At 52.0% G+C, this 70,638-nt stretch overlaps 1 protein-coding gene across 1 annotated transcript; it reads left to right on the forward strand.

Annotated features, from left to right (window-relative positions):
• Nucleotides 1-748: 748 nt before the first annotated feature.
• HS1BP3 (HCLS1 binding protein 3) lies at nt 749-34,296 on the forward strand. The gene is made up of 7 exons (XM_065891582.1): nt 749-780; nt 5,491-5,656; nt 14,081-14,288; nt 16,496-16,715; nt 28,300-28,463; nt 29,887-30,022; nt 34,032-34,296. The coding sequence occupies exons 1-7, from the start codon at nt 749-751 to the stop codon at nt 34,294-34,296; spliced, it is 1,191 nt and encodes a 396-aa protein (XP_065747654.1).
• Nucleotides 34,297-70,638: the final 36,342 nt, after the last annotated feature.

The following is a 70,638-nucleotide window of genomic DNA, read 5'->3' on the forward strand; positions in this document are numbered from 1 at the left end:
CCCCTCCCTACTCCGTGGCTATCGACCCCGGTGTCTGCTGTATTCAGGGTTGAGCCTGAACTCTCTCCCCGTTGCGTCAGTCTTGAGCCCTGTTGCCACAGTCTTGACTAAAGTCCTCCTTACTGTTTTAACAAGTGTCAGAACAACATTTCCTTAGTGAGCGAGAAGAAAGACACAGAGTTCTCAGAAGCTTTTGTTGGGAAGGCCCTGTAGGCCGTTTTACAGAAAAACCACTGGAAGGCCTCAGGGGTCAGGCTGATGCTTCTTTGGATCACCACCCCTCGTTCCACAGAGGGGTCTGATTTATCTTGTTTTCTGGACTCTCCTAACCTCTCTCCGAGCATCCCTGGGGCCGTGAGCACCGCTGCGTTGTTTCCCTGGCATTCTCCCCAAGGAAGGAGAAGCAAATAATTTCAGGAGTGTCTGAACCGGGACACTCTGGGCACTCCTAAGAGTGAAACGGGCGCTGTCACTGATAACGCTGGGACTTCAGACCCAATCCTCTGGATGGCTCAGGACACTCGGTCGCGGGGGAAGCGCTCAGCTCCGACGGGGCCTCCAGCAACGACGAGCCCGCGCAGGACTCTCAGCCCCGAGTCTCCGCCCAGAGTTCCAGAAAGGCCTGGAAACGCGCGGCCGCTTGCGGCCGAGCGCGGCGGCCACTAGGCGGCGGGCCAGGGCCCGGAACGCGGTGACGCCGGCGCCCGCGGGTCTCGTGACCGCGCGCCCCGCCCGGAGCTTCGCCGTCATGCAGTCCCCGGCGGTGCTCGTCACCTCCAGGTGAGCCAGACCCCGCGCCCGGCGCTGCGTCTCGGGCAACGTGGAGTGTCGGGTGCCCGGGAGCCGTGGCCCGATGCGCCCGGGGCGGAGGAGCCGGCGAAGGCGGCCGGTCCCGACGATCCCGCCCGCCCCCCGGCGTCCCCAGCGCGCCGGCCGTTGACCTGGGCTCGGCCCCTCCACCGCCCAGCGGGAGAGGCGGGCGGCGGCGAGTCGCTCCCCCCGCTCCACCCCCCCGGTTTTACAGATGGGGAAACTGAGGTCCCTAGAGGGTAACGAACTCACCCAAAACCCAGTGGAAGGCCTGGACTGGCTGGTCCCGGCCAGCAGGCAAAGGGAGGGCTCTCCTCCCCGCTTTCCTGTCCATCTGTCTTCCTTTCTCTTCGAAGATCTAGTTATGCATCCTGTCCGCGCTCACCGTGCACCAGGCCCCGGGCACCGCACTGGGGACGGGGTGAATCCGGCAAGGCTCGGCCCTGCAGAGGAAACGGGGATGAACGCAGACCCTCGGGAGACAGATGCTGAATGGGGGGTAGTGGGTTCAGGTTGCCATGGGAACACAGGGCAGGAGGTAACCCCGGCTTCTGAGGGGGTGCATGAGACCCCCCTCCTGCAGGAGGAGTGGAGGTTAATGAGGTGAAGGGAGAGAAGAGGGGGCAGCTGCTCAAACAGGTAGCTCAGGAAAAGTGCAGTTACAGCCCAGGCCTGCGGAGGGTCCCTGGGGGCAGAGGATGCAGGGTGACCCACCCCACCCTGACCCAGGCCTGGGGGACCCAGTGCAAGACGGATCCTGGAAAGGCTGGGATGGTCATGGTTTTATTCTTTCCCCCTTTCTAACATCTGTCAAGTGACTCACTTCAAGTATTTTCATACACTCCGCCCTTGTTCCCCCTACCCAGAATCTTGGGCTAAGACATCAATCTCTTACATAAATGAATGTTATTTTTCCAGCAGTAATCTGAACATCCCTGTGGCTTCAGGTCTAGAAAAGTATGTGTGATTCTTTAAGTGAACCCTGATATCAGAACCTGCTCGGCCTCTGCATGGTTGCTGGTCGTGTCCTCGCTGGCAGAAGAGGTTTCCCCAGGGCCGCACGAATCACCTCCTCTCCCTGAGCCTCAGTGTCATTTCCTGCAAAAAGGAGCTTTGAGGTTGGCAGGTGTGAGCAGGGCCGCCAGCAGCAGACCAGTGGGGGTGTGACCTTGGTGCTGGGAGCCTGGGAAGGGCGTGGGTGGCTTCCCTCACTGCCACACCTGGGCAGGGCTCCTTAACGGATGCAGGTGCTGGTGGTGAAGGCCAGGAGAGTGGTTCTAGGATACAGTAGTGAACAACACAAAGTCCCTCTCGTGAGCTTTCCTGGGGCCGACGGACAATAGGTAAATATATGGTGTGTCAGGGATGATAAATGGTATGAAGGGAAATAAAGTGGTAGGGAAACAGGGTGCTAGGAGGAGTGAGTGCTGTTTTATATGGTGCGGCCCAGGACCGTCTTTCTGACAGAGAGTGGCAGTTGGGCAGACTCCTGACAAACGCAAGAGAAATCTTGAGAAAGAGTGTACCAGGCAGAGGGGACAGCAGGAGCCAATGTCCTGGGGCAGAGAGGTGCTTGGGCACCAGCGAGGAGGCCAGGGTGGCTGGAGTGCCGTGAGCCGCGGAGAGCATTAGGTGATGTGGTGCGGAGCTGGGGGCTTGGAGGCAGGGGACAGTCAGAACAGGCCTCCCAGGCTGAGGTGAGGCTCTGGGCGAGGTGGGACCTGGCTTGGATTTCACAAAGGTCATTTGGCCGCTGTGTTGAGCAGAAGGTAGGTGAGCAGGGTGCAGCAAGGAGACTGTTCTGGCAGTGATCCACGTGAGAGCTGATGGTGGCAGAGGGGGTGCGAAATGTTTGGGTTCTGGCTGTATTTTGACGGTACAGCTTTCAGGGTTTGCTGATAATTAGATGTGGGTCGCGAGAACAGGAAAGAGGAGTCAAGATTGACTGCAAGACTTGCCCTGAGTTCCTGAAAGAGGGAGGTTGCAATGGACCGATTCGGGAGACTATGGATGGAGCAGGTTTAGGAAAGGTGAGAGTCACCATTTGTCTGGACACGTTCATGAAGAAGCTTGTTGACAGCCAAGCGGAGATGTCGGGCAGGCAGCTGGGAGAAGGAGTGTGGCCTTGAGAGGAGAGTCCGGAGCAGAAAGAGGAACGGAGGACCATCCAGGGAAGCGGAGCAGGAGTGGCCAGGGAGGGCGGAGAACGGAGAGAGGGTGGGGGTCCCGGGAGCAATGAAGACAGAGCTTCAAGGAGCAGAGAGGGACTGTCAGGTGCCGCTGGAGTAAGAGGAGAGGGAGAATTAACCTTAGGGTTTAACCACGTAGACCAGTATCAGCATCACATGACAGCTGTTAGAAATGCAGATTCCCAGGCCCTGCCCCCAACCTGCTGGATCAGAATGTGCACATTGACAAGATCTCCAGGCAACTTGGATGCACTTTACAGTGTGAGAAGTTTGGTCTGGGGCATAGGTGGACAAACTACACCCATGCGCCCACCACTTACTTGTGTAAATCCTGCCCACCACTTAACTTTTGTAATAAAGTTTATGTACTGTCTTCAGCTGCTTTTGCTCTACAGTGGCTGAGCTGAGTAGTTGTAATGGAGACCCTATGGCCTGCAAAGGCTAAAATATTTACTCTCTGGCCCTTTACAGGAAAAGTTTCCTTGGGGGCCTAGGGGAGTGGGAGAGAGCGTGGGTTAGGCTCAGGTGACTTCTTAACATGGAGATCGATTCAGCACCCTGGATCTGCCACTCTCACAAGTTCCCAGGTGATGCTGATGCTGCAGGGGCCACACTTTGAGAACCCCAGGTCGAGACCAAGGTGGGGTTGCCAGGCCCCACGCTGGAGCTTGCAGGTTGTGGCCGTGAATTTCAGGTGGGACCAGTCAGCACGTCTGTGCGTTTATCCCAGTGACGTGCAGCTGCCGGACACAGGTGCGAGGGACGCGGAGAGCTGGAGGGCTTAGGGGCGAGGGCAGGGGAGCTGAGGCCAAGGGTGTGATCCCAGCAGTGGGGCGGCGCGACAGGACGGTGGGGGAGGGGACAGTGGAAAGGGGGAGGGGTCACGGAGGCAGGTCCTGGAGGAGCAAGCTGGACTGATGGGAGGCGCCAGTCAGCGGGGAGGGGGGCGGCAGCCTGGAGTGAACCCTGGCTCCACCTCTGACCTGCTGAGCCCAAGCACAGGTGACTCGCCTTTTGTGTCTGTTTCTCTGACTTTAAGTGGGTCTGAGCGGTAGTGACCCTCGGTAAGGCTGAGGGAGGCGGGAGTGTCTCAGACAGGCAGGTGCTTAGAACAGAGCCCGCGGTAGCGCGGCCGCTTCAACTTCAGTCCCCTCCGCTCTCCTGCGCTCCTAACAGTAACACGGCGCCCAGCGCCAGCGGGTCTGTACCTGGTGCAGGGCCAGGGACGCTCATTTGGTTACTGGCAAAAGGAAAAGAGGGCTGATTGGTGTTTTTCCGTCTCGCGCATATGTTGGGTTCATTCAACACCTGCCTGAAGGCGGGTTCGCCCGGGCCTTTCTAAGTGATTCATGCTCGTTTTCGCATACCTTACACCCTGTGGATATGTTTGTGTGTGTAAGGGTTTGAATGCTTAGTAGTATGTGGCTACGTGGTGGCCTGTCCTCCCAGTTGGTGACAAATGGCATCATGGTGACAGTGCCCATGCTTGGTGTGGAAAGGGGAGGAGTCTGTGTGGAAGGAGTGCTGGGGGCAGGGAGTCATCTGATGGATTGGGATGTAGCTGCAGAGACGGAAAGGGCCTTGCCCCAGACACAGTCTTAGCACCAGTAGCCCCACCCCTCGGGCCCTCCCCTTTCCTATCTTCTGAAAGTCCCACCCGGCACATAGTAGGTCTCGACCCTGATAACTGTATGCTGGGCATATCCTGTCATAGGGGCTTGTGTGATGTATGTTTGTGTGCATGGGTCTCCATTATACCCTTACACAGAACGAGGAATACATTTAACCTTTTTTCTCACCTCGGAGGAAACATTTCATAACTTCTTTGCTCATCGTGTGATTCATTACATTTGTATAGCATTTAAAAATCCTCCAAGAGCTGTAATGTTTTGCCGAGTATCCTCTCAAAGCCTCATAGAGCAGGCCTTATCAGTGCCTTGCAGAGGCCCCAGGGCAAATGATGGCCTGGTATCCAGTGCCCTTTCCATCTTCCCCTGGCTGGGCAGGTTCTGTAGCGGCTCTGCTGCTCTCTGGTTAGCTGAAGAGATGCGTTTCTCTCTCCGGATTCCTGGTGGGGTTTCATTCCTGCATTGTGTGCCCAAAGCCAGGCACTTCCCTTGGTTTGAATAGAAGCCCTGGAATGCCATCCCCACAAACCCCGCAGGAGCTCTTGTGCTGGGTTTGTGTCAGACACTATAGCTGTTTGTGATTTTCCATGAGTCCCACCTTCTCTGCTGTCACCTGTTTTCCTGCTGGTGAGAGCCCATTGTTCCTGAGTGACCCAAAGGCAGGGCCCAGGCTTGGGGCCTGGGAAGCCAGGCTTTATGAGGGGCTGGGCTGTGGTGGGGTGGGTAGCCGGGACCACAGAGAGCGGCCAGTGGAGCAGCCTTGCACCCAGGCCTGCTGGGCCACCTGAGGTCTGGCCTGCATTTCACTCAAGAAGCCTGCTGACTCGAACCTGAGCTTCTTTTGCCTTCTTTCCCTTTGGCAGGCGAGTTCAGAATGTCCACACAGGCCTGGACCTAACCGTGCCCCAGCACCAGGAGGTACGGGGCAAGATGATGTCAGGGCATGTGGAGTACCAGATCCTGGTGGTAACCCGGCTGGCTGCATTCAAGTCGGCCAAGCACAGGCCTGAGGATGTCGTCCAGTTCTTGGTGAGCTGGGGGCTCCGCCAGGATGCTCCCGAGGGTGCCCAGGGTCCGGGGTTCCAGCTGGGCAAACACACCTGCCACCAGGGTGCAAGTAGCATCAGGGTGCGAGCAGTGCTCTAGCCAACGCTCACTCGGCCTGACAGTGCCAGAGCGTTTTGGCGGTAAGGACACCGGTGAACCAGATGCTTACAGGCTGTGGGGAGACAGACCTGTAAAGAGACAGGAGTCCAAGGGGAGGGGAGGACTGTGGTAGTGTAGAGAAGGGGCACCTAACCCATCCTAGGGAAAGGGTTCTGGAAGATGTCTCGGAAGAAGTCAGGGCTGAGCTGGGTTTTGAAGAGCAGGTGGAGACATCAGCATTACTGCGGATGAGAACCTCCCTTTCTCACTCCCCTTCAGTCTACAGCCAGTGAAACATCCCAAACAGCCTTGCACATCTGTCCATCTAGAGGTGGGCGGACTGGAACATACAACGGAGGCAGAACTGAGGTGGTGTGTGCAGTCCCAGATCCCCAGCCCCGGAGACATAGCCCGCGGCCCCAGAGAACCCAGCCGCATCAGGGAGGCGGCACGTACAACGCCAGCCTCCAGGCCTCAGCCGCGCCTGCAGCCACAGGGGACTGGGCAGCAGGGCCTGCAACACCGTCCCTCCAGTTGTAGAGCTGCCCACAAGTCTGGCCCCCTCTCCCCGACCCACAGTGGCGGCATCCCTAAACCTGACAACCCCAGACACGGCAGAGGTGCCGAGACCCCAGCTCCACCCCGTGCAGTGGAAGCAGAGCCTGTGACTCAAGATTCTGGACACAGCAGAAATGCCCACCACCCCGCTGACCCAGGCAGCAACAACAGTGACAGCAGCAACCATGGAGGCACAAGCGGTAACAATGCGGGCACCAGGCAACACCTCTGACAAGGGCAGTGGAGGCTGGAAAGTGCCAATCCTCTAATATAACCAGAGGCAGCTCAGGTAAGAGAAACCAAAAACTTGTGCTGTAGCGCCACCTAAGGGAAAAGAAAAGAAAACAAAAGCCTCTAACCTGTTGAATAGTTGGAATCAAGTTTAAAAAAAAAAAAGCTTTACCTAAAGAAGAAAGATGTTTGCTGCTTCATGTGTACCAGCAGAGGAACAACTCATCAAGCACCATAAAGAACCACAGTAACACTGTATCACAAAAATAAAATAATGATTCTCCAGAAACCAGATTTAAAGTCACAGAACAGTGCAATCTGATAGAGAATTCGAAACAACTGTCAAGAGGAAGCTCAACGGGCTATAAGAAAACTCAGAAAGGCGGTTCAATGAATGTCAGGGTTGGAATTAATGAACAGAAGAAATACTTTACCAAAGAGACTGGAACTCTGAAAAAGAACCAAACAGAAATTCTAGATCTGAAGAACCTAGTAAGCAAGATGAAGAGTGCATCAGAAAGGATTGGAAATAGAGCAGACCATATGGAAGAGAGAATTAGCCAGTTCAAAGATAGAAATCTAGAAATGATACAGTTAGAAGAGGAGAGAAAATTAAGATCTAAAAAAAAAAAGAGAGAGAAAATTCTACGAGAATTATCGAAGTCTTTTAGGAAGAGGAACATTAGGATAATGGGTGTCCCAGAAGCAGGAGAGAGAGATAAGATAGAGATAGATTCAACACCCATTTATAAAACTTTCAATAAAATGAGTATAGAAGGAATGTACCTCAGCATTAATAAAGGCCATATATGACAAACCTACAGCTATCCCTGTAGGGTCAAGAATAAGACAAGAATTCTCACTCTTACAACTCTTTTTTTTTTTTTTCCTGCCCCTTCTTTTCCCTTCCTCCCTCCAGCCCACCAGGCTCCACTCACTTTCCAGTCTTATTCAACATAGTATTGGAAGTCCTAGCCACAGCAGTTAGGGAAGAAAAAGAAATAAAAGGCATGCAAATTGGAAAAGAAAAAAGTAAAGCTTTCGCTGTTTGTGAATGACATGATTCTATATATAGAAAACCCTAAAGATGCCACCAAAAACTATTAGAAATAATAAATGAATACACTAAAGTTGCAGGGCACAAAATCAACACACAAAAATCTGTTGTGGACTTTCCTGGTGGCGCAGTGGTTAAGAATCTGCCTGCCAATGCAGGGGACACGGGTTCAAGCCCTGGTCTGGGAAGATCCCACATGCTGCAGAGCAACTAAGCCCGTGAGCCACAACTACTGAGCCTGTACTCTAGAGCCCATGAGCCACAACTACTGAGCCCATGAGCCACAACTATTGAGCCTGTGAGCCACAACTACTGAGCCTGTACTCTAGAGCCCATGAGCCACAACTACTGAGCCCATGAGCCACAACTATTGAGCCTGTGAGCCACAACTACTGAGCCTGCGTGCCACAACTACTGAAGCCCACGTGCCTAGAGCCCATGCCCTGCAACAAGAGAAGCCACCACAGTGAGAAGCCCATGCACTGCAACAAAGAGTAGCCCCCGCTCACCGCAACTAGAGAAAGCCCACGTGCAGCAACGAAGACCCAACGCAGCCAAAAATAAATAGATGAATAAGTTTATTTTTAAGAAAAGTCAGTTGTGTTTCTGTGTGCTGACAATGAGTGAGCAGAAAGAGAGTTAAGAAAACAATCCATTTACAGCCACCACAGCAACAACAAATGCCCAGGAATAAATTTAACCAAGTACACTGAAAACTATAAGACATTGTTGAAAGAAATTGAAGAAGACACAAACACATGGAAAAATATTCCATGCTCATGGATTGGGAAAATTAACATTGTTAAAATGTCCATATTACCTAAAGCAGTCAACAGATTCAATGCAATCTCTACCAAAATCCCAAGGACATTTTTCACAGAAATAGAACCAAAAAATCTAAAATTTATATGGAACCACAAAAGACCCTGAATAGTCCAAGAAATGTTTTTCCTTGGGAAAAAAGAACAAAGCTGGAGGTATCACACTCCCTGATTTCAAACTGTATTACAAAGCTGTAGTAATCAAAACATCATGGTGTTGACAGAAAAACAAATACATAGATCAATGGAACAGAATTGAGAGCCCAGAAATAAATCCATACAAATGGACAATTAATTTATGACAAAAGGAGCAGAGAACATACAATGAAGAAAGGATAGTCTCTTCAATAGATGGTTTCGGGTAAACTGAACAGCCACATGCAAAAAATGAAAGTAGACCGCTATCTCACACCATACATAAAAATCAACTCAAAATGAGTTAAAGACTTGAATGTAAGACCCAAACCATAAACTCTCAGAAGAAAACATAGGCAGCATTAGCTTTGGCACCAGTCTTAGCAATATCTTTCTGTATATGTCTCCTCAGGCACGGAAAACAAAAAGCAAAAATAATCAAATGGGACTACAGCAAACTAAAAAGCTTCTTCACAGCAAAGAGAGCCATCAACAAAGCAAAACAACAAGCTTCCGAATGGGAGAAGATAAAACTCATATATCCCATATTACGCATTTTAAGAGTATCCAAAATATGTAAAGGACTCATAGAATTCAGCAACAAAAACCCAAACAATCCAAGTTAAAAATGGGCAGAGGAGCTGAATAGACATTTTTACAAAGAAGACATACAGATGGCCAATAGGCACATGAAAAGATGCTCAACATCACTAATGATTAGGGAAATGCCAGAGTTAGCTATCGCTTCACTCCTGTTAGAATGGCAATTATCAAAAAGGTAAGAAATGACAAATGTTGATGAGGGTGTGGAGAAAAGGGAACCCCCTCCAACACTGTTAGTGGGAATGTAAATTGGTGCAGCCACTATGGGAAATAGTATGGAGAGTCCTTAAAAAATTAAAAATAGGGAATTCCCTGGCGGCCCAGTGGTTAGGACTGCATGCTTTCACTGCCAAGGGCCCGGGTTCAATCCCTGGTTGAGGAACTAAGGTCCCACAAGCCGCATGGCGTGGCTAAAAAATAATAAATAAATAAAAATAGAGCTGCCAGATCATCCAGCAATTTCACTTCTGGGTATTTCCAAAGATACAAAAACGCTAATTTGAAAAGATACATGCACTCCTGTGTTCACGGCAGCACTGTTTACAATAACCAAGACATGGAGACAACCTAAGTGCCTATCAGTGGATGAACGGATAAAGAAGTTGTGGTCCTTATATACAATGGAATACTACTCAGCCATAAAAAGATGAAATCTTGCCATTTGCAGCAACACAGATGGACCTCGAGGGTATCCTATCAAGTCAGACAGAGAAAGACAAATACCGTATGATTTCACTCATGTGTGGAATATAAAAAATAAAAAACAGAACGTGAACAAACCAAACAAAACCACGTAGATACAGAGAACAGAGTAGCGGTTGCCAGAGGGGAAGGGGCAGAGGGGAGGGTGACATGGGTAGAGGGGATCAACTGTATGGTGATGGATGGAAACTAAACCTTTGGAGGTGAGCACACCATAGCACATACAGAAGTAGAAATGTAAAGTTGTACACGTGCAACTTGTATAATGTTATAAATCAGTGTCACTGCAATAGAAAAAAAACCACAACAATTTAACGAGCAGAGGGAGCTAAGAACAGCGCAAGGGGAGAAGGGTGCCCCAGGCAGAAGGCACAGCCCGAGCAAAGGCACAGAGGCTAGAAACAGAGTATCATGTGGGGAGCTGTGAGCGGCTGAGTATCGTCCTGGATGAAGTGGGAGAAGAGGAGGGTGATAGCCGGCAGCGTCCAGGTCCTTGAGGGCATGCAGGGGGCCCGACCTCTCTGGCAGTCAAGCAGGAGCTTTAAGCAGTGGAATGACATGGTCCTGTTGTCTCTCACTGCCTGTCTGGTGGAGAGTGGAGTTGGATTGGAAGGAACAGGGCAGAGGACAGGGAGCTCAGTGAGGAGGCTGGTAGAGTAACGCCTGGGGCTGGGGGCAGGCCAGCGGTGGGTGGTACAGGAGGGACGGAGAGAGTTGAAAGTATTTCCAAGGTGACATGCACATAATTAACCGGCTGATTGTTTCTACCCTCTGAGATAAAGGGCTTCAGTGGAGGGAGGGGCAGGTGGAAGGAGGACGTTTGCCTGAAGTGTTTGCCTGATGGATACATGAGGCTGGAACTCGGGGCCGGGTCAGGCCCAAGGGGCTGCTTTGGGAGGCCTCAGCTTGCAGGTGATGCTGAAAGGCTGGGAGCAGATGAAGTTGCCCAGAGAGTGGATGTGGGCGTGGAGGTTCTGGCTGAGGAGGAAGGCCTGGGGACGCTAGCACCTCGGGACAGTCAGGGAGAAGAAGCCAAGGCCGAGGGAAGAGAGGGGCCTCAGGGGCTTGAGAATTTCAGGAAGGGGCAAGACCACAAACTCACTCGTTTAGTATTTACCTTTGGCTTCTTGTGAAAAGGTCTGGAGATGTGCCCAGGAGAGACGGGCCACGGGATTGTGAGAGAAAGTTAAAATGAGCAAGGGTCCTGCGGGTCAGAGCAGAGCAACCGGCTGGTTTGTTCTGCGTCTCCTGGCAGCCAAGACAGAAAGGCAAGGAGTGAGTTACCCAGGCCTGGGGACCTACCAGAAGAGACACAAGATTCTTTTTTTCTTTGTGTTTAAATTTCTGTTATAATTTCTAATATGGGAAGTAGCAATAACTACAGCTCACATAAACAAAAGTTCTTTGGGGTCCTCAATAAATTTTTAATGGGATCTTGATACTAAAGTGTTTAAGATCAGCTGGATGAGATAATAAATCCCCATTAAAAAAGAGAAAGTCAAATCCCGTTATTGGAAGAGAATAAGAAGGATGGATTTAAAATGGAAATGAACAAGTCAATGTTGTAGTTAAAGGAAGAGAGAATTCAGAAAGAAAAGAAAAGATATTTTTAGTAAGATTAAGAAAAAGCATAATGTTTTAGGCAAAAGATCCATATGGCCATGCATACTTTTAACTTCATCAAACAAGGCCATCTGTTTTCCAGAGGTCACTACCAGATCGCAGACAGTGTAATGCCCCTGTTTCCTATGCTCATTTATACTTGGTGTTGTCTGACATTTTGATTTTGTGAATCTTGTATTGGTAGGTGTTAGCCCGCATTTCCTCGATTACTAATGCGATTGAATATCTTCTCAAATGTTTGTGAAACATTGTTTCTTCTGTGGAATTCCTTCTGAACCAGTGGCTGTCTTTTTCTTACTATGTATAGGAATTCTTTATATATTCTTTATATTTATTGCATGACAAATATCCTTTTCCAGTTTGGAGACACCAGCTTCTAAGTGATCAAAGTTTATGGCACAGTTCTTTCGTTAAGAGACATTCAGCACATCCTGGAAAGTGTCTAACAAAGTGTGATGTTTTTCGTTTGCTTCTTGGACAGACTCTTGTTGAGAACCAAGGTGTAATGTAATGGCAGGTGATGGTTCTGGGTCTGCTTTGTTCTACCAGGTGATTTGCAGCTCCTGGTAATCTGACTTGACCCAGATGGAGCTCAACGCACCCATGTTTTTCAGGGACAGGAGCAAAGAGGAAAGTATCTGAGACCCAAGTCTGTGGGCGAGACAGAGAGGCAGCACTCGGGGGCCCTTGATAAGGTGCTGGCTGGCCTTATGAGCGAGGGTGTGTGGGAACTTCTTTGACACCTCCATGTGTCACACCAGTGCTGCTTTCTCCTGACTTGCCTTGCCCTGCGGGTAAGGTGCACAGGTGCCTGTGCGTGGAGGTTCTTCCCAAACATTTTGAACCACCTGCAAAGGCAAAGAACGCGTTGACTCCCTGTGAGGTCTAGGGGTGTAACCCCACGCCTGAACTTTCTTTGAAGTTTCACGATTTAGCTTTAAAAAACGAATGAGCATTTTGCTTTCTACTCCTCAAAAGGAGTAGAAGCCCGTGCTTTGGAACACTGGTGAATGTGGGCCCTGCGTGGGGTAGCACCCAAGACTTAAAGCTCCCTGGCTGCCTATACTGCCAGTGCCCTGGAGACCCACAGCTCCCAGAAGCCGGGTCCTGGTGGGTCCGGTGGCCAGGCCTGCATGGAGCAGTGAGGCCAGCAGAGGGCACTCCGCCCCCACCTGGTGGAGTCTCGGGTTCTCGGTTCTCGGGACCACTAGGAGTTGGGAGCCTGCGTCACTTTTGTGAAAGGACGCTCTTACCTTTCCTTGAGAGCTGTTCTCAGGAAAGCTCCCGAGCAAGGCTCTGTGTTGACAACTGCAGGCCACAGTCCCCTGTCCCGGATAACTCCCCAGGGGGGGGTTCCTGAAGTCCCCCAGTGCCCCAGCCACCTGCCAGCATCTGGAACCCTCACGGGCTGGGGGCTCTGAGGATGCTGCTGCGTGCTCCCGCAGAGCTGTGCGATGGGGCTGCCAGGTGTCCCTCGTCTGAACGCATGCAGACGCCTCACAGCCCATCAGCTACACCAGTGCTTCATTGGTGTGCTGTGTGCATGGCCCTGGCTTGGGAGAAGTGGGAATATCTGTCTTCATAATCGATGCTCCCACGGAGGAGTTAGGGAGACCGGCCAAACGTGCGGGGAGAGCACAGAGGAGTCTAAGATGAGGGAGGACGCTGGGCTGTAGGTGGGGCATGGCGTGGAGTGAGTGACTCTTCTCTGAGCGCCTGTGTTGGCTTATACAGACCACAGTGATGGCATCGACCTGCTGTGCTACCGCTGCTCCCTTAACTGGAGGCCTGGAGCCTCGGGGGCAGAGACCACACTGAGTGTGGTCATACAGAGTAAACGTACAGCAAGAGCTTGACAGTGAGTGGACGAGCCCTAAGCTGCGGCGGGAGTTCTGGGGAAAGATCGAGAGGCGGTAGCAGTCAGCCCTCAGCTCTGCAGGAAGCCAGGTACCCCAGGATGACTGTGACGGCCGAGGACCACCTTCCAGCGGAACCCCCGGCCAGCTTCCCCAGGGTCCTGGTGTGCAGTGGGCTCCTGGCTGGCACCAGGGCCAGAAACCAGCTTTGCAGTGTCTGGTTCTCCGCCACCTGGGCACTGTAAGGTGTCACCTTGTCACAGGCAGCTGCTAGTTCACGGGATAATGACCCTGCAAGACGCTGACCCGTTGTTGCAGGAAGATGACCTAACAGGGGCCAGACCATGAGGTCACCCTGCTAATGCACTGAAGGCCCGGAATGGAGGTATGAGTCACGGTCACCTGCAGGCCAGGTCTCTGTAATCAAGTGTCTCTACCCAGACCTGTGATGGTGCCTGGAACCCGCCACGATTGCATCTTTCCTTTGGGCCACTAGGACTTTCAGGATTAGCACCCAGCGTTGACCAGGAGGCTTAGGAAGTGGAGCCTGAGGCAGGGAGCTGGGCGGAGCGTCCGGAGGGAGGCACAGCTTCCTGGGGCTGGTCCTAGGGGACGACTCTCCCAAGAGCCCGGCGCCCTCGGGACCTCTGTTGGGGCCGGAGGAGCGGCCTTCTCTCCTTCCCCTCTTCACTCAGGAAACCATGTGCTCCTCTCATTCCAGGTCTCCAGAAAGTACAGTGACATCGAGGAGTTTTACCAGAAACTCAGCAGTCGTTACCCAGCGGCCAGCCTTCCCCCGCTCCCCAGGAAGGTGCTCTTTGTTGGGGAGTGTGACATCCGGGAGAGGAGAGCCATGTTCGATGAGATCCTGCGCTGTGTCTCGAAGGATGCTGAGTTGGCAGGCAGCCCTGAGCTGCTAGAATTCTTAGGTACGGGAGGCTCTGTCTCAAATTCCTGAGGTCTCTGCTGGCCCAGAACTAGGCCTCCCTGCCCTGGCTTGGCGGGAGGGGGGTCCACATACCCGCTGCCGCCCAGAAGCTTCAGCCAGGCTGTTGAGGCCCATGGGCCTTACTGCCGTGCTTGGGCCAGGGTGGTGGGTGGAAGAGGCCTGGGACCCAGCCCTGGAGGACTGACCATCTGGGTGCTGGATGGGGCTCACCCAGGGCCCTTCTCTGTAGTCTGAGCCCAGCCACTCCCCGCCTAGCCAGCCCCCTCCAGAGCTCCCCCCACCCGTACACACGCCTCCGCCTCCCACCAGCCAGGCCTGGGGGCCTGCAAAGTCCGGAGAAGGCTGTGCTCCCACAGCCAGGCTGGTGCCCTGGTCCCTGGGGACACCTCACTCAGCTGGTACCCCTCACCGAGAGGGTTGGAGCGTGGCTCCAGGCAGCCCCTCCCACCCAGTGATGGGAACCTCGAGCACTTGCAGTCCAGGTCCCGCGGGCTCCTGTCTTCCCGCTAGTCCTGTCTGTCGGATGGGAGTCGCCCGGCTAACAGGTGCTGGTGAGAGTCACATGCGCAGAGCTCGCCACACAGGAGGCGCTGTAGAAGCGATGGCTAACGTCTCACCCCCACTCACACCTACTGGACTCAGAACGCTGCGGGCGCGTCCCCGTCCTGCACCAACACCCCGGGGCAGGGGGAGCGTGGGGAGGGCTCCCATCCGGGGGTGCGGGGCACTCACCGCATTTAACTCTTTTCCCGAGTACCGTGAATCTCCTAGTTTCCCAAGACAGATGGGAATTTTTCAGAAGAAAATTAACAGGAAATAAACCAATTTTGAAAAATAACAAGGTGGGGAAATAAAAGCGGAACAGGTGAATGCACGGAAAGCCGAGCCTGGTAAGACTGCAGCACCGGTTTTCTTCTCTCCTTTCCCACGCCCCCCACAAGGGTCTTCGGGCTGGGGTCTCTCCGGCCCTCCTGTTTACTGAGGTCACAGCCCTCCGCCCTTTGCCTCTCTCTGGGTCTGCGTTGACTGTAGGAAGGGGGCCCCAGCCTATCCGTAGCTGGAAGAAACTCCCCATCTCCTGGCCCTCTCTGTTACGGGGAAGCAGGATAGGATGGTCTGACTTTCCTAGCCTCTCCGTGCCTCAGTTTCCTTATCTGTAAAATGGAGGAACAGATAGGATCTCTCACGTGGGATTTTTGCAGTATTTAAATGAATCTGTACCCGTAAAACTTTTTATTACATGATGCTCACTCCATGAAATTGACGGTTCATGAGATTTTGAATGGGATTTTTACATTTGTCCTAATAAAATAACAAAGCATAATATAATGCAACGTAATCATTATCACTTAGTTCTACATACTGTGTCAGTATACATATCACATTCTATGTGCCAGGCACTCTGGGGCATATAGGTGGCTTCTTTACCCACAGGGTCATATACTTTGTAAGTAACTGCTTTCAAAAATATGCTATTCAATGAACTATTTAGATAGAGATAAACAAGTAGTCTAAACCCACGCTTCTCAAACCATTGTGGGGAAGGACTGACTTTTTTATTCCCAGTCTGTCACAAACAGCATTCTGAGGTACTGTGGACGTTTCTGGATGCTTGCTCCGCCTTTCTGTAGTTACCTTGTTGTGGACACCTGCCTATGGACCACACTTTGAGAAGCGCTTATGTAAGCCAGTTCGTAGTGAAGCCATCACAGTGCGTTCTCGAATCTTCCATGTGCTCGCTGAGCAGTCACTGAGTTCCTAGTCTAATCACCCAGACCCTCGGAGCAGGTCTCCAACCGTGGTTGGCAGAGCTCCCCGATGGGCTCCGCAACTGCAAAACGTTTCTGGAACTGTTCTGTGGGAACCCACGTACACTGGCTGGCTTCTGCCATCAGCCCGAGGACTGTAGCCTGTCGTCCCAACAGGCCCTGGGCTGCAGAGGTTCAGGAACTGCTCCCTCTGTCTTCTGAGGCTCCCACTTGTAACTGCTCCACCCCAGGCTTTGCCACCCCCATTCAGACCCACCATCCTGGTCCCAGGATGCTGCAGGAAGCCCCCAGCCTCGGGTGCTGGCACTGGAGCTTGCGCGCCGGGAAGTGCCTCCGTCCCGTCCCGTCCGTCGTCGTCCCCCCCCCCCCACCCCGCCCGGTGGTGGGTGTCAGGCGCCCTCTCTGTCTCCCTCCACAGGTACCAGATCCCCTGGGGCTGCGGATCTCAGCAGCAGAGATTTCTCTGTCCTGGACACAGACAGCCAAGGGGGCGACGATGGGGATGCTTTCGACTTCTTCCAGCAGCAGGACCGAGTGGAGAGTGAGGGTCTCCCCACGCTGGACCAGAAGGGCCAGGATGCAGGGAAGTCCTCAGAGGACGAGGCAGAGGAGGCCCTGGACCCTCTGGGCATCATGCGGTAGGTCTCCTCTTCTGGGTGGCCCCCCCCCCCCCCCCCCCCCCCGGTCTGGTCTGGCTTTCTCCAGGCTCCTCCCTCCCTCCTGGGAGTCTGAGGAAACCGGTATCCCTGGGTTATTGCCCCTAGGGGCCTGGTACTCAGGGAACTGGCTCTCTGCTCCTCCCAACATCACCTGGGTCTTTGGGGCTCAGCCCAGGTATCTCCTGCCCCTCCCTGCTCACAGGGTGGCCCCCCGCCCCGCAGTTCTGCACTGAGCCCAGGCAGGGCTGCCCCCACCCCTGGCAGTTCAGCAACCCAGGAGGCCTGGGTTCTCAGTCCAGCTCGTCGCTGACAGCCTGTGACGTGTGACGCGTGACTGGAGCTCCCTGGGCCGTGTCCCGCTGCCCTGGGGCAGCTGCTGTGTACCTTGGCCCTGCCTCCCCAAGGCGGTTGTAAGGCTTGGGGGGACTGGTGACCCCTAAGCTGCTGACTGTGATGGAAGGAGATAGAGTGAGCCCCAGGGTAGACTGTGTCCCCTTTACACGCGCACACTTGCACACACACGTACACACACACGTACACTGGAGAAGAAGAGGCAACTAGCTGTGGTCTTGATGGCCCCTTGGTGTCCTGACTCTGTCACCTTCCTGTTCCTTCTCCTTTCCTGTCCCTCTGCCTGCCTTTAGCTCCCACTGGGGGAGCACCCTGAGCTGGGGGAGGGGCTGCAGGCTAGATGAGACCGGAGAGCCAGACCCCAGGCTCCCCAGGCCCCTCCAATGGGCACAGGCTGAGGCGTTGGGCAGGACCTCCCGACCAGAAGGAGATGAGGGGGAGCCTGACAGACTCAGCCCGCCTCCCAGGACCCTCACTTCTTGGCCCAAATGACCAAGAAACAAGGTGGGAACTGCTGATTTTGAGCACCTAATACGCGCCTGGCATTGTACTTTGCACTTCGTCTACTGTGTCTCATTGGCAGCCTGCCCCGCAAACAGCTGTTACTATGCCATTTGACAGATTAAAGAAACTGACGTCTGCAGAGGCCAGGTGCCTTGCCCGAGGCACGGCTTGGTGGCTAATGGTACTGGGGTTCAAACCGAGCTCAGGGTCCTGTCCTGGACTGCGGAGCCAGACTCCCTGGACCAGAATCCCGGCAATTTACCCCTTTCCTTCAGTTTTCTGCAAGGAAAGCAGGATAATGATAGCACCCATCTTTTGCCGCTCTCATGAAAATTAAGTGAGTTAGATGTCATGGCCCCATCTTTCTGCCCCACCACCTCTGCAGAGGTGGACAGACCACAGACCCAGAGTGACATTCTCTCTGCCTGTCTCGCAGGTCCTGTTCCAGAAAGAAATTAGAGCCAAAGAGAAATCAGGCAGGGACAAGTTCAACTTAAACAGCATGAAAAATACAGTCCAGAGAGCACTGCCCACCACCCGCAGGCCTTCCTCTCCTAGTGGGGTGTGTGAGGGTGGGCACGTGACGACATGTGGCTGCAGGGTCACTGTGAGACCAGCCTGGAGGGCACGAGGAGTCAGACTTGGGAAAGATCCCAGGTGCTTGGGGAGACGGGGGCCAGAGCCGGAGGTCCTGCAGCTCCTTGGTGCCAGGTGTCAGGCCCTTACAGCACCTCCCACCCCCACTGGCCTTGTCCTAGGAGGGGGTCAGCGGCCTGTGGGAGTGACTGTGAGGTTATGTCGGGAGAAGTTCGTAATAGCTGCTCCTTATCAGCCTTGTGCGACCCGAGGGCCTTGTTGGGCTGTATTTGTTTGAACTCAGCCTCTCTGTTATTCTGAGTAACCACATGTTACTTGCTGCCAGACTGCTATGGGCTTGCGTGGTTTGTGCCAGCCTCTGGCTAAAGGACGTGCTTCGCAAAGCAGCTCCTTTTTTGGGTAGGAAAACGCTCTTTGGGGTTGGCAAGGGCTGCCTTTAATTCCCTGCTTACTCCAGTAGCAAATGGTTGGGTGAGGTGCTGGCTGTCAGGGGACCCCCTGCGCCCCAGCACCATCCGCAGCTCTGCACTCGGGGACCTCCTTTCTGAATCCGAGGAGAGCTGAGCACCTAAAAGGGATCCCGGAGGCTTTTGACCTTCTGCCAGTCTTTCTTTTAATACCAATGTGACAATAGTCAGTGCTGTTGTCTCCACTGGGAATAATAACAGCTAACATTTTTTGAGAGTTTATTAAATGCCAGGAACTGATTAGCATTTACATGAATAGATATTTTCTATTCTATTTCTTTTTTTTTTTTAAAAGGTCATGACTCAACCAAATTGCTTTCCAGATCCACTGTGGGTCTGGTTTGGGAAATGGTGCCCTAGGAAGCGGGTTCTGGCACCGGGCTCGTTCTGTGTGTGAGGAAGCTGACATTTGGAGTCAAGTAGCTCATCCAAATTCATCCAGCCCCAGATGGCAGAGTCAGGACTTGGTGTCACCTCCCTGCCCTGTCCCCGGATTCCAGCCTCCCAGCAGATTGGGAGGCAGGCAGGGCCCTAGGATTATACCCCCTTCAGAGATGGGAAAATTGAGGACAGAGTTGCATGGGGACTTGGCCAGTGCCTTGTGTGTGGCAGGGCCCTGCCTTGAAGTGAGGGTGTCCCCTTGGCCTCTCCTGGGACTCCCAGGTGGGCCTGTTGACTTCTTTGTACACGGCTGCCTACCCGACCCTCTGGTGAGGAACACTCTGTTCTTTGCAGGAGACTTATGCTTGGCGTGCGTATTTCTCCATCCTGTGCCCTCAGTTCCTCTGCGGCTGCGGCTGCGGCATCCTTGCTCTCCCAGCCCCCCACCTCCCTGAGCGCCCATCTGGACCGGATGCCGGCCTTCCCCAAGCGGCCACGTTTCCAGGCGGCAGGCGCTGGCCCTTCCTGCCGTGGCCACGCCGGGGCGCTGTTTCTCCACTGTGGGGTTGCTGGACGGGTGGGGGCCACGGCACAAAGCCTGGCTTTCCTTTGTCTGTAAAACCTGGTTTTGATTAGGGAAGGACGCACTGCTGCACGCTTAGAAAGTGCCTCAGGATAGACAAAGCCCTCGCCGCCTCCAGATCCCTCGCTGCCACGCTCCTCTTTTCGGAATTTTTGTGTGTCCCTGTCCCGGCCAGGCCATGTAACTGCAGACATAGTACACATGCCTTTTTACACTCCGCTCTTGCACTTACTGTCCTCACGATCGGTTTCCATGTGGAACACAGTTTTCATGTTTAACTTTCTATTTTAGAGACTTCACAGTCCTGAGAAAGGTGAAGCTCTCCCATAATAGTGTTGCCTTCTGCTGGAAATACTCTGCGAGGAACATTTTAAATTGTAACTCAAATAATGTATGATTAGTGTAGGAATATTGAAAACACCGTTAAAAGCCCTTTCATCGTGAAAGGTATACACTTTTGGATATTCATGTTTTACTACCAAAATGGAACTGCGTTATGTGCGCCATTCCATAATTTGCTTTTTTTCAGCTTACATACTGGGTCTTTCCGGATCAGTAAAGAGACTTGTACATTCTTAACTTGGTGCTAGCCCATCAGGCTGATGTGCTGGAAATGGCATTCCCAGGCCCCCGCTGGGGGACACTGTGGTGTTTTCCGTAGGTTTTTGCTACTACAGGCAATGAAAGAACTTGATCATGTATGGAGTGTTTATTCTGTTGAGCTTTCCCCCCAGTCACCTGACCCAGAGCAAGGTCCTAAAAGCTTCTGCTGGGGGTCTTGGTTGTGCCTCTCCAGTGAAGGGGTCTTTAAGGACTTAATTCCCCTGTGTTGGGAAGTCCTCCCTGCTTTTCCAAACCCTGCCCATCCACAAGGCCCGCTGCCCCCTCCTCTTCCCCCAGTGTCCAGGGAGCTCCCCAACCTCCAGGCCTCAGGTCCCTGAGGACCCTCAGCTTCCCAAGGGACAGGCTGGCTCCTGTAAGACTGGGCTTCCTGCTGTCTGCTCAAAGGAGGGGGAGCCAGCACCCGGGGCCCTGTGCCGTGGCCTCAAGTGGTGAAGCTGGACGTTTCTTTGGAAAGTGAATCATGTGTTTTGTCATAAATATTTATACAGATTTTGCTATATCTTTCATAATATAACCGTATGTGTTTTAGTATAAAAATATCTTGCCTCTATTTGGGTGGAACGGCTACTCTGGGATCATTCTGTGGTTCTTAAGACTTCCGGCACGCTGCCAGGCGCCCCCAGATCTACTAACCCAAGATTTACTTATCTCCCCCCCAGCTTTATTGAGATGAAATTGATGTGTGGCATGTGTAAGGTTAGGGTGTGCGACGTGATGATGCGATACACCTGCGTAGTGTGAAATGATGACCACAGTAAGGCCAGCCATCGCCTCACCACCATCTCCAAGATAGAGAAGCGAGGCGACCCCCAGGGACAGGAGCTCTGCAGGGACAGCTTGGCCTCACCCCACCTCACGAGGTGCCCCAGGAGCTGCTCCTCCTCGGACGCTTCTTGCTAAGTATCCCGGCTATCCCTTTTGAGCTTACGGCCCCTTTAGGGTTCCAGGATAGAGCCCGGCCGGGAATTCTGCACCACCTGGAGCTGGTTAGAAATGCAGATTCTACCTCAGGCTCCCTCGAACCTGGATGGGGCCCAAGAACCTGTGTTTTAACGAGCTCTTGGCATGCTCCACAGGCAAATTCATGTTTGAGGAGCCCCCAAACCGAGCTCAGCAGAAGTCTTGGAGAAGCAGGAGGACAGTGATGCAGAGAGCAGGTCCACCAGCCGCCAGGCTCTGCCACTCACAGGGGTTCCAGTAGGCGGGCTCAGGGAGGCCTTTCCTGTTACTCTCAGCCCACGGCCCACCACTGTCTCTCGGGTCTCCCTCTCTGGTCTCCTGCTGGAGGGCCGTTCTTCCTGATCACTCTCGGGGCTGTGAGCCAGGGCTGGCGGCCTCGCGCTGTACCTCCACGCACAGCACTTAGCCTCGGCCCGTGCTGGGTCCAAACAAGGAGCGTGCAGGGGGCACGGTGGGCCCCCTCGTCTCACCCTAGAGCTGTCACGGTGATTGCAGCATCAGCTACCGTTAGGGGTGACCACAGCACCCCCTACAGGCATGGGTTTCCCCATCCACGGCAGTGCCCAGAGTCTGTCCTGAGTGAATAGAAGTGTCAGGGACAAACACATGGAACAGTGCCTTCCACTTTTCTAACTGAGTAGCAAGACGCTTTGGTTCTAGAGAAATCTCATACAGGACCCTGATATATAAAACAGACAGAAGTAAAGTTGGCCGGGTTGGGACAGGAGTGGGGACTGGATCTCTGCCCCTCAGCCTCAGCCCATCTCAGTGGCGGCCCTGGGCAGCTTTGCAGAAGGCCAGGGCCCCTGAGCGTGGTTTGAAGGCCACTGGATGGAAAAGCAGGAAAGCCTAAGATGTGTGGTCACCCCAGAGCAGGGCTAGCGGCTGACTGTCCCAGGTTCAAGTCCCGGCTCTGCCACTTAGCAGCCGGTGGGCCCTGGGTGGGTTGCTGAACTTCTCAAAAGCCACAGTTTCTCTCTTTGTAAATTAAAGTCCAGGCCCAGTGATTGTAAGGGTAAAACGGGATGAAGTACAGGAAATTTCCTTTGTATGATGTTAACACTATTTCAGGTTTACTTTGCTCTGAAAAAGCCCTTGGGTGTTTAAAGTACACAATTGAAATGGAAAAGGCAGCTTTTCCATTTCCTGTCGTCATGCAGATATCAGCCTCGTGTGTTGTGCACACAAGGGCCTTTGCCTCACCTCCAGCGTCTTTGTGGTTATAATTGAGGAGCCTCTCCAAGATCACACGGTCTGGGGCGTGGTCCAAGCAGGAGCTGCGTCCTCTTGACTACTGGTCCAGGACTTACCCCATCACCCCCAGACCGAGACGCCCACCTGTGCCAGGTGCCCACTTCACAGCCCCGGTCCATTTGCTCTCCATGGCGGGTGATGTAGGGGATGGGTGTTCTTCGCCGCAAGGACCACCAGCGTCCACTGGTCACGTCAGCGTTCGGAGTATCGTTGTGGGTATTGGAATAAACGAAGACTGCCCAGATGAGAACACGCAAAGGCCACTTATTCAGAGCAGGCCATAGCAGGGGGCTCAGCCACCATCACCTGCGTTTGGGCAGAGACTCACAGGCAGGCGGGGAGCGGGAAAGATTTCTGGTGGCAGAAGGGGAAGGCTCGGGTCTGCCTGACTGGAGACTATTGGCATGTGAAAGCCAGAGGCCTAACCAGAAGTGGGGCGGCCTGCAGCCTGCGTGTTCGCTTGGGGAGCATAGTTGCCTGTCGCTGGGCCTAATAAGCGGGAAGCAGGGTGTAGACGAGGGAGGCTGGCAGTTACCGATCAAGGCCCGGCCACTGGGGCCATAGCTGCAGAGACTGCTGTGTGGCTTCCTGGGCCGGTGGCTGCAGGTTGTGGGTTCTGTTTATATCTGGCCTGGCGGTTGCCTGTTTGTTCATACGGTCTGTCGGGGCCGCTGTGGGTGTGATCAGGGTTGGGAGTTTTCCTTTCAAGCCGGGGGTGGCAGAGCCCCTTCAGCCGGGCCGCCCTGGTTTCTTGGTGCTGCTGCTGTGGTGGGTGAGGGGCAGCGTTTGGCCGCCCCTGTGCAGAGAAGGAGAAATGTCATCCCCCACAAGCTGAGAAGAGAGAGAGGTCCCTGAGGTCCTGGTCCCTCGCGGGGCGGTGGGTGCCCAGCGGCCTGGAGAGTCAGGCTGGGGCCGCTGAGAGTGTGACTTGTGGGAAAGGAGCAAATGATGGGCATCCAGGGCAGCTACCTGGACTGGCCGGTTTACTTTGTAGAGCCCAGAATGGAGGCAGTTGGGACAAAACACAATGTGAGCTAGACATCCTCAAGCAGTGCCTGTGATCACAGGCCTCTGCTTTGCCCAGCAGCATACAGGCTCCACTTTGCACCTTCCAGATCATTCCTTATTCCCACTGAACAGATAAGGAGACACTCAGAGGGTGAGATGACTGGCCTGGGGTCGTACACAGGTTCTCCTGCATCCGCCTCCAGGGGGTCCTCCCTCAGACCGGTCATAATGCCCCCATCCCCGGCCCTGCGGGATGTGGCCCGACTTCCCCTCAGACCCTCCCCCTCCTCCCTCCACGCACCTGCCGTCCAGTTGTTGGGCACTTGAACATACCAAGCCCTTCCCACCTCAGCGTTTTCACGGGTGTCTTCTCTCTGCCTGGAGCACAGCTTTCCCAACCCTGCTCACCCTTCCTCTGGTGCTTCCCTGAATCCCCTGGCCCAGCGAGGCTGGTGTGGGCCCACAGGGTGAATGCCTGTCCTCCGTGATTGGCGCGACTCCTGTGGCCGGGTCGCAGCGGAAGCCCGTTGCCTAGCGCTGCTGCAAATCACATTGTCCTGGAATGAACGTCACAAGTTCATTTACTGGCACTCCGAGAATTTTCGCTAATGGAAAAAAAAAAAAAAAGTGAATTTAAGATTAAAAAGTGCTGTATTTTGAAGCAGGAACGTTACACGCTTGGAACAGAGTTGATTTCCGTGTCTGATGTAGTATCGCCCTGGCTCTGAAGGTAACAGTCATGTTGTCTGTGAGTCTTGGCTTCAGAAGGATCCACCGTCTTCTGCTTAGTCTAGCAGATGCCTCTGCGACTCAAGTGCACTCAGGACCTGGGCCCTTGGTCCCCATCGGGGATCTGTCACAGGGGCAGGTGCATCCGGGAACACTGACACGAGCCCCCCGGGTGGCCGGAGGGGAGGACGTTCTCGTGTCAGTCCCTGTCACCAGAGCCGCCTGAGCCCCGTGGAGCAGGGCCGCGCCTTGGCCTGTCAGAGCTGTCAGCTGTGGCACCTGCTGCCTGTAACTCATGCGCGCTCCCCGCCCGCCTGCAGGATGTGGCCTGGCCTGGACATCTGTCTTCTATCAGGCACACACAGCAGGAAAGCTGACGTCTGCGCGTGCACACGCGTGTGCACTGCAGGAGCGCGGTTCAATGTGCCTGCACCAGTCCAGGGACCTCCCCCCACCACCGCCCACCCCCGACCTCCTGCAACCCGTGCTGTGCGGGAACCCGCACAAGGTCGGCAGCTGCAGTTCCGTCCATTGCAGACCCCACTGTTTGATGCTCAGTTGCCCCATCCCTGGTGACAGGAGTCTGATCGCACCAGCCTTCCTTTGGAGGAGGGAGAAGGGGGGGCATCATTTATGGCTCCGTGCAGAGGGTGTGCTGGTGGCGGGCACAGCAGAACTGGGTGGTGTGTCCTGCGGGCACCCGGGTGGATGCGGGTGGAAAGGAGCTGAGGGGGGACAGAGGGGGCGCCAGGACCGTAGCCGTGTGTGCAGTCTGAGTCCACGCTCACACGATGTGTGAGGGAGGGGAGGGAACGGGCTTGGAGTCTGAGTGACTCACCTGACATTGAAATGCCTGTCCTGTCCCTGAGTCAGAATCTGGCACCATCCTAAACTTGTCCCTTCTGCCCACGGGTCACTTCAGCAATCCACATTTATCAGCACTTTGCCTTCTGACGGCCTCCCTGCTCTCATTTTCCCCAGTCCGGGCCCTGGTCGTTCCTCCAGGAACCAGGAGCAGAGCTTTCACGGGGCACTGGGTTCCCGGTGGTGCCCGGTCCCGCAGCCCCTCACAGATTGAGGGTCTCTCTGCCTGTGTCAGTCTTCTGCCCTCAGCCCCACAGGTCACTGCCCACCTCTACACCACCTCCCCTAGGAAGCGCTCGGGCTGGGTTGGCTCCTTCCTCAGGGCTCCGGCTATCACGGAATGAGTGCCCTGTGTGGTGATGACGGGTGTATGTCTGTGACCCTGCTCGGCTGTGAGCTTCTGGGGACAGTGCCAGGTCTTCCTCACCTCTGTGCCCTCATCACCCAGCACAGGTTCTTGCCCATGAGAGGTACTTCCCAAGCGCTGGCACATAGAATTCACTCCGAGTGAAAGGATGAGCTTTTCTTACGGGAGGGCCGAGGGGCTACTGGAGAGACCAGCTGGGGTGCCTGCGAGATCCCTGGAGGAGGAGCCGTGGGGTGGAAGGCCTCTGTCTGAGATGATGCTGGCTGCCCCTCTCTCTTCACTCCCTTTCCCCCCATCCGTCTGTCTGTCTGTCCATCCTTGCGCCACCCCTCCATCCATCTGTTCTTTTGTCTAATATTTATTGAGTGTCTGCTCTGGACCAGGCACACTGCTGAGTCCCCAGAATTTGGGGCTAAACCAGGACAGGACCCTGGGGCTTTCAGCCATCAAAGCTCCATGTTTCTTCTTCTTTGTCTCCCCTGGAGACGGGTCGGGGGTAGTCGGGGAGACGGAGGATGGCCCGGGAGGAACGGGGTGGGGTTCAGATGGTGCCTGACTGAGCAGCCCCATGGGCTGTAGAGTCGCTTTATTTCAGTTCGAGACACAGAAGATAAAAAATGTCTCCAGGGAGAAAAACAGGAACATTCATCGGATTTGAGAGGAAAACTCACATAGCAGGAAAGCCAGGCCTAATTTGTGCTCTCCGAACCAGAAGTAGGTGCAAGAAGGGAAATCATTGAAATCTCTGCCTGGCTCCTCCAGAGATAATTAATCACGTCTGTCCGTTTACTTCCTTTGTTCTTCAGACCCTCCCTTCTCTCTGTGCTCCCTCTGATTTCTGGTGGGTGGGAAGCCCCCAGCCCCTGCCCCAGGGGGCCAGTCTGCTGGGGAGGATGTGTGTGTGCCTTCCCCACGGGTGGTTTCAGAGCTGCCGGTTCCAGTTCCGAGCAGGGTGGACCTGCGGACGTTGGCTGCGAGCTCCCTGCTGGGGGCTCCCCGCCCTTCACTGCTGCAGCCCCTGCCGGGTGCAGAAGCACAGCCAAGCAAAGGGCGGCTGCGACGGGTAATTGAGGGACAGCCGTGGGACAGAGCCCGCAGCCCCCTGGCTGGTCCAGTGGCTCCCAAACACGGCCGGTCATCAGAGTCCACAGGGACACAAGCAGCTCCCGGGGCCTACTGCTGGGGTTCTCATTCAGCGGGTCTCGGCTGGCTATGGCCATCTCCAGCTGGCCTGCCCCGAAGGCCAGGGCCGCGTCGGTACCCGCTTACTAGGGGTCATTAGAGCGGCGCTGGCTCTGCCTGCTCTGTGAGGCAGAAGGGGAAGACACCCCAGGAAGAGCAGGACACCCTGACTCCTTAAGACGTGTGAGGAAGCGCAGATGAAGTTTCTGGAGAAGCCCAGGCTCCCTTCACCTTGTCCAGCACCACAGGCAGGACCTGGGGATGGCACCACAGCGGAGGTGTGGCCCTGGTGGCCTGTGGCCTGAGCCCATCTGGCTTGTGCCCGAGATGGAGAAAAGTGCAGGGACTGGTGTGTGGCCACTGAGTCCCTGGCCCTGCCTGCCGTGTGGCCTTGAGCAGACACCCAGCTTCTTGAACCACCGTTTCCTCGTCTGCTGAGAGAGATCTTCCCGCTGGGGCCTCGGCCCTGAGCGCCGAGAAGTGTTGGTCCCGCGGCCTTCCAGCAGGTGCAGCCTCACCTTTCCTAGCTTCTCCCCACCTCCACCGGGAGACTGAAATTCTAGCAGACATCTAAATCCAGACCGTGGGAACAGCCACCTCTGAGCGCCCTGGCCTCCTACACCCAGGGCCGCCCTGCTGCTGTGTTTATCTGCTGCTGGTTAATCTGTGCGTTGTTTACGGTGGTATCAGCCCAGTTTGCATAGTATCGCCCGCATGGGCTCAGCTGGTGACCTCGGTCCAGTGGAACGGCCCTCCAGGCAGACAGGCGCACGGAAACCCCACTTCCAGTTAGAAGCTTATTTCTGTTGTTTGCAGGAAGCTTAAAATGGCTAATTTAGGCACCACCAGCAGGGCTCGGATCACCTTGTTAAAATAAAACCAAGTTTGTTTATTTCCTGGCGCCATACCTTCCAGTGACGTGTGTCGATCTGCAGTCTTCAGCTCCCTGAAGGCTGACACATCCGCTGTGTAACCACCACCCGGATCGGGAAATAAAGCCCTCCTGGGGCCCGAAGCTTCCTCGAGTCCCCTCCTGGTTTCCCACAGCAGTGTCTGGCCCCAAGCAGGACCTTGGCCAGTCGATGAATGAGACGCAAAGGGACCCAAGGGGTGCAGAGGCGACTGGGGCTCTGAGTAGCCAGAGGGGTTTCCCGAAGGAGGTGATGTTGGCTCAGTGGGACTGAAGTGTTGTCTGGAACGACAGAGGTTAGACCGCTCAAGGGAAGGGGGGATGTGTGGGTGGAAACAAGGGAGCATTGACCAAGGCTGCCTTCTGTTCTCCCCTGGGTCCAGGCCCTGAGGTGTGCAGCCTCACGTGCGTCCATCCCTGTGTCCGAGCGGCTGTCGGTGGCTCTGTGATGAGCCTGGCCCCCGGGGTGCTGAGGTGGAGTGGCCTCGCAGCTCCGGAAGGAGGGCACGGCCTGTGGCCTGTGGCCTGTCCTGCTGGCCCTTCAGGGCTGGAGTCGTCTGCAGTCAGTTGTGTAGTCCAGACAGCCTCCTGCCTGCCACATACCCCACAGCAGCCATGGGCGCAAGGCTGGGCTGCTTATGTAGCAGCGTGTCCCCAGCTCACTGTCGCTCCTTGGAAAGCTCCTATGCGACACAAGCTCAAGCCTGCCCAGTGCCTGTGTGGCTGGCCGGCAGGGCTCTTGTGAGAGGTGCTAACCTCGAATTCTGTCTGTGATTCCCCAGCTCCAAGAAGCCCAAGAAACGCCCGGAGGAAGTGGCCGTGAAGCCCAAACCCTCGCCCTGTCTCTCCATCTTTGATGAGGAGGTGGACCCCGACGAGGGGCTCTTTGGCCCGGGCGGGAAGCCCTCTCCCCGGAGCCCCGCAGAGGACGCGCCCCCCAGGGACTGTAAGTAGAGCCCCGGGGGTGTTCCTTTCACTGTCGGTGTCTCCCGGGTGACCCAGCCAAGCTCTGCGAGCGGCTTTGGACCCACCACACGCGAGCAGGACGGCTCGCCTGTCAACACGCTGCAGATGCAGTCAGTGGAGAGATTTTCTGCTGGAGAAATCTAGTCTCACACCTTGTGTCCCCATCGCCTGGAACGTTCCAGGGCTGTATGTTTATTCTAATCATCCCTCAGAAGCAAAGAGTGGTTTTCTTTGCTGCTTTGAAAAGTGTGGGTTGTGACTGGTGTAGAAGTACCTTTGTTACCTCTGCAGCCAGATGTGGGCACCAGGTGGAGAGTGGACGCTGGCCTGCCTCCGGCCTGCTGGGGCTCTGCATGACTTGGAGTCTAACAAGAGGCTCTGTGTCCCCTGCAGGGACCCCGAGGGAGGGTCCAGCGCAGAGCTGGACCAGGGAAGCTGAGCAGCCTTGGGACTTCCACACTCGTGCCTGTTCTGACCCTTCCTATCCCCGCCCGCGTTTGCATCCAGGGTAGGGAACTGATGTCACCCATTAATTCAGCCTGCACCAGGCGCCCACTGACGGCCAGGCACTGTGCTGGGGCCGAGAACACCTGGATGAGGGAATCACAGTTCTGGCCTCAGGGCCTCCCTGAGGGAGACAGGACATCTCCTGAACATTAGAGGCTAGCCTGGGCCTGTAACAGGTCTTAGCAGGACGTCCGTGCTTGTGGGGACCCCAGGGAAGGCTTCCTGGGTGAGGGTCAGGTGGAGGAACTGTACCTGAGCTAGATCCTGAAAGGTCAGCGGAGTTTGCCAGGGCTGCTGACAAAGCACATTCCAGGCGAAGAAGCTGCAGTTACCTTTCACGAAGGGCAGCGTTGAGCAGTGGAGATGGGGAGAGGGTGGGGAGTAGACCCCGGCTCCTCGAAGGCAGAGGCTGTGGTCAGAGCCGTGTCTGCTCACCACTGCATCCCAGAGCTGGCAGCCCCGGGCCAGTGGTTGGCGCTCAGTGAGCGCTTGTAGGAAGACTGGGGTGCAGCCCTGGGGGCTGAGCTAAGAGATCCCACTGGCCGGGGCCATGGGGAGCCCGGGCTGTGAGCTAAAGAGGCTGTTTCCTCCTAAAAGCAGTGGGGAGGCCGCAAGGACTTGAAACCGGGAGGGGTGCCATCAGGTGGCTCTGGCCCAGCGTGGAGGGAGGCGGGGGCCGGGGCTGCAGGCCCCCGTGAGCACATGTCTCTTGCCCCACGTGGCCCCATTCCTCTGGTACTTCTGCAATCTGCCTTGCAGACCGAAGTGACAATATTGCTTCCTGTCTCCTGGCTGTGCCAGGAGGTTGGGCCAGACTCTCTCCACCCTGCACCCCGGAGGCAGCCAAGGACAGGCTAGGACTTCTTCTGACCCCTCTGCTGCTGTCTTCTCCGCAGCCCTGAAGCTGTTTGACGATCCTGACCTCGGCGGAGCCGTCCCCCTGGGTGACCCCTTACTGCTGCCAGCCGCCCACGGGGGTGGAGGACCCACGTCCCGCCCAGGCTGCAGGGAGGCCTCCGAGGAGCTGTTCAGGTACCATCTGTCCCCAGTGCTGCTTTACCAGGTCTGAGAGTGGCCTGGACAGAGCCAGGGACCCATCCAGTCTGGGGGCACTTCACCATCCTTGGGCTCTGAGGGAGGGAATCCCGACCCATCAGAGACAGGAGCCTGTGGCTGGGAGCTGACCAGGAGGCAGCAAATGGGGTGCGATGAAAGGGTTGGGTGGGGGGCTGTCAGCAGCTCATCAGATTCTAGAAAGACAGGACTTCATGTATACAAATAGTGTATATAAAGAATAAATTATGTGATTGCACGAGCAAGTATAACTGGCATCAGCAGGTTTGGGAACAGATATATAAAACTGACTTGGTAGCACACAGCGCACGTCGGGGGAGCAAAGTGCAGATGTTCTGGGCAGTGGCAGGCACCCGTCGGCAGGCCTTATGGAGGGGAGAGCGAGGCTTAGCCTGTTATGTGGAGGTCGATTGACAGAACATGTGCACACCTGACCGCCGCGAGGTGTGTGCTGTGTGTCAAGCAGTATGCTGGGCTCTTTACATGTTATCTTATTTAATCCTCACAGCAGCGCCGCCTCCCACCCTCACCCTCCACGGAGGTGCTATTTTCTCCTTTTTACAGAAAATGGAGGGTGGGAGAGGTAACTGGCCCAAGGCCCCCAGCTCCCAGGTGACAGGCGGGGATTGGAACCCAGGTCAGCCTGCCTGTGTCCCATCCTCCCACCTTCCAGAACTCTGAGCGCTTGGAGGAGGAGAGGCTGGCAGCTCCGCCTCCCACCCCGGGGCCGACAGGCTCTCCCTGGGCTTCTGCTCGTGCTGCTGCTTCCTCAGCACGCTGGGTACTGTGCGTCTCTGCATCGCATCATCTATGTCCCCAGGAGGCAGGCCGAGCCTGGCCGTCTACGGGACTCTGAGCTCTCTCTTTCCAGGAAGAGTTACGTGGCGCTGGACATGCGATCCCAGGAGGCTGTCACCACCCCCCCTCGTTAGCAACCGCGGGCTGTCAGCCTTCCGAGTGCCCGCCGAGCCTGAGTCACGGCGACGGCTCCTTGTCATTACATCTCCCCATGGCCCCTGGCAGCTGTTCACACTCATCCTGTGTCCTCACCGCTGACACCCAGGCAGCAGTGCTCCCTGGGAGAAGCTGGGACTGTTGTTATGTGCTTCGGGGTGACACTGAGGCCCAGGGAAGCAGGTCAGCCCCGGGGAGCCTCTGCCGTTGCCAGGACTCAGCATGTCCTAGCGGGGCAGACCCAGTAGGACCTTGGGGCGTCGTTTATATTAAATCCATTACACTGGCACTTTCCAGCCCATGTTCTGCAGAATGCCGGTTTGGGGGGTTTGAAAGGTGTTACCTTCAAATGGTTTCTGTGGCCAGATGGCCGGGTTAAGCAGGACTTTCCAGGCCTTTAGTGTGTGGGCACGCGTGGCTCAAGGGCGATGCCAACGCAGCATTTCACGTTCCGGTTGGTCCCTGGGACCCTTTCCTTTGTAAGGCCTCCTACATCCCACAGGGCTCTCTGGGAGTCACTGCCTTAGAGAATGTGAGTCCTGTGACCCTGCCTTTGCTCTGCCAGACATCTGGTAAAGAAAGAATTACCCTCTTGAGAGCAGGAACCATATTTTATTTTTCTTTGTGTGTGTCCTGGGACTATGCAGGTGGTAACCGGGCTTCCTTATGATAAACTTTCTAATATTCATCCATCCATCAGTGCTTTCATCACCCCTTCATTCCACCACTGGCATCTGCCATCCCATCCTGAGGCAGCATGGAGGGGCACTTGAGCTGGGTTTGGAGGCTGAGAAACCCCCGTTCCCTCTTGCTCTGGGGCCCCAGTTTGGGTCTTTAGTCAAGTTCTGCAGAGACCTGGGGAAGAGGAGTGGCCTCAGTGGTTGACCTCACACCTGCAGGGCCTGGAAGGGAGGGGAGCTGGACCTTGTGTCCGTGCGACCTGTCTTTACCCGTGACTCAGGGAGCCCAGTTGGAAATAGGGTGCTTGGCAAGAGATGCTGTGTGGCCACCTCTATCCCGGGTGTGACTGCCCCACCTTCTGCCTCAGAGCAAATCCAGCTCCTGATTCGCTCCAAAGAGTCATTGCTTTGCCAAGCAGTATAAATCCTGAACTCCGACACAAGCTTTTAGCTGCTGCTTTGTTTCCCTAAGGGCCCCTGTTTGAGGGTGATTCAGTCCCCCAGAGCTTTTCCTGGGTACCCAGCCTCCAGTGGAGGACACAGGACAAGCCAGCACCTGCCCCAGGGGGGCTTAGGGAAGGGCAGCACTTGGAGGGAGCGGGGACACAGCTGAGCTGAACTTGCCAGGAGGAGCCAGCCTGTCCCAGGGTGATGCCTCCTGGGATTGCCTGGAACTCACTCTTTCAAGGCCTGGCTTGGGTCAGTCCCTCTGGGTCTGGAGGGACACCTTTTGCTCGCTTCTCTGCCATCTGTGGGAGGCTCTGAATTCTCCCCTTGGGGCCTATGCCGCATCACAGGAGGCTGACCCAGGAAGCAGGCAGGGTGACCCACTGCCCCTTCAGTAGCTGCTACCTGGCAGGCAGCCCTTCCCGGGAAGGGCACCTCCACCCTCATGTAGACCTCTGCCAGGCCCTGTGGTGCCGGGAGTTGTTCTGGCCAGAGGTGCCTTCCCTCTGCTCCTGCCTTTACTCAGCCGTGCTGCTGTCTGAGCTGGAGCCCGTTCCCAGATAGGGAGACGGAGGACCAGGCAGGTGGGGTGGGCTGAGGCCACCGAAGGAGTAGCAGGATGAGGGAGGGAACCGCACTCCGCCTGCCGCACTGCGAGTCTCTGTACACGGGGTTGTAACCCTGTGGGGTGATGCCGCTCTTCCCATTTGGCAGATGGGAAACCAAAGCTTGGAGAGGCCAAGTGGCCTGCACGAGGCCCACCGGTCTTCTGCCTGCAGTGCCTCTGCCCTCCTTCCCCTGTCCCCAGCTAGCTGTGGGCCCCAGGCCAGGCCCTTCATCTTTCTGTGCCCCAGTTTTCACATCTGTAAAATGGAGCTAACATCTGCTACCAGACAGTGTCTTGTGATTACTCAATGAATTAATGGATGCGGAGAAGGCCGGCTGTGGTAGGTACCCAGCCCAACGTTGATTGGGTGGGCGGGTTGGGGGATGGGTTGAATGGGTCTTTTCGCTGTGCATCTGGTCTGCAGGAGTTGAGTCCTTGCACAAGGAGCTGGCAGCAAGAGCTCCCTTGGGCAGAGGGCAGAGCGGGGCTGCCTTTCTTTCCTGCTGTTCAGGACTTGGGCTGGTCCTGAGTGACCGTCGCACTGCTGCGGCCTTCAGTTGCACCAACAGGCTGTCAGGTCCGGGGCGTGGCGGAGTCTTGGTGGCTGATGGCCGAGGCTGGCTTTAGCCCTCGGTGGGCCGTGTCTAACGAACACCCGGGTGGCCCACCAGGGGACACTGTGGGCCGGCAGACCCCACCCCTCGATGGCTTAGAGCCCCTCATTCATTCTTTCTCTGGCTGAACTTGGCCTGGATGAGAGCCCAGCATCCCAAGTCAGACTTACTGGTTCCAACTCAGGCCGGCCACATGCTTTCACCTCAGGCAGGTGGCTCGGCCTCCTAGGACTTGAGCGTCCGCATCTGCAGGGTGAAGATTGTGCTGTACCTCCCCAAGGGTTGTTGAGGATAGCAAAAGAGAATGGGTCTAAAGTGCATGGCCCAGAGCAGGAGCTCCGTATGTGACAGCTGTTACTGTTATTTCTTGAAGGGTTGAAGGAAAAGTCACCTAAAGGAGCCAGCTTGTCTGGAGTGGGGTCACCCGAAAAGCAGTCCTGCAGAGGCTGCCAAGGGGCCGGCTCTGCTCGCGCTGGGCTGCGGGGTTGCAGGGAAGGAGAGCCCTGCCCCTCAGTTCCTCCCCGGGGGGGCGGATGGGTGGAAGGGCGAGTCTGGGAGGCGGGGGGACCGAGCCCAGTGCCCTGCAGGGGTGCCTGCCTTGACAGGGGGCACCTTGTCCCTTTTGCAGGAGATTGTGCTCAGGGCTTCTCCCTCTGATTCTCTAGAGTCGAAGAGGACTTGGACCAGATTCTGAACCTGGGGGCTGAGTCCAAACCCCAGCTTCAGCCCCAGCCCAAGCCCAAGCCTCCAGTGGCAGCTAAGCCAGCGCTACTCAGAAAACCAGCTGTTCCCCCCAGGGCGGGTTCATCTGAGGCTGTGGCCAGGCAGCAGAAGCAGCAGCAGCAGATCCAAGCCATGGACGAGACGGACATCTTACAGTACATCCGGGACCACGACGCGCCTGGCCAGGCTGCCCCCAGCCTCTTCTGACCACCCCCAAGCCCTGTGCTCTTCCTGAGCCAGCAGCCTCTCTCCTGTGGAGAGGCACGTAGTGAGGTGCAGACTTGGACTTGTAGGGCCAGAACCTCTATTCCCAAGAGAGGGAGGGTGGAAGCCGGGTCATAGGACCCCTGTACCGCCTTTTTCCTTTTCCTCAGCCCTGTGGGTTCGTGGAATCCTGCAAGATGCAGAGAGCAAGGTCACTATAGGAAGTGGAGCCTAAGTTGTCTCAGCCATGTGGATGTGGAGGGGAGAGCCTGTGGGGATGCCTTGCTAACCAGGAGCCCAGTCCCTAGGATGTCATGAGACTGGGAGCGCGGGGGGCCAGGGAGGCTCCACTCGGGGCGGGAAACTTTGTGCCCACTTGTGCCCACTGGCTCTGCCAGCCCCAGCACGTGCCCACCGGCTCTGCCAGCCCCAGCACGGGAGGGAGGGCTTGGCCAACCTGGGGTTTGGGTGGGAATCTCTAGTCACCATGACTCCTGGAGGCTTGCAGGCCCTGGCAGGGTCCCCAGTAGAGGGATGCTGAGTGGGTGCCCAGGAGAGCCTGGCTAGGTGGGGTGGCCCAGCCACCTCCGGTTACCAGGTGCTAAGCATGGTGCCTTCCCAAGTGTCAGAGCTCAAGGGAGACGTCAGGCCCAGCCCTGTCCAGCGGACACACCGAGTATGTGACTGGTGTGTAGATGGCCTGACAATCCCCATGTCTTCCTCTCTCTTCCTTTCCTAGGGAAGGCCTGGCCAGACCACGGCCTCCTTGGGCCTCTGGCCATAGGGCCAATGTCCACCATTACAGCTTTGAGCACAGGTGTCCCTGCATCCTTCAGGGACGCCTGTGGCTGAGGTGCCCATCCTTCTCACGGCAGGCCTGGGCTGGATGCTCTTCGGCTGCTGCTTGAAGGGCCCCGTCTGTGCAGCGGTGGGTGCTGCCAGGCCTTCCCTGTCCTCAGGGTCTGGATTTGCTCACTGGCCTTCCCCCAGTGGGAGCCTCCTTCCCGGGAGAAGGAGCCCTGTGCCGGGCAGGGCCAGTGCCTTAGGCTTCTCCCCGACGCCTTGCCCCGGCACAGGGTCTGAGCGTGGCACATGTTTAATGCAGCAAAGAATGCCTCTTTCGTTGTTGTTGTTTTTGATACAGTCTTCATGTTCAGAATTCGTTTTTAAGGAAGCACAGGTTTTTAAAAAAATGCAACCGCTGTCGTCCCTTGGGTTGTGCTGCTCGACAGAGAGGATTGGAAGGAGGATTTGGGATGAGGACCCCAGGCCCTTCCCTATCGGGGCCAGGAGCCAACCCTGATCCCTCAGGGATTCTGCCGGAGCCAGGCCGGTGTTGGCTGCCCTCAGAGTCTCTAGCACCTGCTGCCCCGTGCCAGGACCTGCAGGGCAGGTGGGGGCGCTCAGTCCGGTTTGTCCTGTGTCTCACGTCCCCCTTCCCCTCCACTGGTGCCAGCGTGAGAGGAAGTAGGCGGCCCCGGGGACTGAGAGCCTAGTTCCTCCTCCCCCTCTGCCTTATCTGGGCCCCGAGGGCAGCCTCCCTGGGGCCCGGAGCTGGCTCCGGGACAGCCTCAGCCCCCAGCACGAGCCGCCCTGCTTCTCTTTCGCCGCCAGGCCTTCACACCCGCACGCCACGCTGGGGTCCGCGCTCTTGCCGACTGCAGGAAGGCCTCCGAAGGAAGGAGCAGGTGGTGAGGCGATGGGCTGCCGTGGCCTCTCTCTCCTCCCTGTTCTCTCCTCTGGGCCGCTCCCTCCCGCCCCCAGCATGCGACATAGGGGAGAGGGTGCAGCTGGCAGGTGCCCGTGGGGGGCCACAGGCGGAAGCTGCCACTGCGGTGTGGCTTCGCCCACTGCTAGCCCGGCCTCCTCCCTGGCGGCCTGGCGCTCGGACACCTCAGCAGAGATACTGATGCTCCGCGGCGCCGCAGGTCTGTGACCCACCAGCCAATCTGTGACCTCCAGTCATCCAACAAAGTCCGCGTCGGTGGCTCATTCCCGCATTTGTTAGTGGCGACCTTTTCTGACCCCGGGCTGATGGGTGTGGGGCACTGTCTTTACAGCCCCGGGCTGATGGGTCTCAACAAGGGACGCTTCCCTCAAAGGACCTGGGGTATGCCAGGCCTCGCAGGCTGCTGCTGGATGGGGCAGGGCGAGGGCAGAGGGAGGATTCCACTGTGTGAACTGAGGCAGAGGGGCCAGAGGCCCCGGCCTGGTGGGGTCATCCATCAATAACTGCTCAGCCAGGACCTGTTTGGAAAGAGGACTTTTCCCTTCTCCAGACCTCACCTCTGTCTCCTCAGGGTAGGGACTGGTCTAGGCTTGAACTGGCCTTGAAGTCCTTTCAGCTTTGACACAAGACAGCCCCGCCGAATAAACCCGTCCATCCGCTTCCAAACCTGTCCTAGCCTCCACTCTCCTGCCAGGGTCAGATTCTGAGATGCTGCTTCCTGCCCGGGACCCAGAGGTTCTTAGCAGACAACTCTGCAAGCCGACGTCCCCCAGAGCACTAGAAATGGGTCCCCGGGAGCCCCGTGCAGGGCAGTCTGCGAGCCCACGCCGGCCTCCCTCACCACTCGGCTTTGGAGCTCGCAGCTAAGCTCAGATGGGGGTCTTGGCTCCCAAGGACAAGCAGCCGGGTCGTTCTGAGAAGGACCACGCAGCCCACAGGCCTGCAGCGGAGAGTTTGCCGTGGGAGGAAAGTGAACTTCACTGGGGGCAGCATTTGTTTGTTTTGCAGCTGTGTGAACCCCGTGGACAGGATGTGCCGGCTGCTCTGGGGGCCCCGCTCCCACCCCCCATTTTTCCTCTCAGGAAGCCGGGAACTCCAGCCACTTCTCCTGGAAAGTCCCCATCCTAGTGTCTGTCCCGGCCGGGCCGGGAGGCGAGCTCCGCTGGGGGAACCCACCCTTCCACACTCTGGTGTCCCGTGACCGTATCAGTGCCACAAGTCTGGAGCCCAGCCTGCCTCTGTGCGCTCTGGGGCTGCCCCGAGGCTCGAGCCCTCACAGCAGACGCGGATGAGGCCGCAGGGGTCCAGGTGATTTGGGGGCCCTACGGCCGTCATGCCCAGCTGCAAGCTTGGTGCCGATACAGTCCGTGTGGTGGTAGGCTTTCCTTTGTCTCTGGGGAGACCCGGCGTGGAAGGTCACGTTCGGCTCTCCAGCTCACCAGCTGCCCAGATGAGCATATCCTGCGGACGGGAGAAGGGAGAAGAACCACCAACACGGCACTTGGATGGTGGCCCTGGCTGGGCAGCAGGCACCCCCCAGTGCTGCCGGGTCTTTGTGTGGGTTGAAGGCCACCCAGAGCAGGCGTGGTCGACACTCAGAGCCCCTTTGAGTGGATGATCTTTCAGTGTCAAGTTGTGGATGGTGCCATTCAGTGCAAACCCTCATCACTTAAACAATTCCCTTGAGGCCTCACGGTTGGGGGTAGCCGACCAAAGGACCAGGCTCTGTGGGCCTGGAGGGATCTAGGTTCCGGTCCAGCTGGGCTATCCGATGTCCCCTCACCCTGCAGTGCCGAGTGAAGAGACTTCCCTGGGTTCATGTGAAGGGCCGGGTAGGCTGTAACGTCCTATTCGTGCCTGAAGGACTTTCCTTGGGCTGGTCACTACAGTTCATCCCAGAGGGACCCCTGCCCAGGACCAGCTGCACGCTAGTGAGATGGGGCAGGCTGAGGATGGCTGGTTAGAAGGCACTGGCAGCTTCCACCCAGCCTCGCCCACAGCCCCGGGCACTGACACTGACTTCCAGGTCAGTGTCTACGTAAGACATGGTGAAGGGGACCCAGGAGTGCAGCACATGCTCATCCCTCTCTTGGCTGAACCTCTGGTTCTGGTTTAACACGGCGCTGGCCGCCGGTGAGAGCTGAGGGATTTCATTTCTCAGGTCACACTCAGGATAAAGCCGCACTCCTGGAGCGGGGATCATGGGCTCAGCGCATGGCCTCAGTAAGCAGGAATCCCTGTTGACAACTTTCAGAGGTGCCGATGCTTCTCTGCTAATTTGGCAAAGAGCAGCAGCCTCTAAATTCCTTTTTGAGTAAAGCTGGGGTAGCTTTCTCCAGCCCAGCCAGCCAATCCCGTCTGTTTCCTCACATGCCGAACGCATCTGAAAACACTAAGCATTTAATGGCACCTACTGTGTGCAGGCACCATGACATGTGGAACATGGGGAATCAGGTGGGTGAGGCGTAGTGAAAAATGCAGGTCAGCCCTTCTGGTCTAGAAGCTCCCCATCGTGCTTGGGCATCAATCAGTTTGATGAATAAGTGCATACAAGGAACAAGAAAAGTGCATGAGAAATACAGGGCAGAGCCGCGGGTGGCAAGGACTGTGTAGGCGGCACAGCTCTGGTGCTCAAGAGAAACAGAGCAAGAGAGACCAGGCCAGCCTGGCCGATGAATGTTTCCTGAGCACCTCTGGGTGCAGTACCTGTTCTAGGCACGATGGAGGACACAAAGATGATAAACCATGAGTCATCAAAGCCGGGTCTACCGTGAGCCACGCTGAACTGTAGGTTCTGTTCTGTTCTTTGGGCCTCCTGCCCAAGCAGCAGACACAACTAGGAAAAGCACCTCCTCCCACACAGCCCTCTCTGCCCCTCCCCCTCTGCCCCCCCCCCCAGCAATGCAGTGTTACATGCAAGGTGACCCCAGCTCTTAGTCACTGTGTTAATTTCCTAAGGCAGCTGTAGCAAGTACCACAAACTGGGTGGCTTTGAACAGCAGGAATTTATTCCCATTTCCAGAGGCCAGAAGTCTAAAATCAAGATGTTGGCGGGGCCGCGTTCGCTCTGAAGGCTCTGGGGCGAATCCTCACTTGCTCCTTCCAGCTTCTGGTGCTTGCTGGCAATCCTGAGAGTTCCTTGGCTTGTAGCTGCTTCACTGCAGCCTCTGCCTCTGTCTTCACACAGTCATCTCCTCTGTGTCTTTTCTGTGCCTGTGTCCAAATTTCCCTGTTCTTGGAAGTAAACCAGTCATTAGATTAGGACCACCCAAATCCAGTATTACCTCATTTTCCCTTAATTACATCTGCAAAGACCCTATTTCCAAATAAGGTCCCATTCACAGGTTCCATGTGGACAAGAATTTTGGGGGGACACTGTTCCACCCAGTTCAGTGCCTCAGGGTCTGAGGCTGAGCTACTTGAGTGCAGAAGTGATGACTTTCATATCTCCTGTATCATCTTCCGGGCTTATTGGGTGCCATCTGGTACCATGTGGTCTTGGGGCCTTGTTATCATACAAAATTTGGGAAAATCACCCCACCGCTAACAACCCTCCCGGGACTTTGTACATTGCTTGTGTCCAGTGGCGGGAGCAGGACATACCGAGTATGTGACCGGTGGAGCCCCAGGGCCTGACACCTCTGGGCCATTATACACCCTTCCCCAGGGCAATGGTAGGCTCCAAATAGGTCTGATTACCCGTGTTCTGAGTGGATGAGATTCACGGGTAAGCCGAGGCAGGCAGCGTCCCATTCTGTCCTGTCCACGCCATGGCCTCTGTGGTGTCTCCTTGGGCTTGTATTTCAGCAATACCCTGTCATCCCCACACCCTGTCTGAGGAGGGGACAGGTCGGGGAGGGAGCTGGGAGGGAGGTACCTTTGTTGGACACTTACCCGGCGCCAGGGTTAGATTCCTCTCATTTGCAGCTGCCCCCAGAAATGCCCAAACCGCTTCACTTCAAATCTTAGTAAGAATGACTCTTTAGAGCAACACATAGCACAAGATGGAGATTCAGCAGGGCTCAGAGCCGTCCTGGCTGACAGGGGGCTGTGACTCCCTCCCTGGAGGGTTGCAGGGCTCTAGAGGTCTTTCTAGGGAGCCACATTGCCTCCTGCTCGGAGCCCTGGCTCAGGAGTGGCCTGATGGCTTTCCCAGGTGTCTGCCCTCCCCCTGACACCCACCATCCTCTCTCTGAGCCCCTGAGGAAGATGGAAAAGGCTTCCAGAGAGTGAGACCTGTGGGCCAACTCCCAGGCGCCCGAGGGGGTGTCCCAAGGCCTCGGCCTTCTCAAGTTGGTTTTCTTCCCTTGGCAAGATTGCTCTTGGCTTCTCCGTTCGTGTGTTTCTGTTTTTTCTTTTGGTTTAATAGCCACTCGGCTCATTTCCCGCTAAGAAATGCTCTCGGTCCCAGAGGGCAATTTTTAGAGTAGAAAGTAGCACAGCTAACTTCTTGTCTACCAGTCTCTCGGACCATCCCGAGCAGCAGAGGCGTAGCTCAACCCGGTGCTGGTCTGAGGGCTTCCTTCTACTGACCAGACAGTTGAGGGCTGTAGTTAGGCTGGGTCTGGTTGTATGGGTGGCCCTAGGATTGGAACCCTGGCCTCACTCTCTGTATAACATAAGCCACAGGCATGGGAATGGAAAATGCTGCAGCACCTTGCGTAAAAGGTTTGGCAGTTTTTTAAAAAGCTGAACATAGATTTACAATACAACCCAGCATCTCCCCCCCTAGGAATGTACCCAAAGAGAAAGGGAAACATGTCCACACAAAGACTTGTACACAAATACAGCAGCTTTATTCGCCATGGCCCAAACGTGGAAACACCCACAAAGTCCATCAGCTAGTGACTGGATAAATAAAATGTGGAATAGGCACACAATGGAATATTATGCAGCAACAAAAAGGGACGACGTGCTGACACATGCTACAACACGGGTCAACCTCAAAAACATTACACTGAGTGAAAGAAGCCAGACTCAGAAGACCACATATTGCATAATTCTATTCATATGAAATTTCCAGAAGACAAATCTACAGAGACAGAAAGTAGATTAGCAGTTGCCTTCGGTTGGAGGTTGACGCAGTGGCCAATGGACACAAAGGATCTTTTTTGGGGCTGGGGAGGGGATGGGGAACTGTTCTAAAATTGGTTTGTTGTAATAGTTGCACAATTCTGTAAATTTACTGAAATCACTTAATTGTACACTTTACGTGGGTGAATTTTAAATTATACCATTAAATTCTACCCCAATAAAACTGTTAAGAAAATTAATGACTGGAAAATGAAACAAACAAATAAAAAATCCTTGGGCAGCAGCTGGAAGGGTGGGCCAACCCCTGGCTCTCCAGCCTCCTCGCTGTGTGGCTCCAGGCCAGTTACTTACTCTCTCTGTGCCTCAGTTTCCTCACCTATAAAATGAGGGTAATAATTGTACCTGCTTCATTAGGGTAGTTATAGGGAGAAAATTAATATTTGTAAAGTTCTTTGATCAGTACCTGGTACACATTATATGTGAATAATCAAAATTCCATTGAGTTGTTAGTTGCTTATTGTGCTGTAAGGAATTCTAGGATTCCTCTCGTGATCTAAGACTGAGAACCAGACCTTTGGGTAGAAAGGGAAGCCGCCGGGGGGCTCATGTGTGAGGGTGGGTCACTCTATGTCAACCTCTCGGCCTCTCTGAGCGGAGGTGTGCAGAGAGAGTGAGCACAGCCTGCTCCTGGTGCCTCACAGGGTGGGGATCACGAGAGATGACACATGCAAAACCATCGGAGACCCACTAAAGGGCCCTGGCGCTGAGGGGCCTGGTGTCTGGGGCCCCAGGGAGGTGACCAGGGTCCTAGATCTGGATGGGCCATGGAAGGTTAAGGAAGATGGAAATGGCCGGAAACGAGCTGCTGAAAAAGATGTCATTCTGATGAATATTCCTAATAACACCAGTGGGGCTGTGGCCCCAGGGAGCTCATCCCAGCAGGCCCCCACACTCCAGACTTGGTGCAGCTCTCCCAGCACCATGGAGACAAGGAAATAAACACCACTGGCTTCCCTCTCCTGGCCCCTGACCTTTTGTTCAGAGCAACTGGTGGGGCGGAGCTGGGAAGGGAAGGTCAAGGAGAGATTTCTGGCAGCCTTGTGGCCTGACTGGACTGACTGAGGTGCCTCAGCACTCATGCCCCTTCCTCTTTTCGCCTTGGGCCTACTCCAACTTCTCATCATCCCCTGTTCACTCCGGGCCGCAGTGGGGCAGAGGGTGTCCAGCACCCGCTTTGAAAAGAAGCCACGCCCACAAAGGCTTATACACAAATGTTCATAGCAGCGTTATTCAAAACAGCCCTCACCCCCAGCCAAAGGAAACAACCCAAATATCCATCAACTAGGCAACGGATAGACCAGCAGTTACATCCATACGGTGCAACAGTACTCAGCAAATGGGGAGGAGACTACTGGTAGATATAATGACACAGATGGATCTCAAAACATGGTTACTACATACTGTATGAGTCCATTTATATGAAATTCTAGCAAAGGCAAAACTATAGCAGATCAACGGTTGCCAGGGGCTGGGGCTGGGTAGGGGAGAGGGAAGAGTGACGCCAAGGAGACATTCTGAGGTGACAGAAATATTCTAAAATTTGAGTATGACTATAAAAAACACTCATTGAACTGTACCCTTAAAATGGGGAGATTTTATTGTAAATTCTACGTAAATAAAGCTGTTGAAAAAGGAACCACAGTACAAAAGTAAATATACTTCTACCATTCAATTCAGCAATCATGCTCCTTAGTATTTACCAAAATGAGTTGAAAACTTACGTCCACACAAAAACCTGCACAGAGGTGTTTATAGCAGCTTTATTCATAATTTCCAAAACTGGGAAGCAACCAAGATATCCCTCAGTATATGAATGGATGAATAAACAATGGTACATCGAGACAATGGAATGTTATTCAGCACTAAAAATATATGAGCTATCAAGCCATGAAAAAAAACATAACATGCCCTTAAATGCATATTGCTAAGTAAAGGAAGCCAGCCTGAAAAGATGGCTTATTCTATGATACTAAATTTATGAAATTCTGGAAAAGGTAAAACTACAGAGACAGTAAAAGGATCACTGGTTGCCAGGGGCTGGGAGGTAGGGAATGAGTAAGTGGAGCAGAGAAGATTTTTAGGGCAGTAAAAATACTGTGTATGATTCTATAATGTGGATCATGTCATCATACATTTGTCCAAACCCATGGAATGTGCAACACCAGGAGTGGACCCTGATGTAAACTATGGACTTTGGATAACAATGATGTATCAGTGTATGTTCATCAGTTATAACAAATGCGCTTTCTGGTGGAGGATGTTGATCGTGGGGGAAGCTGGGAGTGTTCGCGGACAGCAGGTACATGGGACTCTGCATTTTCTGTTCAATTTTACTCTTTGCTGCTTTTATAACAGATAAACATAAAATCTATTTTTTAAAAAGGAGCCACAGTGAGGAAGTTCCTTAGCCCAGAAGATACTCAGCACACCAGGAGGCCAGCCCTGCCTCACCAGACCATGCCCTATTTTCAGTGAGCTCCCCGCATAGCCTTCAGGTGCCCTGGGCTCCAGCTGGGGCTCAGCAAACATTTGGTGGTGGAAGGAGTTTCTGGTCCAGCAGAAGGGCAAAACGGAGGGAAGGAGCAGGGGGCACCTGATGAAAAGGAGGACCTGCCCCCGAGTCCTCTGGGGAAATGAAAGGTCCAAATCCTCAAGTCCTGGAAACCCCAGGCATTGACTGGCCTTGGTTCATCGAAAACTTCTCTCTCCTCCACTGCATGATTTCCAACTTTCCTTTTTCTTTCCTGTAGTTGCCTTGTGTTGTCCTGGGCAGGCAGATGCAGAGGACTTATTGCAAGGTGGTACCTTTTGGGGGTAGGTGAGATGGCCTCCACAGATCCATGGATTCCCTCTTCCCTTCCCTCGTGGAACAAGGCTGAGGGCCTCAGGATCAGGAAAACACACCCAGGGTGCTCCCAAAGGCCTCATCAAGCTCCAGGGGCTTGGGATACAAGGGCTCTGAAGAGAACGAGCCTTCCTGGGAGGAGACCCAATGGTCCACCTGGACCCCTGGAGCAGCTTTGAAGTCTCAGTGCTGCCAAAGCTGTCCACCAGCTCTCCCTTTGGGTTGGAAAGTGCACAGATCCTTGCTTACTGGGAATAAAGAAGTGCTGTTGCAGGGTTCTCAGGGGCTAGAGAGCGGAAGACTGCTCACGCAGCCCTGTTAGAGCAGCAGATCGGGGTCCTGGTGTGGGGCAGGGGCTCATCCGGCTGCAGGCTTTGATCAGAGATGGGGGAGTTGTTCTGTGTTGTCCCATGGTGACATGAGAATAGACACCCTGCATGGTTACCTGCTAGGAGCTTTACACACGGCACCTCATTTCTTCTTAATCTAAGCCTAAAGCGTTATTAGTGCTAATAAATGAGAAGCAGTCCTGCTGATTCACCTCCCTATTCTTGAAGTAACTTTTTTCTTGACATTGGTGCCTTTGGGTTGGGCTTGAGGAGGACCCCCTTCAACCTGAGGTTCAAGGGTTCCAAGTTTAGGGAGGGAAGAGGAGGGATCCCAGAGCCTGAATCCAAGAACTGGGGCTCCAGGCTCATGTGGAGAACAGGACAGCAGACCAACCATAATAAAGACAGAGCTGGGAGAGAAGCTCTCCAGCCAGCTCCCCCAGCCTGCCCCTCCCCCTCCTCCCCCTCGGGGGCTTCATCTTCACCTGCCACTCAAAGGTAATCCTTCCTGGGCCTGGTCTTTGGAGGGACTTAGCTCATTGATAATTATTTCTGTTTCTTCTATGAATATTCATCTGCACATGTTTTTGTAATTTTTTTAAGTTATGTTTTAATAGATCTTTATTGGAGTATAATTGCTTCACAATACTTTGTTAGTTTCTGTTGTAGAACAAAGTGAATCGGCCATATGCATACATATATCCCCATATCCCCTCCCTCTTGAGCCTCCCTCCCACCCTCCCTATCCCACCCCTCTAGGTCATCGCAAAGCCCGGAGCTGATCTCCCTGTGCAGCTATCGGTTTTACATTTGGTAGTGTATATATGTCCATGCCACTCTCTCACTTTGTCCCAGCTTACCCTTCCCCCTCCCCGTGTCCTCAAGTCCATTCTCTATGTCTGCGTCTTTATTCCTGCCCTGCCACTAGGTTCATCAGTACCTTTTTGTTTTGTTTTTAGATTCCATATATAGGTGTTAGCATACGGTATTTGTTTTTCTCTTTCTGACTTACTTCACTCTGTATGACAGACTCTAGGTCCATCCACCTCACTACAAGTAACTCAACTTCCTTTCTTTTTATGACTGAGTAATATTCCATTGTGTATACGTGCCACATCTTCTTTATCCATGCATCTGTGGATGGACGCTTAGGTTGCTTCCATGTCCTGGCTATTGTAAATAGAGCTGCAGTGAACATTGGGGTACATGACTGTTTTTGAATTATGATTTTCTCAGGGTATATGCCCAGTAGTGGGATTGCTGGGTAATATGGTAATTCTATTTTTAGTTTTTTAAGGAACCTCCATACTGTTCTCCATAGTGGCTGTACCAACTTACATTCCCACCAACAGTGCAGGAGGATTCCCTTTTCAGCACACCCTTTCCAGCATTTAATGTTTCTAGATTTTTTTGATGATGGCCATTCTGACCGGTGTGAGGTAAGAAAGGCCTCATTGTAATTTTGATTTGCATTTCTCTAATAATTAGTGATGCTGAGCATCTTTTCCTGTGCCTCTTGGCCATCCATATGTCTTCGTTGGTGAATTGTCTATTTAGGTCTTCTGCCCATTTTTTGATTGAATTGTTTGTTTTTTTGATATTAAGCTCCATGAGCTGTTTGTATATTTTGGAGATTAATCCTTAGTCCATTGTTTCATTTGCAAATATTTTCACCCATTCTGAGGGTTGTCTTTTCGTCTTGTTTATGGTTTCCTTTGCTGTGCAAAAACTTTGAAGTTTCATTATGTTCCATTTGTTTATTTTTGTTTTTATTTCCATTACTCTAGGAGGTGGGGCAAAAAAGATCTTGCTGTGGTTTATGTCAAAGAGTGTTTTTCCTATGTTTTCCTCTAAGAGTTTTATAGTGTCTAGTCTTACATTTAGGTCTCTAATCCATTTTGACTTTATTTTTGTGTATGGTGTTAGGGATTGTTCTAACTTCATCCTTTTACATGTAGCTGTCCAGTTTTCCCAGCACCACTTACTGAAGAGGCCGTCTTTTCTCCACTGTATGTTCTTGCCTCCTTTGTTGTAAAATAGATGATCATATGTGCATGGATTATCTCTGGGCTTTCTATCCTGTACCATTGATCTATATTTCTGTTTTTGTGCCATTACCATACTGTCTTGATTGCTGTAGCTTTGTAGTATAATTTGAAGTCAGGGAGCCTGATTGCTCCAGCTCCATTTTTCTTTCTCAAGATTGCTTTGGCTATTCAGGCTCTTTTGTGCTTCCATATGAATTGCAAAATTTTTTGTTCTAATTCTGTGAAGAATGTCACTGGTAGTTTGATAGGGATTACACTGAATCTGTAGATTGCTTTGGGTAGTATATTCATTTTCACAATATTGATTCTTCCAATCCAAGAACGTGGTATATTTCTCCATCTGTTTATGTCATCTTTGATTTCTTTCATCAGTGTTTTATAGTTTTCTGAGTACAAGTCTTTTGCCTCCTTAGGTAGGTTTATTCCTAGGTATTTTATTCTTTATGTTGCGATGGTAAATGGGATTGTTTCCTTAATTTCTCTTTCTGATTTTTCGTTGCTAGTGTATAGGAATACCAGAGATCTCTGTGCATTAATTTTGTATCCTGCAACCTTACCAAATTCACTGATTAGTTCTAGTAGTTTTCTGGTGGTTTCCTTAGGATTTTCTACGTATAGTATCATGTCATCTGCAAACAGTGACAGTTTCACTTCTTCTTTTCCAATTTGAATTCCTTTTATTTCTTTTTCTTCTCTGATTGCTGTGGACTTCCAAAACTATGTTGAATAAGAGTGGCAAGAGTGGACATCCTTGTCATATCCCTGATCTTAGTGGAAATGCTTTCAGTTTTTCACGATTGAGTATGATGTTTGCTGTGGGTTTGTCATATAAGACCTTTATTATGTTGAAATAGTTCCCTCTATGCCCACTTTCTGGAGCGTTTTTATTATAAATGGGTGTTGAATTTTGTCAAAAGCTTTTTCTGCATCTATTGAGATGATCATATGGTTTTTATTCATTAATTTGTTAATATGGTGTATCACATTGATTGATTTGTGCATTCAAGAATCCTAGCATCCCTGGGGTAAATCCCACTTGATCATGGTGTATAATCCTTTTAATATGCTGTTGAATTCTGTTTGCTAGTATTTTGTTCAGGATTTTTGCATCTATGTTTATCAGTGATACTGGTCTATAATTTTCTTTTTTTGTGATATCTTTTTCTGGCTTTGGTATCAGGGTGATAGTGGCTTTGTAGAATGAATTTGGGAGTGTTCCTCCCTCTGCAATTTTTTGGAAGAGTTTGCGAAGGATTGGCGTTAGCTCTTCTCTAAATGTTTCGTAGAATTCGCCATCTGGTCCTGGATTTTTGTTTATTGGTAAATTTTTAATTACAGTTTCAATTTCATTACTTGTGATAGGTCTGTTTATATTTTCTAATTCTTCCTGGTTCAGTCTTGGAAAATTGTACCTTTCCAAGAATTTGTCCATTTCTTTGTGGTTGTCCATTTTATCGGCATATAGTTGTTTGTAGTAGTCTCTGATGATCCTTTGTATTTCTGCTGCGTCAGTTGTGATTTCTCTTTTTTCATTTCTAATTTTATTGATTTGTGTCCTCTCCCTTTTTTTCTTGATGAGTCTGGCTAAGGGTTTATCAATTTTGTTTATCTTCTCAAAGAACCAGCTTTTAGCTTTATTGGTCTTTGCTATTGTTTTCTTTGTTTCTATTTCATTTATTTCTGCTCTGATCTTTATGATTTTATGTATTGAGGTGCTCCTATGTTGGGTGTATAAACATTTATAATTGTTATATCTTCTTGGATTGATCCCTTGATCATTATGTAGTGCCCTTCCTTATCTCTTGTAGCAGTATTTATTTTAAAGTCTATTTTATCTGATATGAGTATTGCTCCAGCTTTCTTCTGATTTCCATTTACATGGAATATCTTTTTCCATCCCTTCACTTTCAGTCTGTATGTGTCCCTAGGTCTTAAGTGGGTCTCTTGTAGATAGCATATATATGGGTCTTGTTTTTGTATCCATTCAGCCAGTCTGTATCTTTTGGTTGGTGCTGAGATGGAGACCTCCAGGAGACCTCACTCTGATGAATATTCCCTGTGGTCTGAGGATCTCTGTTAGTCCAGTGGTTCCGACTTGGAGCTCCCACCGCAGGAGCTTTGGCCCCACCACCGGCTCATGAACCAAGATCCCACAAGCCACGTTGGGGGGCCAATAAAAAAAAAAAGGAGAAAAATAACAAAGTAAAAAATTAAATTAGACTAGGAAACGAACAGATATGTTAAAAATATATAAAAATGAAAATATTGATGAAATAACAACCAGAAGGTAAAACAGAACCACAATAGTAAAAAAGAGGAGGAGGAAAAAAAAAAGTGGAAAAGGCCTTGGCTGTGGAGGGCGGGGCCTAAGCAGGGGCGAGGTTTGGGTGGTGAGCTGAGCGGGGCCTGTACTTAGAACCCACAGGGCTGGAAAAGGCCCTGGATGGGGGGTGTTGCAGGGTGGGGCTTAGGCTCAACAGAACAGCAGGGGCCCAGGCGTTCCTCCAGCCTCTGGTATCAGAGGGTGGGGGACCCCATCTGGGTGCCCAGCAGGCTCCCTAGGCCTTAGTGGGTGTGGCAAACCCCTTCCACTCCTCTCCTGCTCCTCCCATCCTGGAGGACCCCTCCCGCCGGCCTCTCCTGGCCTCCCTCCTATGCCCCCAGGACCAACCCAGCCCAGAGGGGACCTCTGAGGGCCTAGGCTGGAGAGCCGGGCAGACTCCCTTGGCTAATGGACAGGGTAATTGCTGGGCCAGCTCACCCCTGATCCAAGACCACGAGGGTCCCTCCAGGTGTGGGAACCCCTCCCCCTCTCAGCCACCCCTCAAGGGCGCTGGTCTTGTCCAGCCTCCACTTCTCCTCCCCACTTAGTCCCCCCACGTCTTACCAGTTTGCTTGGGGGTTCTTCCCGTCTACTTGGGCGTTGGGGTTCCCCATCAGTGTCCAGCAGGTGCCCTAGTTGTGGGGAGACGCTAATTTCATGTCTTCCCACACTGCCATCTTGACTCTGCCCCCTCAAATTAGTTTTGATCCTTTATATTTTTCTAGAAAATTGTCTACTCCATCCAGATTTCAAATACATAACATACTCTCTTATAACTTTAAAAGTTATCATCATGTTTGTGGTTATAGTCTAATTTTCATTTCTAGGGTTTTTCTCTCTCTTTTTTTAATTGGTTGTATTCATCAGAAATCTATCCTCTTCATCTTTTCAAAGAACCAGTTTTGGGTTTTAAAGATCTATTTTACTATTTTTTCCATCTAATTCATTCATTTCTATTTTAACTTTATCCATTTCTCCTTTTAGTTTTTTTAAATCACATTTTTAATTTATTTTCCTTTTAGTTGTTAATTTTAAAAACATTTAAGCTACAGAATTTCCTCTAGAAGAGTTTTGGCCCCCTCCCATAGATTTTATCACATAATGTTCTCATTTTAGTTAATTTTCAAGAAGTTAAATTTGTAGTTTTATTTCCTGTTTAAAACTGAAAAACTATTTTACATACTAGTAGTGTTGGTATGTTTGTGCTTTTGTTTCCAAGTTTTAGAAACTTGTTTCCAAGTTTCCAATCTCTTTGTAATTCATTTCTAGTCTTATTTCATTATGATCTGAGAATGGGAATCTAAATGACTGCTATTTCTGTAATTTAAAAATCTTCCTTGGCATCTAGGATATAACCAAATTTTAAATGTTCAACAGATATTTAAAAATATTTATTCTATTTGTGGAACATATATATATATATATGTATATATGTGTATATATATATATATATATATATATAATTTTGAAAGTATAAATTATGTTTTTCAGAATTCTGTATCCCTATTTACTCTGGATGCACTTGACCCTGAGGGGAGATTGTAAAACTCCCACTGTCACGATGGTTTTGTGCAGTTCTCCTGGGAATTGTTCAATGTCAGTTGTGGTTGAGGGTCCCCAGCCGCCTCTAGCCTGGTCTCAGAGAGGCTGAGAGCTCCCATGAGGATATGACCTCACCTTAGCCAAAGGAGCTCATGATCCTGGGCTTGCCTGGCTTCTGTCTCTGGATTTATGTTCCAAGCATGTTTTTTTGTGGCTCAAGCTATTGTCTTTACAGAGGTGCTTGGCCTCATGGGCATGGGCATCAGGGTGGGCACTGACAGGTTTCCCCTTCAGCTAAGAGAGCAAAGGGTCCAACCCACAAACAAGGGTTTCCATGCCAAGTTGGCAGGCTCTACCTGCTATGGAACAGGTGCCCTGGAACACCTGTGCCTCTTGGATGGCAATCGGTTCTCTCTGGGCTCCTGCCAATTGGGCCAACAGGAATTGGTGATCTATTTTTCCTGTGACAAGGCAGGCCCAGACATAGCTCTTTTCAAGCCCGACCTCTCAGGCTCTTGGAAAACAGGTACTTTTCAAGACCCCAGCATTTATGAGGTTTATTCCTGTCTCCTTCATGGTCAAGACTGAGGGAGAAGGCCAAGGAGGAGAGACATTGACTATTTGGGGCCACATGGGTGAGATTCAGAGAACTCCTCAAAAAACTCTTGATTTGAAGGATGGGGAGATTCACTGTATTGCAGAGGGCAGAGGTGGGAATTGGAGGATGTGACAAAGGCTGAAGAGTGGTTTCCCTTGGGGCAGCAGAGTGGGTGAGGGCAAGGAGTCAGACACCCTGAACAGAGTGGGCAGATGAGCCAATGAGAGTCAAGAGAGCACTTGGTGAAAGACTGAAAGCTTCCCGCTAAGTCAGGAACAAGACAGGATGCTCACTTGCACTACTTCTTTTCAGCCTTGTCCTGGAAGTTCTAGCCAGAACAATTAGGCAAGAAAAAGAAATAAAGCAAATCCAAATTGGAAAAGAAGCAGTAAAACTATATTTGCAGATGACATGATCTTATATATAAAATAGCCTAAAGAATCCACCAAAAAAAAACTATCATAGCTAAAAAATGAATTCAGCAAAGTTGAAAGATAAAAGATTAACATACAAAAATCAGTTGTATTTCTATATACAATCTGAAAAGGAAATTAAGAAAATAATTCCGTAGATGATAACATCGAAAACAATAAAATACTTAGAAATAAATTTAACCAAGGAAGTGCAAGACTTATACACAAAAACTATAAGACATTGCTGAAAAAAATAAGAGAAGATGGAAATAATAAACGGAAAAATGTCCCATGTCCATGGATTAGAAGACAATATTGTTAAGATGGTAATACTCACCAAATTGGTTTACAGATTCAATGATTGTTTTTATAAAAATGGAAATACTAACCCTAAAATTCATATGGAATTCCAAGGGACCCTGAATAGCTAATGCAATTTTGAAAAATAAGAACAACGTTGGAGGACTCACACTCCCTGATTTCAAAACTTACTGCAAAGCTACAATAATCAAAATAGTATGGTACTGGGACAAAAATAGACATATAGATCAATGGAATGGACCGAGAGACAAGAAATAAACCCATATATCTATGGTCATTTGGTTTTTGATAAGGGTGCCAAGACCATTCAATTTAGAAAGAACAGTCCTTTCAACAAATGGTGCCAGAGAGGCTATCCACATGCAAATGCATGATGTTGGACCCTACCTCACACCATGTACAAAAATTAACTCAAAATGGATCAAAATCCTAAATATAAGAGCTAAATCTGTAAAACTCTTGGAAAAAGATGTAGGGATTGATCTTCATGACCTTGGATTTGGTCATGGATTCGGTCATGGATTCTTAGATATGCCACCAAAAGCACAAGCAGCAAAAGAAAAAATAAATTGAACTTCATCAAAATTTAAAACATTTGTGCTTCAAAGGATACCATCAAGAGAGTTAAAAAGTCGGGCTTCCCTGGTGGCACAGTGGTTGAGAGTCCGCCTGCCGATGCAGGGGACACGGGTTCGTGCCCCGGTCCGGGAAGATCCCACATGCTGTGGAGCAGCTGGGCCCGTGAGCCATCGCCGCTGAGCCTGTGCGTCCCCAACAGGAGAGGCCACAACAGTGAGAGGCCCGCGTACCGCAAAAAAAAAAAAAAAGAGAGAGTAAAAAGTCAACTCAGAGAATGATAGAAAGTATTTGCCAACTATCTATCTGATAATGGTCTAGTATCCGGGTTATATATAGAACTTTTACAACTCAAAAATAAAATAACTCAATTTTAAAACTCACAAAGGACTTCAATAAGCATTTCTCCAAAACAGATGTACAAATGGCCAAGTGCATGAAAATATGCTCCATGTCATTAGCCAGCCGGAAAATGCAAAGCAGAACCACAATGACATACCATTTCATACTCATTAGTATGGCTATAATTTTTTTTTAAATTGGAATATAACAAGTGTTGATGAAGATATGGAGAAATTTGAACCATCATAAACCGTGGGTGGGAATGTAAAATGGTGCCCTGCTGTCAAAAAAAAGTTTGGTTGTTCTAAGAAGTTAAAACGTAGAATTAGCCTAAGATCCAGCAATTCTACTCCTAGTTTTACGCCCCCCATATTGAAAACAGATTTTCAAACAAAACTTGTACAAACATGTTCAGAGTGGCACCATTCACAATAGCTAAAAGATAGAAAACAACCCAAGTGTCCATCAACTGTTGAATGAAAACCAAAATATACACTGTGTGTATATCCACACAACTGAATATTATTCAGCCATAAAGTCTTAGCACATGAAATACTGATACATGCTCCAGGATGGAAGACCCTTGAAAACATTAAGCTGAGCAGAAGAAACCGGACACAAAAGACCACATGTTATATGGTACCGTTTATGTTCTATACCCAGAACAGGCAAATTCAAAGAGACAGAAAGCAGATTTGAGGCTGCCAGGGGCTGGGGACAGGGGGAATAGAGAATCACTACTTAATGAGTATGGGCTTTTCTTTCGGGGTGATGAAACCTTCTGAAAGTAGATGCTGGTAATGATTACACAACATTGTGAATGTATGAAATGGCACAGAATTGTACACTTTAAAATGGTAAATTTTACATCGTGTGTATTTTACAACACACACACACACACACACACACACACACACACACACACAAGTGTATCTAGGACATGATGGGGAACAAGCCCAGCGAGGAAGGTGGCCTTGTCCTGCCAGGCCAAGAGGCCCAGCAGTCACTGGATGATGGGGAACAGGGGGTGATGTGAAACCTGGGGGGCGGTGGAGGATGGAAGGCAGCATGCTTCCACAGCTGATGCTGAATCGGGTTGAGAGAGGCTGCTGGGAGTGCAGGCCTCCCAGGTTGAAGAAGCCCGTGTGTGTTTGCATGTTTCCTGGGAATGATAAGGGCTGCGACTTCTCTTTCATGGCTGCATCTAAACTGAAGACAAGCTCTCCCCTGGTTTGGCAGGAAACATTTGAAACTATTGCCAAGACATCTGTTTCATTTTCTTTGGCAACAAAATGCATCCTGAGAGATAGACTCCAGGCTTACAACTGGGAGCATCCATAATTCTTTCTCCTTTTCTCCCACAGGAGTTTAAGTAGAAGCTCCCAAGCTCATGTTTCGAGAGGGTCAAACCGGAGGTGGCTGAGCTGCAGAGAATCCAGCATTTGGAGAGGGAAATGAGCAAAAGTGAGGGGGGCAGGAGAGCAGGCAGCACAACCAGGAGGCGCCCCAGAATGTCCTGACAATCCGGAGTCTGGGAGCAGAGTCCCTCTTAGGGGATGGGGGTGGAGGAGACCCCTGTTCTCTGTGACCTGCTCCGCTTCTGAAGTGGAGAAACTGGGGGACTCATTCCAGGAGAACGAGCGTGGGCTTCGGCATCAGACAAACTGGGTCTGAATCCAGCTTGCTTACTCTCTGCGTGACCTTGACCTTACTCCCTGTGTAAAAGGGAGAAATAATATCTACCTCATAAGTGTGTTGCTGGGATTAGGTGAGGGGATGCACGTGAACCGTGGCGCAGCGTGTAGCACACTGGAGGGGCTCAGTAAATGCTTCTGAATCCTCCAGAGAATTGAGATGGAGAGGCCCTGCAGCCTGGCCTGCACGTCTCTGTGCCTCAGTCTCCGTGTCTGGAACGTGAGGGGGCCTGGAACTGACTTTCTGTGATTTTATGACTAAGAACTGCAGGTCCAGGGCTGTCTCTGGGGATTGTTTAAAAGTAGCGTGTGGCTTGTACACAAGCTGAGAGAAGCAGGGTGCAGGGTATAGACTGAAAAGCTATTGATTCCTCAGGTGAGAGTCAAGCCGTTACATGACCACTGGGGGTACCAGTGACAGCTCCTCTCAGGCTATCCCCGAGACAACAAGACCCAGGCCCACTCTGGGCCAGCCCCAGCTACACTCCTGCCTTCCAGCATGCTCCCTGAGTTTCTCGGACCTGTAAAGTCTGGTGAATCATTTAAACATCTAAACATCAGCAAAGCCAGTGGCAGTCAATTGTCATTAAGAGACTGCAAGTCCCACTCATTTAGGAAGTTTAGCACCTTCTGAGGCCGGGGGCCTTGGAGGGCCCTCTGGGGAGCAATATATTCAGTTACTACTGAGTTGCCAGCACCCTTCCACCCAGCACAAGCCCACCGTACATCACATACCACTGTCTCCATTTTAGGGAGACGAGGCTATTTGTCTGAGGAGGTCGCATGGCTGGGAAGTGGCTGAGCTGGAGTTTGAACCCATCTCTGTGCTGCCACGTAGACCTGGGTTCCCGTTAACACTCAGTCTACTGAGTGGACCAAGCATGGCGACTCCGCAGTGTTTTTTAAACAGCTTTATTGAGAAATAATTCACACGCTGCCTAATTCACCCATTTAAAGTGTACAGTTGAGTGGTTTTCATTACATTCACAGAGTGGCTCGACACCCCCCACAATCTATTTCATAACATTTTCAGCACCTAAGAAACCCCATAGCCCTTAGCTATCACAGTCCAATCCCCACAGCCCCTCCAGCCCTAAGCAATCATTAAGCTATTTTCCGTCTATATTTGCCCATTCTGGGCATTTAATATCAGTGGAATACAAATATATGGCTTTTTGTTGCTTGCTTCTTCCGACTAGCATAATGTTTTCAGAACTCATCTGTGTTGTAGCATGTATCACGCTACTTCATTCCTTTTACTGGCCAAATAATATTCCATTGTATGGTTATATCACAGTTCATCTCTTCATCAGTTAATGGACTTTTGGGTTGTTTCTACCTTTTGGCTATTCTGAATAATGTTTCTATGAAGATTCATGTACAAGTTTTTGTACAGACATGCTTTTATTTTTCTTGGGTATATACCTAGGAGTAGAATTGCTGGATCATAAGGTAATTCTATGTTTAACTTCTTGAGAAACTGCCAGTCTGTTTTCCAAAGTAGATGCACCATTTCACAATCTTGCCAGCAGTGTATGAAGGTTCTGCTTTCTCCACAGCCTCCCCAAAGCTTGTTAATATCTGTCTTTTTGACTACAGCCATCCTCATGAATATGAAGTGATATCTCATTATAGTTTTGTCTTGTATTTCCCTGATAACTAGTGATACCAAGCATCTTTTCATGTGCTTATTGGCCATTTTATATCTTCTTTCAATAAATGTCTATTCAGACCTTTTGTCCATTTTTATTGGGTTTTATATTTTTTATTATTGAGTCCTAAGGGTTCTTTATATATTCTAGATACAAGTCCCTTGCTAATGAGTTGCAAATATTTTCTTTCATTTGGTGGGCTATCTTTTCTCTTCTTTCATTGTGTCCTTTGGAGCATAACAGTTTTAAGTTTTTATGAAATCCAACTTATCTAGTTTTTCTTTGGCAGTTTATACTTTTGGTGTCATAGACTTCCCAGCTTTTTAAAGCAATATTTAACATAGAGAAATACGGCCATACCAAAATAGCAAGAGATATTGATTCTTTTTATGTTTTTTCAAGCTCAGACTTTTAAATAATTCTTTTATTATACTCCACTTCATTCCAAAAATAATTCGATGCCACCTATGAAAATTCAAATAATACAAAAGGATACCATAAATAAAAAATTCTAGGCAAAAGGAAAATATGTATCAGAAATGAAGCCAAGGGTAAAGCCAGTGTGTAGAATTACATATGTAGAGCCTCCTAGTGACCAAAGCAAAGAGGAAAATGCAATTATTTATAAGAGTCACAGGCCTATGAGATAAAAATGTATCTGTATCTTAGGGGAAGCATTACTTTTCCTGGCACAGAGTCTGGAAACAAATTTCTCCTATGGCTCCTTTTAAAGGGAGAATATGTTTGGGTTATCAACTAGAAGAGAGCACATGTATAAAATCCCCAATAAACTATCTCTTCACAGCCCAATTTCCTTCCCTTTCTGTTTCCAGATCCACATCTCTTCCTGACAACAGTTCTGCCATACATGAAATTGTCCCTGTTGTAGTAATCTTTTAAAAACATGAATATGAGCACTTCCCTTCCCTTCTTGAAATCCTTCAATAGCTCCCAATGGCCCTCGGGATAAAGTTCAAAGTCTTTAACATGACTTACGTGATATTACGTGATATAACCCCAGCCTACAAGAGCCATTAATTTTGAAACCCTCCCCACTCTGGATCTCAGCTTGTCAATGCCTCCACCGTGAAGCCCTCACTCAGATCTATGTTCTCTTAGTTAACTCACACTTCTAACAAATATATGTGTTTTTATCAAGATGACAGTAGATTAGAAGCCCCAAATTAAAAACAGTGTAAAAGAGTTGCCACAGGTGGGATACTGAGACTGCCAATTCATCAGCAGTGGAAGACATTGAAAAATTATAAAAAGCAAATCTAAGTACACAATAAACTGAGTAATTGAGGCCATTTAATGTAGGCACAAATACTTCCGCTCACCAAACAGCCCTGAAGATCAGCCTATTATAAAATAAGTTAGAATTTGGACCCTTTACAATGATGAAGTTAATGATAAATTCTTTTCATTGTACTCTGTTGTAAGAAGGCATGAGAATATGGTGTTGTTTAGAATAACTTTCTTATATACTGGTTGATGTAAACATTTTTAAAAAATATTTGTTCTTGAATTAATAAAATATTAGTTATCAAGAAAACTTGATTCTCCAAAACAAAGCCCCCTCATGAGTTTTATTAACTGAAGTTTGATTACAGAGGGAAGGAATGAACACCCTCTAATTCTCTGAACCAATTTTTAAGAAAATAAAGTTTTTAGAAGTACAAGAGAACTCTATGTTCCTCAGAGAAAATGCAGATAAAACAAAAGAAAGAAAGTTACACATGATCCCACTTTTCAAAGATAATCACTGCTAACGTTTTGAAATATTTTCTTCTATATTTTTACTGGGTACATACATACATATATATATATTTTTTTTTTTTTACAAAAATGGCATCTTATTGACAGTCTTGTGACCTTGTTTCTGTCAATCATGAGGACTCTCATGTAATAAATATAACGGACATCGTCATTTGAATGACTGCAATCTGTGCTATCGTTTGGCTGTCCCATGCTTTACATAACCATCTGTTGGACATTTGGCTTGTTTCTAGTTTTTCTCTTCCTCCTCTGATTCTGCGCTCAGGGTGACTTTGAGGCTGGCGCTGGAACCATTCTCTTTAGTGTACTGGGCTCTCTGTCACTTGAAAGCATGATGCATCTCTCGGTAGGGCTGTTGCAACTGGTAATAATGGCGCTTTGTGGCTTAATGAGAACAGGGCTCTATTAATCCCTCTTTGTCTGACCTCAGCCAACTTCGGTCTCAGTAGAAGCAGGATTCTTAGGCCCTTGGGACCCTATTGAGCTGTTGTCATAGTGATTGGTGCCAGGGGTAGGGTCACTGGGCCAACGTCCCTAACCAGACCATCTCTGTCTTAATGACACACTCAGGTCACGGCTGTTCAATCCCAAACTCAGAGAGAGACATGACTAACCCTGCCGTGATGCCAGCATTTGGTCTGACTGCCTGAGGCCTGGGGACTTTGAAGGCTTTCTGGGGCCTGGCATAACTCTCCCCAGGAAGGCAGCTCAGCTCACCTGTCCACAGAGCCCCAGGGCTGCCCTGCTGTCACCCCACAGACCTGGGACCACTCCCAAATGATGGCCCAAGCTTCTGCTTCTGAAGTGAACTCTCAGTTCAGAGAAGGCCCTGCGCAACCCAGCCATCCAGCAAAGCTTCTTGTTACCTGATGTCAGGGCTGAACAGCCCTGGAGACTATCGGGTCCACCTCCCCTTCATACAGATGGAGAAACTGAGGCCCAAGGAGCCAGATCCGATTCCAAACCATCTGGCAAGTCAGGAGCACTGTCTGAACCAAGCAATCCCCACCCACAGCTCTGGAAAGGAACATCTCTTGTAGGACAATTGATATTTTTACAGTAAGTTTTTTACGTTTGGTCTTTAAAAAAATAATACACGTTATTATTATTACCCAAGTAGTCCATGAATACATTTTCCTTGAAAAAATAAAAAAAACAAAATAGAACATTGCAGAGGTGGCACAAAGCCCCTTTGGCCTCTGTCTCCAATCCCAGCTCTCTTCCCTGAGACAGAGTCCTGGTTTGGTAGATATCCAAATCTGACTTTAAAGTACCCAAGTCTTATTTGTTTGACCTGGGTGGCTAGAACAGCTAGGGTGACGCAGACTCATGTCCCCAACTGGGCATGAGTCCAGGTGACTCGCAGTGGCTGGCAGGACTGCCCACACAGGATGTACTTCCCTGGCCCCAGGGTGGCAGGGAGTGTGGGACGTGCCGGCACTGCTGTGTCCTCACGCAGCCCTGGGCTGTGACGCTCCCCCATCTTCTTTCCCCATTTCCTGTTTCAGAACCCAAACAGCCTCTGCTACTGGCCTGGATTGGATGCCAGGAGTCTAAGCTGAAAAATAGAAACTTTTCTACCAGGTTTAGCAATCTCTCCAGCAGACCGCAGGCCCCAAAGGACAGTGCTCCAACTTTGGGTTCCTGGGCCCATTTGGATTTCCACCCCCTACCCATTCCTGCCACTCCTCACCACCCAACTTCCTCCCCAGCATCAGTTCCCTCCCTCCCAGGCATCCGGGACGCTCTGCCAGGGAGAAGCTCAGCTGACTATCTCAGTACCCCCTGGAGAAGGAAGAGGGAGGTTTAAAAGAAGAGTTTGAGTTGCACAATGATATATTCGAAGCAGTTAGTCTTACATGAGAGAAATTCCGACACTGAAGACAAGTATAGCGTGGAAAGAGGCCTTCCTGGTACACCTACCTCACACCAAGTGGGGGACCTCGGGGGTCTCCATTTTTGTCTCCCTAACCACCTGGGGCCAAGCCTTGCTCCAGGCATTGAGGCAGTGAAGCCCCTGCTAAGGAGATTGGCAGGACCTTTAGCCATGCCTGGGAAAGATAATAGGTGTCATGAGAACAACAACAACAGTTTATGGGCTGGAAAACGGACAGCAGCTCTCCTCCCTTGAATTCACCCAGTCCTAACCTTTGAGAACCTACCACAGTTTCAGTGCAAACTGTTCAGGTATCTCAATGCATAGAATCAAATCCAGTAGTTTTTAGGGTTTTTTTTTAATCAATGAGAATCTTAATTTTTTTTTCTCAAGCAAAGACTCTTGCCCGGAGTTTTGACATAAAAAAATCAATCAGAGAAGTTTTCTCCAGGCAAAGTATTTTGTTTGGCAAAAGGACTCTAATGTCTGGGGAATCCCCAAGCTGCCTACATCCTTTTTTGATCACCTCTCATCAAAATCAACTTCCTTCTTTTGCAGCTGAGAAAATGGAGACAGAAGGCTCGGGGCCTTGCTGAAACCCCTAGCAAGTCAGCGGCAGATCCAAGATTGCCCCGGACTCCTGGAAAGCTGGCCAGTGCTCAAAACCCAGCACGAGACTTTCCTTAGCCTGAAACGGTAAATTTAGACAAAATCTGGGCTTAGGAGGACACTTCGCTAGTCCAAGGCTGCTGGGGAAGGATGGGGGGCAGGGAGAGATGGTGCTGCTGTGGCTACCTTGGCCCAGGAAGTGACCCTTTGCTCCAGAGTGCTGGAACCAAAGCTCATTTACTGCCGGGTTGGGGGAAAATGACTGGGGTTGAGGCCAAGGGCCTCGTGCTGCTCACGGCCTGTGGATCCCATGTTTCTAAGGCCATGCCATGAACATAGAGGGAGCCCAGGGGCCCTGGGATGGGGGATGAGGCACCTCTGAGTGGCGGATCTCCCAGCCTTGCCTCCTCTGGGTCTCCCTCTTCAGGTGGAGATGAGCGGTGATACAGGTTCAACCCCTTTATGTGACTATGAGGGGGACCCTGAGCTGGACCCCAGACACACTCAAGTGACTCACATCCCACCCAGAGTCCAGTTTGCTGAGGTCCCTGGTGACGTCTCAGGTCTGCGTTAAGCAGTCACCAGTGGGGCACCTTGAGGGCCTAGCCAGGGAATGCAGTGATGAAAAGACACCAGGCTCTGAAGGAGCCCAGACACATGTGGGGACAAACAGAGAACTGGGTACTTCAACACAGTGGGAGGAACCCTTCTATGGTAGGGATGATGGAATATAGAAAGAGAAAGAAGGGACCACTTTGCCCGTGTATGTGGGCGGCATGGAGGAGAGAGATCAAGGTAAGCTTCTCAGAGGAGCTGGGGTCTTGAAGGATGCCTAGGAGTTTTCCAGGAGGAGAATGGGAAGAAGCGGGGAAGGAGAGGAGAGAGACTGGGCATTCTGGGATGACAAAGAAGAGAGTGTCAAAACATGTGAGGGCCAGGACAAGACCAGGAAGAAGCTAGAGTGGCCAGAGGTGGGGTTGGAGGCGTGTTGCGGGGGATGGAGGGGAAAGTCATGAAGAGCTGTAGACATCTGGGTCACATCAAACCGCTGGAGCCCTGGGTTTGGTGGGAGTGCTTCAGGGCCCTGAAGCGGTGGACAGGGGGAACAGCTGGGTCACTCCTTCCTCCATTCTATATTCTGGGCCTCCACACAGGAAAAGCTCTGAACTAAGTTCCCAGTGGTTAAAAACGCAACCTGAGGGCTTCCCTGGTGGCACAGTGGTTGAGAGTCTGACTGCCGATGCAGGGGACACGGGTTCATGCCCCGGTCCGGGAAGATTCCACATGCCGTGGAGCGGCTGGGCCCGTGAGCTGTGACCACTGAGCCTGCGCGTCTGGAGCCTGTGCTCCACAACGGGAGAGGCCACAACAGTGAGAGGCCTGCATACCGCAAAAAAAACGCAACCTGAGAAATCTGCTGTGAGCCAGGCTAGAAGCTCCTGTTGATTAGTCCAGGGCTCTACTTCGTGGCTGCTGCCTCTTGTTGGACTCAGGGCCCCTCCTCCCTACCTGGCCGAGCCCTGGAGGGCAGCCACTGATGAACAGATGTGGCTATCACCTCGCCCACCTTCCCTGCCCAGCAGGGTCTGGTGGGGATGACTTCAGCTGCTGGCTCCCTTGGCTTTGAAGTTGCTGTGTCTATTGTCTCATTTGCATTTATATCACAGAAGAGTCAGCAGGAACCAAAAAATAGAGCTAGGAAGGAAAACAGTCATGCTGCCCAGAGCAACACAGAGCAGACCACAGCCCCTCTGGGAGAAGTCAGTCGCCAGACACAGGCTATGGATGGAATCACTGGTTGTTATGGCCCCGTGAGGCCCAGCTCAAATCCTGCCTCTTCCATGCAGTTCTGGGCCCGAGTGGGAATGACTCCCTCTTACTGGGCCAACCTGCATGAGTAGTTGTAATGATGATGACAGTGGCTCTGTGGGACGTGAAACTCCAGAGATGCCACTGGCTCACCGGGAACCTTTGTGCAAATTGGGAATAGGCGCCCCTTTCTCTGGGTGCGCACAGCCCTACCCCAGGGTGAGTGGCCCCCACTCGGCCCCTCAGTCACTGCCTTTCTGCAAAGCACAGCTACACGTGTCCCGGCTGAAAAGTCGACGGTGGGTATGACCTCTACCTCACAGGTGGGAAAGTGAGGCTTTCATCATGCTGTGGGAAGGGTTGTGCTGGGGTCCACAGCTGTTCTGGGGAAGCCTCACCTCCCGCAGCTGCAGACGGTCCCCGGCCAGGCCCAGCCAGGGCTCCAGGCGTTGTTGATTCAAGTCCTGAGCCAGAGACCAGCCTCAGCCGCCGAGTACCACAGCCACACGGGAAGCAAGATGCAGAGCAGGGCTCTCAGCTGATTGTTCAGTGGGCTCCAGCCCAACCTAGGGGAGGAGCGGTCTCTCCACTGGGTCATCGAGGACCTCCTGGCCAGCAGCACACACTAGCTGTCTCCGAGTCACCATCTACACTCAGCAAGGATTGTTGGTGCCACCAGCTACTCTTTTCCAGCCCTTCACCTCCGCTACAGGATTCACTCTCTACCACAGGCATCCCTAGACTCACAGAGACCTGTAGCACCCTCCCAAATCATCTCATGGATCTTTTGCATGCCTTCACACTCCCTCTTCTCCCCAGCCTCCGTGGCAGACATCACTGATTGACCACTGTGCTTAGCTCCTTTTATGCCTGGACTGAACCTCAGAATCCTTCTCAACACTGTGTTCTAGGCAGCCACAACAGAGCTATTTGAGTCAGTAGTTATGAGGCACCTATTTTAGCCATCTCTGATGTGTTCAGTGCCCAGGATTAGAGATGAGGCAGTAGGAGGTCAGCAGCAGGAGGGAACTTGTGCGAGCCCCATAGCCAGTCGCCAGCAGAGGCATGGTGAAAAATGAGTGTCCCCTCTATCGCCAGGCCCAGGGCTCTCTCATCCACCTCTTCTGAAATGGCAGCCTGGTGCTATTAGTCAAGGATTTCCAAATGTGTAAAAATGTGCGGGGCTGTATTTTGGAGGTGGGGGTCCCCCCACAGTTAGTGTTGCAGGGCCCCAGGGCCAGGCCTGATCCTCGGGAGGCCCTCATCCCAGGCGTCAGTGCATCAGAAAGACGACCTTCCCCCACCCGACACCCCACCCCCATGGTAGTTCTGGAGACAGGCAGGGGCAGCAGGGCCCACCTGCCCTTCCCACACGGGTCCCTGTGGCTGAATGTGACCAGAGCAACAGTGGGCCAGGCGGCGGGAGGAGGCACCAGGAATGGGCCGGGGCCCACCCAGGGCTGACTCTCGGGATGGGCTCAGGGAGCGTTTGCTAACCCAGCGATGCTCCACTTCTAGACTCACGCATTGAAAAGAAGGACACAGAGGCTGGCTTGCGGGGGCCCTCACGAGAGTCTAGGCGTTCCAGGAATTCAAAGAAGGTGGGGTCAGCACGGCCCGGGGGTTTCCATGATGGCTTCTGGGAGCTCATGACTCAGCCTGAGCAGAGGCTTGGTCATTCACTCATTCATTCATTCATTCATTGATTCCACCCAGACCTACTTGTACCTGGCATTGTTCTAGCTGCTGGATACAGCAGTGAACAAAACTGACAAAAACCTCCCTGGCCTCTAGTAGAGGGGTCAGCTGACAAATAAGATAAATGAGTGAAATGCATGTATGTTTAATGGTGATAAGTGCTGGAAAAGATAAAGAAGGAGAGAGAGAGGAAGTGTTCTGGAGAGGGTCACAGTTTAGACGAGGTGGCCAGGGAAGGTCCCGTCAGCAACAGACCATTGACTGAACCTGCAGAAAGCGATGGAGAAACCCCTGTGGATCTCTGGGGAAAGACCATCCCAGATGGAGGGACCAGCACCCGTGAAGCCCAGGCAGGCACGAGCCTGGTGTGCTAGAGGAGGGGCTGGAGCCCTGGGGCGTGAGGACAGGAGGCCGCAGGGTGGAAGATGTTGGCCTGAGGTCTGGGGGCTGTGAGGTGAGATGAGAGGTGCAGAGGTTGGATAGGGACCAGATCCCGCAGAGCCTCATGGGTCAGTGTAAAGACTTGGGATGTGTAATGTAAGGACTTGTCATGGGTTGAACTGTGCCCCCAGCCTGGCTAAAAGATAAGTCTACATCCTAGCCCCCAGAACCTGTGAACGTGAACTTATTTGGAAATGCGGTCTTTATAGAGGTAATTAAATTAGTATTTTGAGATAAGATCATCCTGGGTTATCCAAGTGGGCCCTAAATTCAATAAGTATCCTTATAAGAGACCCACAGAGGACAGACACAGAGGAGAAGGCCATGTGAACGCAGATGGCCAGTGGCCATGCTCATGTCTGAGGCTCTTTGTGGTGATAGGTGGCTTCAAACAAGACTTGGTCCTTTTTCCGTAAAGCAGGAGATGGTGTGCCACAGGAGGGCTGTTTCCTGTCCTGGGAAGATGGCGAAGGTTTCTCTTCCCTTGGCAGCTCCCATGGACGGAGGGGCTGATGGCATCACAGGGACACGGGGGCAGATGGAGACATCCCTCTTCAGTGATGGAGGCAGGCTTGGATTCTGCTTCCTGCATTGTGAGAGCAGCTGTAAACCATCAGAGCCTGGCTGGCAGGCTTCAGACCCCCAGGGTGGCCATCCTGCCCCTGTGTTCCTCCCTCAGGCTCTCCCCTGCTAGGAGCTGCCATGCTTGCCAGGACTCAGGGGCTCTGTCGCAGGGTGAGTATCCTGTCATGCAGAAAGGGGGAGGGGTTCAAGTAGGTGCAGCCTGAGAACGGCTGAGACCTGGGTGGCCTTTGGAATGTGCAATCTGATCCCCTCTTGGGGGCCAAATTCCTCATCGTAAGGTGGGCAGCTAGCTGGCCAAGCCAAGAAGTACCTGTTATATAAATGTTTGAAAATACAGAAAAGCACATGGAAAACTAACATCACTTTTCATCCTATCACCTATTATAACTATATTTTGGTCTCTTTTTTTTTTAACATGTTGGAGAGACATGTCCATTTCCCTTGGTCACCAGCTTGGGGTGCCCTTATGTTCACAATCTGGCCCCCAAGAACTGGTATGAGAATACCTCCCACTCCCACTCTGAGGTGTCCTGCTTCCCGGGGCACTGGGCTGGGGACATTTTGTTATGACCAAGCCTGGTCCTGAGCTCAAAAGTCAGGCTCCCCTTACCTCTTGGCCACTTGGTCATGCCCCTCAAAGTGGTCCTATTCTTGATCCACTGGTCCTGACATTTTCTGACCTACCTTGGGACCTGGATCACCATCCCTGGTGGCACCCAAACATCTTGCTTCCCAGGCACTCTCTTCTCACCCTGGAACTTTCCTCAAGCTCCTCCCCCATTCCCAGCCCCACCTCCCTCCTCTTAAACATTAAATGGTCTCATGACATGCCTACCTTCCTCGGGAGGTCAGGGGATAGTGCCAGCTTATGTGCTTTAGAGATTGTGCCTGAGGGGAAAGCATCATGACTTACTCCCCCCTGCCACAGATGTAGCTGGTTGACGGTTGTCACATTTCTATACGGCCGTGTCATTCCTATGTACATATGCTTTTTAAAATTGGGATCATACAATTGCTTTGCAGCCTACATTTTTCACTTAATATTTTATAGTTCTTTTTCCTTTGCATAAACATTCTTCAAAAATACCGTATTGAAGGGCTATGTCATCACAGAGCTGTATTGTAATGTATTTAATTATTCACCTATTTTGGAGCATCTGGGCTTCCATATTTTTGCTATTCAACATTTCCTTGATTGATCGCCTTTGTCCATAATTTTTTGTTTGAATTTCTAATTATTTCCTCAGAGGAAATTCCAAGACATTTAAGTTTTCTAGTTAAATATCCTTGATAAGTTCAGTGAAAGTGTTTCTAGAAGGGGTACGCCTGGCTTATTTATATGCCACCAGCAGCCCAGATCTGAGAGGGCTGGTGTCGTGGGTCCGTACCAGCTTATGGTAACATCAGTAAAGCAAATCCTACTATCTAAAAGGAAAATAACGGTATTTCAAAATTAGAACACACGATTATCCACAAAACAGAAACGTGCATAATCATTAAGCAATTTTAAATTTTGGAGGGGTCAGTTATCTGCTTCTGTTGCCTGTTTTTCTAACAAGGTTTTGATGGATTTATTTAAAAATCATTTTATGAGCTCTTTATCCATTGCTATTGTGACATATGTGTTTTACGAGTGTGTTGGTTAGTTTTATGGTTGTTTTTGATGGTTTTTAACATACCAAAGCTTTATATTTTTACACTGTCAAAGCCACTGGCTTTTCCTTTTGTGACATTGTCCATTACTTAGAAAGTCCTTCCTGGGAAATAGCTTCTTAAATGGGTCAAGAGGTTGCCTCTTCCTCTTCTTGGCTCTCTATTTTTGGTAGATTTTGAACAAACATCCTTTTCCCAAATCCCTGGAGCATCTGGAATGTGCTTGCTTTTATTTCTTGCTCCCCCCTAAAGGCCAGCGTGCTGAGGCAGGAAGAGGCTCTATGACAGAGTGTGATGATCTCTGGGTGGAGAAACTGGAGCGGGGAGGTTTGGGTTCTGGAAATGGCTTGTTTTCCACCTTCAAGGGGGCCGTGCTCTGTTCTAAAAGACGTCTGATATTTCCCGCCAAAGAAAGGACAATGCTCTTCGAAAACCTCTTCAATGTAAGGTGGCTGCTAGTGAAGACCATCTGTGTATGGTCAGACTAACTCGAAGGGCTTACTTCTGTGCTTTTGGGCAAGATGGTCCTGGCTCCTTGGCAGCCAGAGTGCCTGGGGGCCTTGAGGGTCTGTGGGTCCCAACACATGATTTAGCCATGTGTCTGCCATGGGCCCCCTGGAGCCACATTCCCTTGTTGCCTGCTTCTGAAGTGCATGCACCATGGAGAGTTCCCTCAGCTCGAAGCCGGAATCCCGAGTTCTAGCCCCAGCTCTGCGTCCTCCCAGAGGTGGTAAGCTGCCCCACCTTAGGGAGTTTTCCTTCTGCGGAAGGAAGGCTCCAACACCCAGCTTGCAGGGCTGGGGTGAGGATTAGATGATCGTACCTTGTGCATCGCCTGGGACACAGGTGGCGTCATGCTGCTTGTTCATCCGATGATAATGAAGCTGTCGCTGCCGAGGAGCAAAGCATCATGGCCAAGGTGGCCAGAGTGTGGGGCTGGGAAGAGAGCCAAGCTAACTCCAGGACTTGTTGTTATCTCTCTACCATTTGGAGATACTGGATTCTCAGTCCTTCAACGCATCAAAGGATTTTAGGAGAGGAAGTCCGGTGTTGTGGCTAAGCAAATGGCTTTGAACTCCAGCACTGAGCTACTAACAGTTTCTGGATTTGCCACTTTTAACTCTACGACCTTGAGCAAATTATTTATCTTCTCTGAGCCTCCGTTTCTGCATTGTAAAGTGGGGCTGTTAGCAGTTCCCCACTTGTAGGGCATCGTGGGGATTAAGTAAAATAATACCTATAAAATTAGGGCAAATATATAGTTATCTTCCAGACCAGGACACTTCTAAGAGTGAAAGGAGGCATTATTAATAATTGTCCAGCATCCCAGGACTGCCCCAGGCCAACCAGGGCATATGGCCACAGCTTAAAGAAATTAGCGCAGTGCCTACCTGAATATGATAGCAGCCAGTGATACTGAAGTGTGTGTGGGCTGTCTCCACAGCTGGGTGGCTCGTGTCAGAGACAGAAAAAGAAAGCCCTGGATGGGACGGAGGCAAGGGGTGAGGGGCAAGGATTCAGAGCCACTCCGCTGAGGGTTTCGCCAGGAGCAGCCCGAGCCTCACCAAGCCCTCCGCACCCTCTGGGAGGTTGTCCTTTATAGAAGGGGATGGTAGGGGAGCAAGTTCCTTTCCCAAGATCACCTCAGGGGAGGCTCTGCTTGGACTGGCCCCTCTCCACTCTCTGTCCCATGGGATCAAGTTGAAGCCAGCTCTGGACAAGGCAAGGGCTTTGGTTCCAGCCTGGGTCTGACCCTCCCCTCCTCTGGGCCTCTGGGGCCCATGCAGAGCGTCATCACAGTAGCTCTGGAGGTCACAGCTTTGCCCCCCTCATCCCTGAGGGACCCCTCATCTTTCGCCCCTAGCCTGCCGGATACAGAGTGAACAGACACATGGCCTGTGCAATCCCTCTTAGGCCCTCAGTGTACACAGGGCCTGTGCAATCCCCCTTAGGCCCTCAGTGTAAACACATTCCTGAACTGGAGCCTGGAGTGACTCAGGCCTCAGGAATGTGCAATCTGATCCCCTCTCTTGGGGGGCAAATTCCTCATCCTAAGGTGGGCAGCTAGCTGGCCAAGCCAAGAAGCCCTGGAGGGCCTCTGCTCCTTCTGAGTGTCTGAGCTGCCGCGGCGCAGTCTGGACAGGCTCTAAGGGAACAAGCTCCTACAGCTGCAGCTTCTTGGCTCTGTTCCCCCGCTTCGGACCCCAGAGCCTTCTGGCGTTGGGGGTGGTGGTGCAGGGGTGGAGGGGGTTCTCAGGGATCCCATTCCATACTCAGGTTCAACGCTCAGACCACAGAGCAAGCAGGCTGAATCAGCAGTGGTGGGAGATGGGGACAGGCATCCCAGCCTTTCCCAGGCGCATCCCCTGAGCAGCGGAAGAGAGGAGATGCCTCTGGATTGGGGACTGAGAGAATAGTCTCCGGCTAACTGCGCTGGGCCGGGAGTCCTTGGTCTCCCAGCATAGCCTTCCGGGATGCTGGCTACTTTCAAGGGCAGCAACTCGGAGGGTGGAGTTCTGGGTTACTCACCCCCAGCCTGGTCCAGCCTAGGGCAGGGATTCTCTGGGGATATAGCGTTGTATCCTTATTCATTGCCACCAAGCAATTCAATGAGGAATCTCTTAAAATCACAGAAGAAATCCCTCATTTGATGGCTCTGAGGGTGGCCATGTGCTACAGGAGCAAAACACTGGTTAAGCCTAAGTGTGAGCCAGGTACCAAATATGGAAAAAGTCAGAAATTCCAAGTAATGGAACACAGATCAGAGACGCAAGACCTTTGGCCTGAAGTAGAGACCTGGGCAGCTTGGTGGAAGGCCCAGTTCTGGGACTAGACAAGGCACAGTCACTCACCATCACCATATATGGGAAAATGCCTTGCCAATTCCAAAGACCGACCTGCCTTCCAGCCTCCCTGAGACTCCTATGGCATGGTCTGGTGCGCTGCCACTGCTGGGCCCCCGTGTCATGATGGCCAGGATGGGCAGCTAACCCGAGGCTGCCGGTGCCCATGCCCTTCCTCTGGTGGAGGGCCTCCCGAGGAAGCTGAGCGCGCCTCCTCCCACCGTGGAAGATGATGGTGGACTGCCATCCTCATCCTCACCTCGCCCCTGGGCTAGAGTGATGCTTGGGACTCGTGCTTGACAAGTCAAATCCTTCTCCCTGGGGCTTTGACTCTGGAGGGAGTGATGCGAGGCTTCAGAGAGAGGCTGGAAGGACTGGAAACTCCAGCAGTGTCCATCCAGGGGGGCAGGTCCCGGCACACCGTCTGCACACCGTCCAGCTGTCCTCAACCCCTGGTTCCTGCTTGTTCCCAGCCTGGTTCTCCAGCCTCCTGATAATCCAGTGAGCTGTTATCTTTCCATGAAAATCCTTTTCTCAGTAAGTTAGCCAAAGTTGGTTTCTGTGGTTTGCGTGTAAAGGTGAAATGCAACGGATGGGCAGATACCAAGGCCTGGGGTGTGAGACGGCAGGGCTCAGGACAGCTCAGAGGGGTAGCCACAAGGCCAGCACCCCTCCCGTGACTGCATAAACCTTGCTCTCAAAGCCTTGCTTGCTCAGGGTATGAGCAGAGACTGGGGGTGACTGAGGGTCTTGGTTCTGGGGGGAGGAGCTGGCCCTGGGAGCTCTCAGGTTGGGCCAAGTGTAGCAGGTAAGCCAGAATGTGGGCAGACACTGAGGCAGGCCCAGGGTCCAGGCTCTGGTGAATGGCACGGGACTGGGACTCCTCCTTGGCCCGGTCAAGTTAGGCAGGTACCCCATCCAGCCCACAGCTTGGCAGGCACAGAGGGATCAAAAGTAGGGTACAGAAGCAGGGCACGCGGAAGTTCTCAAGAACTGGGAAGGAGGTGGGTGGGACAGCAGGGCAGGACCACAGATGCAGGGCTCACGCCTGCCCGGGCCACCAGCTCCTCATGCCTCGCCTCTCAGTAGGGCACAGAGGCCTGAAGCGCAGGCTCCCAGGCCAGGGCACAGACGCTGGAGGTTCTGACCCTGCCAACAGGGTCCCTGCCTGGTCTGAACCCAGCTGCAGGAGGAGACCCAGCACAGTGGGTGCTTGTTTCTATCTGACAGTGTTCCTCCCTGGAGCAGGGTGAGCTGAGCCCAGCAGACTGAGGTCATGTCTGCCCAGTGACAATCCTCCCACTGTCCCTCTGTGGGGACATACAGCGCCCTCCCAGCCGCCCCTTAGCTGACCTCTTGGGTGACTGTGAAAGCTGAGTGGAGTGGGGGTGGGCGGGTCCCCTGATGGCAGGGGTGGCAGGAGCAGAAAAAGAGGCTGATGTGGGAGGGGGAGGGGGGCCCATCTCGGGGGCCCTCTCAGCTGGAAAATGAGAGAAGTTCAGTGACCATCCCGGGGCATCGGCAGAGAACACCCTTGCCTGATGCT

The sequence above is a fragment of the Phocoena phocoena genome, chromosome 14 (genome assembly GCF_963924675.1).
Source record: "Phocoena phocoena chromosome 14, mPhoPho1.1, whole genome shotgun sequence".
NCBI lineage: Eukaryota > Metazoa > Chordata > Mammalia > Artiodactyla > Phocoenidae > Phocoena > Phocoena phocoena.

Excerpts from the sequence above, each read along its gene's own strand:
- HS1BP3 (XM_065891582.1), top strand. The coding sequence starts at position 749 with ATGCAGTCCCCGGCGGTGCTCGTCACCTCCAG. Across the intron at positions 5,657-14,080 it reads AGGATGTCGTCCAGTTCTTG|GTCTCCAGAAAGTACAGTGA; the intron begins GTGAGCTGGGGG and ends CTCTCATTCCAG. Across the intron at positions 16,716-28,299 it reads GACCCTCTGGGCATCATGCG|CTCCAAGAAGCCCAAGAAAC; the intron begins GTAGGTCTCCTC and ends GTGATTCCCCAG.